Source organism: Colossoma macropomum, unplaced genomic scaffold, assembly GCF_904425465.1.
Source record: "Colossoma macropomum unplaced genomic scaffold, Colossoma_macropomum, whole genome shotgun sequence".
In the NCBI taxonomy this organism is placed as follows: domain Eukaryota; kingdom Metazoa; phylum Chordata; class Actinopteri; order Characiformes; family Serrasalmidae; genus Colossoma; species Colossoma macropomum.
The window spans coordinates 12,293,963-12,355,890 of NW_023494791.1; the positions used below are offsets into that span (position 1 = coordinate 12,293,963).

At 39.7% G+C, this 61,928-nt stretch overlaps 2 protein-coding genes across 10 annotated transcripts; one reads left to right on the forward strand and one right to left on the reverse strand.

Moving 5' to 3' along the window:
• Positions 1-565: 565 nt before the first annotated feature.
• nsd2 (nuclear receptor binding SET domain protein 2) lies at positions 566-14,319 on the reverse strand. Of its 5 annotated transcripts, none has more exons than XM_036573918.1 (24): positions 14,084-14,319; positions 11,301-12,085; positions 10,493-10,682; positions 10,237-10,403; positions 9,677-10,132; positions 9,509-9,592; positions 9,226-9,403; positions 8,727-8,789; positions 8,495-8,604; positions 8,052-8,145; positions 7,837-7,952; positions 5,685-5,783; positions 5,486-5,609; positions 5,185-5,385; positions 4,841-5,020; positions 4,525-4,681; positions 4,084-4,286; positions 3,860-3,963; positions 3,394-3,663; positions 3,024-3,140; positions 2,421-2,562; positions 2,168-2,274; positions 1,839-2,037; positions 566-1,679 (listed from the first exon to the last, which is right to left on the reverse strand). In XM_036573918.1, exons 2-24 carry the CDS (start codon positions 12,066-12,068, stop codon positions 1,351-1,353), a joined length of 4,458 nt encoding a protein of 1,485 aa, XP_036429811.1. In that variant the 5' UTR covers positions 12,069-12,085; positions 14,084-14,319; the 3' UTR covers positions 566-1,350. The 5 variants fall into 5 exon arrangements, with proteins under 5 accessions (XP_036429811.1, XP_036429812.1, XP_036429810.1 ...); XM_036573919.1 differs by lacking the exon at positions 14,084-14,319 and adding an exon at positions 14,022-14,070; XM_036573917.1 differs by lacking the exon at positions 14,084-14,319 and adding an exon at positions 13,994-14,069.
• A 2,568-nt stretch (positions 14,320-16,887) lies between these two features.
• On the forward strand, positions 16,888-50,523 carry letm1 (leucine zipper-EF-hand containing transmembrane protein 1). Of its 5 annotated transcripts, none has more exons than XM_036573921.1 (15): positions 16,888-17,196; positions 28,063-28,120; positions 29,962-30,448; positions 34,773-34,916; positions 35,192-35,329; positions 35,637-35,840; positions 36,631-36,750; positions 37,649-37,780; positions 40,036-40,200; positions 40,716-40,814; positions 43,301-43,435; positions 45,339-45,532; positions 45,724-45,756; positions 46,409-46,565; positions 47,919-50,523. In XM_036573921.1, exons 1-15 carry the CDS (start codon positions 17,112-17,114, stop codon positions 48,069-48,071), a joined length of 2,304 nt encoding a protein of 767 aa, XP_036429814.1. In that variant the 5' UTR covers positions 16,888-17,111; the 3' UTR covers positions 48,072-50,523. The 5 variants fall into 5 exon arrangements, with proteins under 5 accessions (XP_036429814.1, XP_036429816.1, XP_036429817.1 ...); XM_036573923.1 differs by having other exon boundaries at positions 46,427-46,565; XM_036573924.1 differs by lacking the exon at positions 45,724-45,756.
• Positions 50,524-61,928: the final 11,405 nt, after the last annotated feature.

The window sequence follows — 61,928 nt, forward strand, 5'->3', positions numbered from 1 at the left end:
CTTTGCGGATCCAGAGCTACTCCGCAAGTCTGAAAATCTCTAGTGAAACTGCAACTTGTTTGACTAAATTGCAGTCAGTGTATTTTGCCCACAACAACTACATGCACTGAATAGGTGTAGACCGTCCTATTAAATATCAGCACACACAGCTCTTAGTCTAGGAGTTTATGAAAAAAAGCAGTGTTCATCTGGGAAATGAGATTAAGCAACTACTTAGTAATAGCCAAAAGAAGTGCTAAAGCAAGGTTGCCCAGTTAACAAGTTGTCTGTGAATCCTCAGTATAACTTGGACACACTGCAACAAAATGTCGTTCCTCCTTAGCTGAAGTTTGTTTAGCTGATGTGTGTTTAAAGTAGGGAAAACACTTAAGATACTCCAAGGGTCGGAAACCGGTTTTAAGGTCTTGACCTGTGCTTATGCCTCCCCAGGCAGGAAGAACCAAATAAAACTGAAAACACTAACATTACAAATATGCAAGAACAGGTTTGGATCTGTGAGTTTAACCACATTTACTGTTATTCACTATTCACCATGAAATAAAACCCCACACATTCACACTTAACTGCTTTAAAAAGCTTTATTTCACCCAAATATCACAGAAGCGCCCTGTCTGAATTTACTGTGCCTTTTTTAAAACTCTGAATAGGTAGATTTCACAGAGACTTAACATTCTAGCCTGTTACGTAAACTCAAAAAAATGAGCTAACAAAAATGTGCTAAAAATATGCTGCTCTATAGTTAAATGCATTCTATAATTGACTATAAAAAAAAAAAAGTAATTCAAGGGCTATCCATAGTGTCTTAAATTTAACGATACCATTGGTTATTTAAAAAAAATTATAAAACAATAAAAAAAAGACAAAAAACAAAAAAACTCCTCACTGGCATCTGTTACTATCAATAATTCCAGTATTATTATAATTTTGGTCTTTCATATACATTTCCATATACATATCTACTGTTAAAAAAAAAAAAGGCATCTATCTCAAAGATTAAAATAGGCGTAAAAAGATTCAAGTTTGGCGTCGGTAATGCTGTGTAGTAATGAGGCTGTTTGGTCTGTTGGCTCTGTGTTGAACGCACATCGACACAAGTGTGCATGAGTGTGTTTTTCAGTGTGCGCACACTCGATTCGGAGAGGAGGTTGAGTGCGTGGGGGGACCTGATGTGGCAGCTCCATGGAGCTCTACAGTGTTCACATACTTCCCTGATCAGACACACACAGTGCTTGCAGTTTTGGAGAACAGTCAAGACGACGTCAATACCACTGAATCATGAGTAGAGGGCGGGCAGGCCATGGAGGGGAGGGGAGGGGACAGGAGGGGAGAGGAAGGGTAGTCTTACCAGCTTTACACTTCGGCTGCCTTTTTTGAGCTTTTCTTGGGGCCCTTATTGGCAGCTCTATTGGAGGTGTTCTTGGTCCCAGCCTTGCGGCCGCGTTTAGCTGTTTTTTTAGGCAGAAGAGGTTGAGAGGTGCTGGAAAGCTCCTTGCTGTTCTCCATTGAAGCCTGCAGATCTGAGTCGTCATGCTCTTGGCAGCACAGCTGGCCTGTGATGGGGTGTGGGCGCAGCGCACCCTCTTCGTGGGCCTTACAGAAGGAGTTGGGGCAATGCTGACAGAAGGCATCAGAGGGCTTTCCACACACATCACAGTGGTGCCAGGGGCAATCCCAGCGACCTGCGCATCAGATTAACAAAAATCAGTAAACCTGTACACAACCGGGAGGTACTTTCATCTTTCTTCAACTCCTACAGGTCTAATCATTTAAACATCAAGTATTTTAACACTGGTTGCAGTTATACCTGGCCTGGAGAGTTATACGAGTATGTGCCTTACCGAACGGCCTTTTGGTGCGGTCCAGGCAGGAAAGGTGGTAGGCTTTGGTGCAGCCCTTCTTATCACACAGGACCAGCTCTCCTCCATCACCACAGCGGAAACACTCGTCTTCAGACTGCTTCTTCCCTTCATTCCGGGCACGTCGCTTCCGAGGCTTCTTCTTCTGTGGCTTCGCTTTCGACTCTGAAGACGGCGCAATCTGCAACCAAGAGCGATCAGGTCTGCAGTTAGGCCCTGACTCTTTCTTATCCGAACCTAATCATTCTCATATCGTTTTACAGACCACGAATGATCGGGAAAAGCACAGGTGTTTACAGAGATATACTCACCTTGGGTCTGTCCCCCAAGAAACCGCTGCAGTTGGGCGCACCACAGCGACAGACTGTCTTCTCATTTCCCAGACAATCCAAATTGTAGTTAAATGTCAGCTCTGTACCTACATACAGCAGAACACAAGAACACCTTGAGCAACCCTAAACCTCTCCTGAACAGAGCTTTTCATTTCACACAAATACTATTCTAATCGAACACTGGTACTGAGTACTGTATACCGCCCACCCAGCAGATGTTCTCTAAGCTTACCGGTTGGGATGTCGCAAACAGCGAACAACCCCACACGGGTGTCACCGTTCACAGTCCACTTCTGAGTCTCACAGTTGGGTTGACAGCTGTGGTTCATGAAGCGAGAGTAATTCCCTTTAGGCCCTGCATCTATAATCCGGTCCTATACACAGACACAAAATTAATACAGGTCAGGTTTAACGTAGATAAAGGCTTTATGGCAATCAAATCAGAACAACTATGTGCATCTTAGACTGTTTATTTTTGTTTAGACTGAACTAAAATCCTAGTCAGATGTAATCATTACACGGTTCAGTTGTACAATAAGCATTTTGCTGAAAGCTTCTTATATTATTAAGAACATGGTTGTAGTATTTAATACTGTAGCACCACAGCAGGCTATACAGTGGCACTCCCAATGAAATACTGTTCCTCTAGCTCTACTGCACACTGTCCAGCCACTGAAAAGACTGTAACCTGTGTAGCAGGAGCAGACAGAAATACTGCAAACAAAATGACGCATGTCCATCAGCTTCACTGAAGACACACATAAGACCAGATTAGAGCACTGTGATAAAAATGTGCCTGGCAAATTAAAATTATTTGCCACAGTGCAGTGTTTACCTTATCAATAGTGAGCATGTAGAAGTTAATTATGTCGTTCTCCTGGGCATATTTAATTCTGGCTCTACACTCCTCCTCGTCAATCAGCTCCCCTACATACTCATTCACAAACTCGCCCTGTGACAAACAAAAGAATAAATCAAATTCAAATCACATCTCTCACATGCTAATCAGTTTACTTCCACACTCCTTTACAATTTCCCCTGACCCACAGAAAAACACAGATGATCAAATAGCTGTTCCATATATTGTACTTACTCCCACTCAGACCCCTGATATACTACTTAAAAAAATAAATAAACAATAAAAATAATAATAATAATAATAATAATTCACAGTCACACATTCAGACTCTGCTTCTTGTTCTAACCTTTTTGATATCTCGTAGAGTGAAGAGGCCCCAGCCCTTGCCGGCTGTGCGGAAGATCTTGGTCTCAGGATAGAGGCGTTTGGTGAAGTCCTGATTCATGCAGCGCTCTCCAGCCGGACACACCTGAGGGTGGCACTCATACAGAAGCATACGATTCAGGCACTCTGACTCAAAGCTGCAGGGGCGCTCGTCGGTTGGCTTACAGTTGCACTTGGGAATCTCTGAGATATCAGCTGTGTAAATCTGGACGCGCCCACATGGTTTGTTGATCTAGGAGAGTGGTCACATTAACAAACAGTTTTGCTCACCATCCAGTAATACTGGACATATCTTAACAGGATTTCTCTGTCTGATGGCTAAAAGTGTGTCTGATGGCTAAAAGTGAAGCTGTGATTTGCTCAGTGCTGATCTTGAGGCACAAAGCTGTTATTAAAGTTGACTATAAAATGGCATAATATGTTGGTACCTTGATGTATTTATATGGAGGAGGTTTCTTGTTGTTCTCCTGGGCCTCTTTAGCTTCTCTTTCCATCTTTATCTGTTTAAATCGAGCCTCAGCCTCCAGCAGGGCTAACAATGGGAAGGGAACAATCAAGTTCATGTGAATGAGGTTGCCTTGTGTTCTTATCAAAATTATTAACCAGCAAAATTTAAGACAAGCTGAAGCCAATATTAATGAATAACCCTGACCATTCTTGAAGACTTTCCCAATGCCATTTCTCTGGTGCCTGCTTCCCCTGTCTCCCTCTATATAAGGGAACACACGGCCCTGGTGGGTCCAGAAGTAGTCCTTCGACCCAAAGAAGTAAACAGGGAACTCTCCAATCTCATGTCGCAGATGCTGGATGTTTGTAGGGATATTTCTGGGGTGACGGATCTCTGCTGGCCACCACCTAAGGTTTCAGAAAGGGTCTACTTAATGACTTACTGAATACTACTTCAATACTTTACGTAAATGTTCAATATGACAAACATGTTTAATATAAACAAGAAGAAACTATTGGATATTCTACAAAATACATGGCTTACAGTCACTGAAATACTGTAAGCTCATCTAAAAGCTGATGCTCTGAGCAGAAGACTGGCAGTAAACCGTAATAGTTTCTATGATTAGTGCAGGCTGAGACTTGCCTATAGTTGCCTAGTTTGACCCAGATGATGTCCCTGTACTTGGGCTTCTTGCCTGAGCGGCAGTCATTACAGAACCAGCTGCCATCAGGCATGGCAATGTTCAGACAATCGGGGTGAAAGGCAGCTGGACACGACTCACAGCACAGCAGACTGCCACCTAGAACACAAACACACACACAGACACACAAACAGAGCTTAAAACACAAGAATTCAGTGTTGCAAAAACAGGTATGACATACTGCTTAAGAAAGGATTCAAATCTAGATCCTTTAATGCTCAAATGTACAGTCTGATCAAACCACAGGAATATTCTTACCCTTTGAGCAGATGAAGCACCAGCTGACATTGACATGTGAGTGATGGCTGTAGCCCTTCTTAGGGTTGAAGTGATTAGTACACACAATAGCAGTAGATGTCAGCATTTCGCTTCCTGCAGCTACGCACAGGTCTCCAGTGTGATAGGCCACAGGGCAGCGCAGACAGCGAATCATCTTTCCTAAAATGTAAAGAAACATTAACAAACCCAGACAAATAAATAAATGAAAATAAGCAAAAAGATATTCATAGTAAAAACGCTTTTAGAAATGTGTGTTACTGGTAGCTTCTGTATACAAGAAGACTAGCAAGGTTTTCTCTGGCCTTAGTCAGAGATTATATTACCTTTGGTGGCTTTTGCAGTGCCGCGGCTGCTGTAGTGACAACTGAGACAGGTGTGCAGTGGGCAGCGGAACCCTCGGTTATCAAACACAGTCAAGGCATTCAAACGCAAACATGCCTCATGGTAGAATCTACCACAATGCAGAACACTGCAGCGTTTCACCTCCCCTTCAGACTGCTTACAGGTGAAACATGCATGCACTCCTGAGAGAGACAGAGCATTAGAATGAATTACATATGCATAATATGTCGCACCAGCATACACATGAAATATTTGAGTGGGTAAAGCGTACATCTTGCTCACCTGTCCTGCAAGCAGTACAAAGCACCTTGTCTGTTGGCCGGTCCAAACCCACACACTGCAGGTGGTAAGAACCATAGCATTGTCCCTCACATGTCACCAAGTCCTCACTTGTCTTTTCACAAATCTACACACATACACAGCTCATGAAAAACATGTCTGCACAGACCAACAATAAAAACATAAGGACATGTTCACTAACCTGACACACGCTCTCTTTTTTTGCACGTTCTGCCTTCTTGTTTGTGTGGGCCTCATCAGTACTGTCACTGGGGGAATCAGGTCTCTCTTCACACAAAGTCTAAAACACAGATTTCATCATAAAAATCAACATTAACAGGCAGAGGAATGCCAAGACAATTATAATGATCTAAGGATGAGCTTTCAGTTCAACTCTGCTGTATCAAACATTGTTGGGTAGATGTGTAGCTAAACTCCTTTAACCACCCATCTGCTGTCTGGTGATATAAATGCACGCACGTGTCTGTCCTCTTTACGGGTCAGCTAAACAAGCTAAACATCTCAGTTCCTATCCAAAGATCCTAAATCTTGCCAATTCCTGATATTTATTGTTGCAAGGTCTAGTTTCCAGTTTTATAACTAGAAGGATGACAGGACAGGAATGTCAAAAACCTTTACAACTGTTTAGATTAACAATGGATGCAGTAACTGCAAACTGAATATGACCATATAATATAAGACTGTGCTAGGGGCAGGATATGTTGCTGTTTAAGCTCAGGAGAGGATGAAAAATCTGGCCAAATGTTAGAGAAAAAAGTCAGGTGTTTTTTGCCTAAGCAATCAATGACAATTATCTTTTGAAGTATGCTACTGCTGTTCCTTGGTACCTGAAAACAGACTGCGTAAAACAAAATCTGGGTCATTCGAAACCATCAGAAAAGTTTCCCCCAAAAATTCTAAACAAATGTATGAAATAGATGAAGTACTAAATTTGAACAGCAGAGAAGGGGTATTCATCAACAGAATGGAATCAGCTGTTTCTGAGCAAGGAACTCAGAGTGTGCTGGACACCAGCCCTCCATGACTCAAACTGAACAGCTCTACTGTACAAGCTGCAGTGTTAAATCCCCAATGAAGCAAATTCTTGTTGTGTCGCAGGCAAAGACTGATGAACACAAGCAGAGATGGTATCAATACACATACTGGTATCGGGTCGGTACCGTACTCATTTACTAGTACTTATTAAAATTCACTAATAACCAACATTCCGATACCTGCTGATACCGTGTAGCATTAGCCGAGTGCCCACTGCCGCATTAATGAACAAACCACTCAAGCTAGCAGTAAAGGAGGCTCTGCTCACACAGAAGTGTTACTGACACCATGGAGGTCAGACAGAAAGTTTCTGGTCACTTTAAACATTCCACCTTGGCAAATTCTCCTTTCACTCTTCTCCTTCGCAACTCAATTCTAGGTAATTAGTGTGCACAGCTATCATTAACTAATGCACATCATTTAAAATCAGCTAGATTTAAGTGTTAAGGTACAACAAAATCATTTACACTAACTATGCATCTATGAGTATGGCACTGATATCAGTATCAGCAGGTACTTATAAACATACTCGTACTTGTACTCGTACTCCATCTTCGCAATACTTCTCGCCTCCGACCATTTCTCAGCCGAGCCGATGTAGAAACACTTGTGCATTCATTAGTGACATCACGGCTGGACTACTGCAATGTTCTTTTTTTCTGGCCTCCCTGTCAAAACCCTGACTAGATTACAGTATGTTCAAAAGGCCGCTGCTAGGATTGTCACCTTTTCAAAAAAAGAATGACCACATCACTCCTGCCCTTCAGAGTCTTCACTGGTTGCCCATTACATTCCGTGTTCAGTACAAGGTTCTCCTTATAACATATAAAGCTTTGCACGGTCTGGCTCCTCAATACTTGGCAGAGCTTCTTTAACTATATGCCCCATCCCATACTTTGAGATCCCAAAATCTAGGCCTTCTTCATGTTCCAAGGTTTAAATTGACTTCTATGGGTGGTCGATCATTTAATGTAGTAGCTCCCAAATTATGGAATACTCTCCCCCAGTCTATTCGGGATGCAACCTCTCTTATCTTCATTTAAATCTCTAAAGACTTACTTGTTTTCACTGTGTTATCGTTGTTCCATTTATACTTGAATGTTTACCTGTATTGTCCTTTTGTTTAATGTGTTGATGTTCTTTGATTGTAAAGTGTCCTTGAGCATGGGAAAGGCGTTATATAAATAAAAGTGATGATGATGAAAAAGAAAAAAAAAGGATTGATGCATCACTAAAGGCTACCTGAGAACCTGACTATGCTGAATTTCCTTTATGGTATATCCCCTATATAAATATACCTCTAGCTCTAGCTGAGATGAAGGGCGGCGCTTCTTGGATGAAACAGATATTGATCGGTTACCGGAGTCCTTCTTCCTCTTCCTAACACGTTTGGCCTTGGCATGAGGCTCTGCTCCTGATGCAAAAGGAATGCAAAACGGGAGAAACATTATTTTATAAATAACCCAAAAAACAAGTATTTGTCCCTCTATACTAAACTGCTAGTCACATTTACCTGAGGCTGGTGTTCTGAATCCCTTCCTTTTCTCCATGACAGAATTTGGTTTCTTTCTCCTTTTTACATTGGCAACTGACTCAGTAGTCTGTGCCTTTGGGAATGTTGAGAGGAAAAATTATCAGTACCATCAAAGCCAATTCTAAAACATAGTATGTAAATAAACTTTCCAGCTGAATGACTGATTAAATGACACTGATAATTGTTTCTAGTTAGAGATGAGCAGAAAAAAGTATAAATACACACACACACGCGTTTGCTACATTGCAGACGCGTTTCTAACTACAACCTGGACCACAATGGAATCATTCAATCCCATTTAAGATACTAGTGAACCACACTGATTTACCACATTGATTTCCTGTGTGAAATAATGCCAGATAAGGATGTCAGTGTGTTTTGTATTTTAGATATATAAAGGACATCTGCAGTAACTAGCACACCTTTCGGTTCTTGCGTCGTTTTAAACCCTCCGCCAGCTTAGCTCTCTTCTTGGGATGGGGCTCTTCCTCCTCAGCCTCCTCTAGTGCACGCTTTAAGGCCACGTTCTTGCCTGTGTAAAGAACAGCCCAGCTTCTCAGAATGTATACAGTGTTATAATGCTGTTTTAGTTAGGTGGGGGGGAAAATTCATGGTCATCCCTAATTATCCCTAAGGAGACAATTATTAGCTAACCTCTAGATCCAGCATCTGCCATGTCCTTGTTAGGTTTTCTCCTCATCTTGCCCAATGTTCCATCTTGCAACAAAGAGACACATTAAACTGACCATAACGGCAAAACAATAACTTTAATACTAAACTGTTGTTCAAATTAAACGTAAGTACTCAAATTAGCTGGTAACAACATATTGTTGCTGTCAGAACAAAACCTTGTATCTCTACTTTTTTCATTTTAATTTTGAACATAATTTGAAAATGCCTGTTGCCCTTTACGTTGTGTGTAAATTTGATGATGACAGGAGCAAAAGAAACGGCCTAAAGCTACTTGGGAAAAAAAATCTGGTTCCATCGACTTACATTAAAAGTAAAGTGTTTTTCCTTCTCCTGTAAAGTTACCATTTTGGAGATACGAGGTTTTGTTCCGACAGCAGTGATACGTAACACTGACTGCACAAAAAACACTGCTTAAGATACAAACTATGGAACAATGCCAGGGATGCCAGACGGCTCTTACCTATGATCACTGGTTTTGCTGGTTCTGTGTTTAGATTTTCAGCATTTTCAATTCTAGCAGACGCCTTAATTTTCTTGTTTTTTAGAGAGTTTGGCGCAGCTGGAAACTTCTGCCTGAGTTTTCCCTGTTTCTTCTGAGGTGCTTTTAGCTGGGGGTCAAAGTCAGCAAAGAAGATATCCTATACATGGGGACAAACATACATGTTAAAGCATGCAAAATAAGAAATACAGTACAAAGAGTTACAGAGAGGTATAACACGCACTCCATAACTTCAAAAGCACACCTGTTTCAGCAATGCCTCTTTAGACAGTTTTCCAGAATTGGTCTTATTTTTAGGCTCTTGTTTATATAGGGCAACAGGGATATCCTGAAATGTAAAACAGACAACTTGGAGCAGGCAAGACAAAACTAGAGTAAAATGAGATGGAACATACTTAATACCTCAACTAACCTGTACAGTAGAGTCAGTGTGAGGGAGAACTACGACAGGCATCACTACTTTCTTTCTCCTCCTCACAGAAGTGTTGTGCCGATTGTATTGCCTTCTCTTGGCTGATGCCTTAGGTGCTTTAGTGACAAGGGGCATTTTCCCTGCTGAAGTGCTGTCGGTGGGACAGGTGAAAGGGAGAGGGCTGCTGGGAGTCTGTACAGTGATGGGGCTGGACTGGGTAGAGTCTGGGGGAGTGAGGCTAGCTGTCTCAGGAAATTTTCCATGACCCTGCTGTGGCTGTTCCTGTTCACGATGCTGCTGCAGCACTTTTAGCATGCGAGAGTTAAACTGTGGCAGGCCACCCTCGTATGTGAAGCTGAACTTGGCCAGTCGCTCCTCTACAGATAAAGTTAGAGCTTCTGTTGCATGGGAGATACCCATCTCCCATGGTGTCCGCAGCTTACGTGGGATTGACAGCTAAATACAAGATAGCAATCTGTAAAAAACAGCTCTACAAAAAATCTACTACATCAGTCATAATAATACAAATGACATGGGCTATGAATGATGAACAGTAGTACCTTTTTGCCAGCAAAATGGGCACTGGTTTGTTTGCTGCTGCGACAGAGTAACTGGTACTGCTCTTTTCCAGAGAATTTGACCATATTCTTCCCAGCAATGTATCCTCTCTCTGGAGCATCACTAAAATACTGTATGTGGTACAATAACCCTGCCCTGCTGTTTGCTGCTAAAGAGAAGCAAGAAATATTGTGTCATTACTGCTAGCTTATACTATAAATGGAATTATGTCATTACACTATGTCTGCCAGCTCTTACCTTTCTGCCTGAAGTGAAGGTTAAACTCTGGGTCTGTAGTGATCATGCATGGCCACCAGGGGTATCCAGACACTTTAGTCCAGACAATATCTCCCACAGAAAACTGCACATGAGGTTGGTCCTCAGTAGGTGCCCCCTTTACTTCATTCACACCTTGCATATAAGTGTCCTCCTCAGCTGCTGATGTGGGCTGCCATACAAAAGAAAAACAAGGGTTTTTTGGTAAAGACAATGTTTATATAAGACCATGACAACTCCAGAATGCATTTAAATGCATAAATGGCTCTCCCCTATGAAGGAGTCAGCTTTACATGATCATTTAAATAACCTTTTAAAAGTGGTTCTACATAACACCAAAAAAGGGCTCCACTAGAGTCATAGAACCCTTTTTGTCAGAGTATACTCAACATTTCTGTTGAGTTCTATGCACAGGCTGATTTTAAGTGTTACCACTACTATAATTTTCAAGGCCTCTTGCCAACTAGTAAATTAAACACTTTGTTCACTAATGAGTGAAGCACCTCTTTCACACTTTCCTTCATATGATATTATTTCTTTACAGTGTTCAAACAACTATGATGCTCTATTTGCTGTGAACTATAGTGCTTCTATGTTAGAAACTCATGTTTTCTGTTTAACAATGCAGCATATGTAGTAAACGTGTTCAGTTGTGTACAGTAAAAATGGTTAAATTGCACATCCCTAATAAACAGAGGAATTTATGTTGAAAATGACCACTGACGCTACTACAATACACATGGTAAGTGGAGCAACTGGGGAAGACAGTGAATTGGAGGCAGAACCATACCACATCAAGTAGTGGAGATACACAGGCAGGTACATCAGTGTTAGCCACGTCATGAGACTCAGCAGTCAGAACTTCTGCATCAGGGGCGAAGCCAGGTGACTCTGGGGCCTTGTCAAACGGCTCTATGGTGGTGTGCATGACAGAGGATCTTTCAGGGACAATAGCAGCAGCCACAATAGGGTGCCTTGGTGGCATTCTCTTCTTTACAGGTCCCCTCTTCCTCTTCCTCCCTTCTTTTCTAGAATCTGGAGAACCCATAATGCCCTCAGAGAGGCTCAAAGCTGCATTTGGTTCCTCTGTCGCTTCTTCTCCATAGCTAGAGTCATAGCGGCTTGGGGGCGACGACTTCCCATTGGCCAAATGTTTGGTTATTTTGAGTGTAAGCTCGGGAGATGATTCAGATTTTCTCTGGGGACTGCCATGCTGAGGGCCAGGCTCCACTCCTTTAAGGAATGGGGGTGTAGCAGAGGCAGCACAGAGCTTTGGGATTTTATCTTGATCACCATTTAACAAGCGAGAGGTCAGATCCTTCAGACGCTCATGAGCATGGTTATGACCATGTGTGTGGTTGTGGTTACTCATCTTCTGTAGAACACCTTCTTGGGGGGTGGCTGCCAGCTGAGCGGCTGCTTTATCTAACAGAAGGGTGGGATCTGTGCTTCCATCACCACGTCCCGTACATCCACCTGGTGAACCGGAGAGATGCTTCATACTGGCGGGGTTCTTTGGCTCAGGCATTGCAGGCAGAGACCTCCCCTTACTATCCATCACTGCCAATCAGGGGCCTGTTGCAAATTGAAAAAGACCATTGGTTAAAACACCTCAATATCCTAATTGTCATCTCTCTAAACAATTCAAAGTGAAACTTTATACCCAGCAAACACAAATCCAACACTTTTGGTTTTGCACCTATTTTTCGCTGTTAAAAGCAAATAGTGGTCACACTGGATACTAAGCCACTGCTTTTTTGCAGGGTTTCAGTAAAACTTTTCAAATAAAAAGTGCTGTGTTTATATTTTTGTTCAGTGTATTGTGCAAATTTAAAATCACAAAACATTTTCCAAAATGTCAGTGCCTTATTTTGCATATTTAGGTATCTTTTACACAAAAAATTTGTACTATACGAAAAAAAATATAGATCTTTCTTTTTTAAAAAACAAACAACTTCTTGATAAAAATCAACCAAACAGGCGCTGAAAAGAACACGTTCAGTAAAAACGAATGCTCCGATATCTTTGCCTGCTGCCATTCACTCTGCAGCCGCGCTCAAAGAAAAGCCAACGCACTGCATCCACACAGATGCACCTGTAGCGAATGCAGAAGGCCGAGAGAGCAGAGTATCCGCACGGTGTGTTACTCTCGCATTGAAAGGACTTCCTATTAGTAATATACCGTCAGTTTCATCAAACCATTGGCGCAGTTTGAGAACCCTTAGTTCATGTTATACGAAATGGGTTTAGCTTTACATAAAGATGGCTACCCTCTTATATTTGCTGTGAGTGGGTGGCCGGCTAGTGTGCTGCTGAATGAGATCACCGTCCCGGTGCGCCTTCCGAGTGTAATATGTTCATTCTTACCAGTTAGTGACTGATAACAATTATGAAATATCTATACGTACAAAAACAAACCATAAAACATGCACATTTCCACATTAAAAAAGACTTTTATGACAACGATACTCAATGGCTGCACCTGAGCATTTAACGGTGTGTGCTTTAAGGGCAAAAAAGTCACCGGCACCTTTCGCACAATTTAATATTAAAGAAAAATTACGATCAAAAGTAATGAAAAACAAGACGTTAAAAAATGAAGCCACGTCCAGCTACTAGCTCAGTCTTGAACGACGGCAGCAAGCTAACGTTAACTCATTGTCATTCAAGACGGGCAATCACAGTAAAGCCGCCTCGTTATGTGAGAGAAAGCTATTGATCAGATAGCGATCACAGCTTCGGTTATGGATTTAATGGCGACTCCCCAATAGACCACTCAAACACAAAAAGGACGATTTCTGAAGACAAACAGCTTTTAAATGGGGGACGTTAGTCAACATTAGCTAAGATAGTCCAGCCGGGCGCCCGGGTTGAATCCCAGTAGCCATTAGACCAGCTGCTAAAAAGTGTTAATAATTACACTCAGGTAGCTTGTTGTCTGCTAAGTTACATGGTATGAACGCGTAATGGTATCACAATGAAAGAAAGCGCAAAAAACACAGAAAAACGTTAACGTTAGCCATAAGGCTAAAATGGTACATCGCTAACAGCTAAGATGTAGCTTGCTAACTAGCCTCAACGAGAAAAAAATGACAATTGAGTTATGGCTTAACGCAGGAAACTACTCCAAGCTCAGCTACAGAATTTAACATTTAAATCCAGAAAGAGAAAGAAACATTCGGGTCAGTGAACCCGCAGGAATGTCCAATATGATTAACGCGGCTAGCTAGCTAACGCTAGATAATTTGAAACCATTCTATGTACTTAGCCAGCCAGCTATGTTTGACTGGCGGACCAACACAAGAGACGAGCTAGCCTGCTAGCATAGCATACTGCAGCTGCAGCTGCTTCAGTGACACGCTAGCAAGCGGCTTAATTTGTCCAGAAACAGACTGGTTACTCCTCTGTAATTCTACAGCAATGTTTAATATAACAATATTTTAAGCCATACGATACGAACATTGATTTTCAGCCGAAAATAACCTGTTTGCAGCATTACGATTACTCCAACCTCTATTCATTCGAGTCAAGGCTTGCGGGAAACTCATCCCAATCAGCGCGAAAAATACTCACTCCCGATTGGTCGGCGGCAGCGGCAGAATTCAACCGGCCTTTTCAAACACTGCAGCACTCCGCTCTCTCCACTCGCCGCAGAGCATCTTTAGAAACGCGCAAATAGAGGCGCGAAACTACCCAGCCTGTAACCCGCACTAAACAAATACTCTTCTTAGGTCGTTTGTTTTTGTTATTTTGAAAAAGTCCGTCGCTTAGTGAAACAGGGCGGCCTGCAGGAATGAGCGAAGGAGGGCATCCTCACTATGTGACGTCGTACGCAAGAAGGCGGGATTCGCATGGTGAGGTTGCCAGTTATTCGGTCTTCAGAGAGGGAAAATTGTTGGTACGTGCAGAAGCGTTGATGAAAGCGCGGTCTTGGCCAGTTTAAGTATTATATATATGTATATACTGGTTAATTTTGTCATCAAAAGGAAACGTGGTGATGTTACTCAGTTAGGTTCGTTCCTGAATATAATAACATATAAATGTTGCTATTTAACATTAAGGGGAGTATGAAAGTGGAACACCATCTGGCAACCCAGAAAAATAAGCGCGCCAGAGAATCACTCGAATGGCATTCCTGCAGAGCAGTGGTTTGAACTGTATTACAGCTCAGGTCCATTGTATTTGTAGGTGCGTTCTCAACGAATTTATAAATGCGTTTTCCTGAAAAGAAATGTAGTTTGGTTAAACACTGAAATGATTCTAGGCTTCCAAAATCGCAACTGGGTGACCTTTCACAGATGAGGCCTACAAAATATAATACACAATTGCCTGTGATGTAAGCACTATTTCCCACTAGTTCCCAAACTATTGACTGTTACATCTTTATTAAAGTTAAAATAACAAATTTATAGATTATATAGATTTCTTTTTAAGACTGAGCAATAAATGCTCTTTGGCTTTCTTCCTTAGTGTTTTTTTTTCATCTAATGTAGGCTACACAAGCTGCGAAAGTAAAACAGGCAGGTGAAGCAGGCCAGTGTAACTGAAATTGAATTTTATTTCTGGGAGTGAGTAACACATTTTTAAATTCAGCACTCTCTTCAAAGAATGACCAGGAATTTTAATGTGTAGTCTACAAAAAAATGTGTTAAACTCTTCTGCAGAGAACGTAGTGTCGTAGAATTTCTGCTGCATAAGTGGAGGAGGTTAACTTATGCTGACTGATTGGCAGGCAGCTTAATTTGGTAAACTACTCAAGATTTAATTCTACATAGTGAGTATGTAGGTAAAGATGGCTTGATACCATTTCTTCTCGTCCGATACTGAAACCTTGGGTAACGACTGTTTTCCGATACCGCCCCCATATTTCTTCTTTAAAAACTACTAAGCTTTAACATTAGCTATTTTTAACTGAAGCACTTTATTTAAAGAGAAATTCCACCAATTTTTCATAATTTCTGCACAGTTATAGTGACAGGAACCAGGGGTCGCTATGCCTACAGCGCAAATATAGCCATTTTATTTACTCCCCAAAATGACCATTGACCCGACATGTCTTCTGAGTTTTATATGTAATATGGATGATGATAAAATAGTGATAAATCTGAAAATATATATATATATATTTGGGGGGAGGGGTAATTTTGCTTTACGATGTCTTGAATGTACCTCTCTGCCATTAATTACAAATGTTTTAGACCAGAATTTAACCTCAAAACTAATGTAAAACTTGGGCATCAGGCAGTGTATTCATAACCATTTCATGTAATAACTTTCTTTGAGGGAGCTTTCAGAGGCCTTAAATTCTTCTTCTGGTTCTTATCACCACAACTGTGAACAATTTAGACTCAGTAAGTTCCTCTAGAACTAGGCTTGTGGTTTCACACCAAACCACTCTGAATGACTTTGTTTACATCGTAACAAATTAAATATGCAGACATTTTGAAAAATCGGAAATCCCCTTTAAGTACGTAAAAGGTGATCATCTTCAAGCTGCCCAAACTGTCCACCACCTCACAGCAAGAATAATAAGCTAACAACATGATATGACAACGAGTGGGCTTGATTTACTACAGGATTGGATTAGATCCGTTCTTTTTTCCCTCTTATATCTACTCCAGCATATTCAGCTGATATCAGCCTGATATCTGGTACCAGATTGGTGCCATCTCTATTTGTAAGACTGAGCAAAGGTTAACACATACCAAAACACGGGTGTGATAGTTTGATAGTACAAATGATACATTGTGAGGTATTTCTCAGTAAACCGTGTTTTGGTGAACATTGTTGATAGAGGGCGAATTAGAGAAGCTGTGTGGATCGCCCCTCTATGCGTTTCTGAACCGGAACGGCTGTGTCGAATGATGGGAGTGAAGTGAGCGTTCACTTGCCTTAGCGTCCATTTTCTTCGCAGGTTTTCAGGGATTTCAATGGACATAGGATTTACCACTCGAGCTGAGGGGAAGCAGACACAAAAGAAGACACATATGAATGAAATTAAAACTAAAAACCGAAGCTGACGGGCGCAGTAAGCTGAACAAAGCCGACTGAGGTTCAGCTAGTTGAGGTTGGCCTCTTCGTTGCATTTTCTGTTCCACCTTAAATGGTGCAGCAGTTGTGTTCTGGCGCCGGACCGTAACGTTAGCATCATTTAAGGTGGAACGGAAAATTCAAACAAGAAATTAACTTAAGCCTCGTGTAGTTTGGGGACTTGCTGGTAAGGTACAGTGTCTTCAGTATGGGAACCTGACAATGTTTGAAGATCACTTGTATCTTGTTATAAACATCCTGAAATGGCTTCAGTGTGCCTCAGCAGGGCAGACACCGGCAGAGAGCTCAACACGCCCTCTGCTGGCCGAGCTCCACTCACAAGAAAGGCGGAAGCGGCCGAAGGCCTCCCCAGTTTCCAGTGCTGACTGACTGAGAGAGCTCATCGGTCGGATCACCGCAGAGAGAGCAAGGACATGGCAGCAGGGATTCGGGACTATGACTTCTGTAGCTAGCTTGTAAACCGTCCATAAGCTGTTGGCAACACTCTACCTGATCGTCGTTCTTTGTTAGATTAACGTGGGACAAACTTGTTCCTCCACACGGGATCACAATGGCTTTAATTTTGTTTTCGAGATCTCGGACTCCGTTGATGAAACCGTCTAACGTCAGATCGTTAAAGAACGAGCTCAGAAAAGGTAACGATCTCCTACGTTGTTTTATGTGATTGTGCTACTTGTACCGTGTCCATGTTATTTTTATGTGGCTGTGGTAACTGGTAACACAGTCTCATCGTGTTGCCGGTTTGGCCTTGTTATTCTCAGACAGCAAAGCGTAGCCAGTCTGTCAGTGTGTCAGATGCGGCGAGATACAACGACGCTAACGCCAGTAAACCAGCAGGATTCGGTTAGTGAATTAGAGCTTGGGGCGTTTAATAGGATCAAAACAAAACCGAAAATCCAAAATTAAAATGCTACGATGCTTCACTGCAGGCCTGTCACGTCAAGTATGCTGTTCCCTCCAGACTTATGTATAATTTAAACGTCTTGTGGATCAAATGAAGACGTCTTCTGGCCCATTAACTAACTTACACAAGAAAGTTAACAACACAACCGTTAGCTAGCTAATGTGAGTTAGGAAGCTTATAACCTAGACGACTGGTGGAAAGGGAGGTTTAGCTGACGTGGTTAGCTAGCTAACAAGCTAACTACGTTCTTTTAGCCGTTGTGAAATTCAAACGTTTCATTTGTCAGTTCAGTATAAATAATAATGTTACTGCGTTGAGTATTTGTCATTACTAAATCATGTTAGGGACAGTAAAACGTGTGTTTGGACTGTATGATAACGTTACCGGCAGTAAGTGACACTGACACGTGTGGTTGTGTTGCTGGGGCTGTGGCTTTTGTGTGGGGGTCTGATAACTGTAGATAGGTGGGTAATTTCCAGAAAGGATGGTAGTCCCTGGACTGATGGACAGTCTCTTGTGTCTACATTGTTGTTCACACACGTGTCATTTCCACATGTTTAAAGAAAAATCCACGGCACAGGCTGTCTGTCACATGTACATGTATTTTCCATTCTGTCCAATTCTTCCATTTATTTTCCTCTTTAGAGCTTTTCATGGCTCAAACACGAAGCTTGGTTTTAGAGAGCAGAGTAGTTTAAGCTTGTTTTCAGAGAAGACACATGTGCACATACGGCACACAGTTCTTTCATTTTACCCTGAGTCATGCTGGTTGCACTGTAATTTAGTGAGCTGTTTTATTATTTTAGTCATCCTGCTTCAAGACAAACGTGCTCACTGCTGCCCCATGAACACTCGAGGTTATTCGAGGACAAGCTCCTCTGCAGCTCTTGCTACACATGCAGTGGCTCTTTCCTCATTTTACAGAACCACCCCCAGGTACAAGAGATAGCGGTCAACCCAAAGGGCCTGCTTCATCCACCTGTGTACCAGCTATGTGCATTGAGGATTGTGACTTAAATGCAGAAATAAACATATGGATTTTGTCAAGTTGTCAAGGAATATGTATTTAAGCATTGTCATTGTAGCTAATGAAGCTATAACTCATACATGGTGGTAACATGTCATGATCACTGTGCCAACTACAATACCGTTTAGTTAGGAATCACTTGTCACGTTAATGATTATTGATTAATGATTAATTTTTTTTTTCAATAAGCTTAACAGTATATTGAAGTATTATGAGCTAGAACCCACAAAGTATTTTACTGTTTATTCTAAAAGTGTTTTGGGGATTATCACATAGTTATTAAATGAAAGGTTTGTAGCCATTTCCTGATTATCTGCCTTGAGATTCAATCACTTTTAAAATGCAAAGCATTCTGTATGAGTATAATGTAGTATTTTCAAGGTTATACTGCTTTCTTAATCGATATGGAGTCATCTGCAGTTCTGTTCATCATTCTGCTCACATCTAACTTTTTTTTTTTACAGCTTCCTACTAATTGGATGAAACATTATAACGTTGTGAAATAGGAGCATCATAGTACAATTAGTTTGTACATATATATCTTTCACAAATAAGTTTTATATTATTGAAGACAGTGATTCCTTTTTCTTTGTCTTTTGAATGGTACATGATTTATATCTGTCTATTTGACCAAATATATAAATGGTCAAATTCATGGATTTATCTGATTCATAATTCATTTTTTCAAGTCTGATTAGACTACTATCAGCATGATTAACAGGACCATGCAGTGCAGGTTCAATTTCAGTATTATTCATAGGTGGGGAATGTAGAAGTGGCATGAATGCTTTAAGATGCTTGAAATGGAACAGCTTGTGCAGATTGAGGCAGTTTAGCCTGTCAGTCAGTGTAGGCCTTTTGATGTATCCTTCTTGATTGATCTGGTGAAGCACCTTGTGACCTTTGCTTGTTGTCCATTCATAGATTGGGTTTGGATCCTGGTCAGATACTAAAACGCATGTAGCAAATCAGGAATATTCCTATACTGTCTGCTATGACTCCAAATCTCTCTGTTCTACATGAAGTGGATAACTGTTGTTTTCTCTAGTTCACTTTATAGAATCTAATACAGCACTTTAAGTGAAAGTGCAGGGTTGATCGTAGAGATTCTGTTTTTTTACAACATATGAGACTGTAAATTAACAGAAACACGTGTTCATAGGTTACATTCTTTCCTTATACAACATAATTTTTGGTTCAGGTTGTAACTGCTTAGTTGATGCAGCATTGATCAGCAACTTGGAATTAAGTTTGTTAGATGCTTAGAATGAGCAGCAGTTTTACAGAAAGAAAAAATGATCATGTTTCAGTCTTGCCATTTGAGAGCTGCTGGAAACAGAACATGGTGAAATATACTAAAACATCATTAACTTGATGTAACGTATGAAAAGTATGTTCCTTTTCCACTAATGGGCAATTTTCAGTGTCTGAATATCAGTGCACAAGGCAGTGTGAGTTCTTATGACTGTAATACTGGTGTTGATGTTTCGAGATGCTTTTTTTGACTGGTCATTGTCAGATGAACTCTGTGTAAGCAGTATCTGTCCGGTCAGGATTAGACTGAAGGAATTCTGAGCCTTCCTCCGAGAGAGAATTCCTCTTGCTGAGATAGAAACGTTGGGCCTCAATTCAGCAACCGTTCTTAAAAAGAAATTTCTCCTTAAAACCCACTTATGCAGTTTTTGCTAAGATTCTGACCTTCACCAATGTTTTCTTATTTGGGATTTGTTCTTAGGTGAGAAAAGAATCTACACTCACTCAAGAGCACAAAGATGTAAACCGTTCTATGGTTTAAGAACACAACATGAATCTGAAGTAAAGTTTTTCTTAGGACTTTTCTCAGGAACACATTTAAGAAAAAACTTAGGAAGATATTGGTGAATGAGGCCCACTGATACTGACAGACATGGGTTTAGTGTTCTCTCTCCCCTTCTAGCTGTCTGTTAAGTAGATATCAGTCAGGTAGTATTCTTCATGTCATTCTCCATAAAGGTGCCCAAGGGTGCTTTGGAGTGATGCCATATGGAGGAACCACTATTGGTTCACTAAAGCATTTGTCAGTGGATGATTCCTTGAAGAATCATATTCGTAAATGAGATGTTCATTGTGAAGAAAGTCCAAAGTGGCCTACTTAATGTAAAGGTTCTGTGACAAATATATGCAGGCCAAGAACCATTTAAAAACCTTGATTTTTAAGAGTGTAGTCTTATTCACTTCATCATAATATGTAAGGAATGTGTGTGTACATTAAAAATGTAGTGAAGCCATTACATTATTATTGGATGTAGGGGCTATCATGCTTCAGAACTGTTTTCAGTCTTTTATAGTTGTGCGATGTAATAGATTATTGCTTTATAAACTTGACCATTGAATCATTGAATTACGTGCCAGTGTGAGATCATACGTTGTACTTAAAAACAATTAGGAAGGATTTGTAAATAAATCTAACTAGTTTCTTCCTGCCTGTGGTAGCCACATAAACGTCCCAAGAATTCCTGAAGAAGTTTTTTGGTTGGTCATAAACATTCAGCTGCAAATTAGCCTAGTTAGTGGCTTATTGTTCTGTCTGAACACACAGACAGTAAGAGAACCATAGTGTTATTGAAAGCTTTGTTTTGTCAGGAAATGGGCTTTCTCTGCAGGGTGTTTGGCGAGCCTCTTTAAATGTCCCAGCATGGACCCTGATATTCCATCTGTGCTGAGCAGCATGGGTAGCTGACACTTGGAGAACCTAAATGAAACATGACCCCAATTCAAGTACTGGCTCAACAGCTTCACTTAAAGGGAGTCTGAAAGCAAAAATGAAAGAATTCCAAGGCTTGGATTTGGAATGTTGTCTGTTGTATATGTGCTGTTGTGTTTATATATGCCGTGTTTGCATTTGCTGAAAAATACTACTGTGCTTTTAGAATAATGTTTACTTGTCTGGGACTGGGTCTTGCAATTCAATGCTTTTACGGTACGGATGGAATTACTTCAGTACTGCTGAGTGTCGAAAGATTTCGTATCATTTAGTACAAAATTTCAATACCTAAGTTGCCAGTCTTATCAGCATCAGTAAGCCAGTAAGCATGTTTGAGCCAGTATTGCAACTGGTGATTAGCTGTCTAAATCACATTCTGCGTGTGTGTAATTAGCACTTCTTGATTAGTCACGGGTCAGAAAATATACCCAGTAAGTATTGTTTAGGGGTCATTATTAAAGGTGTGGTATCAATATTGGTATTAGTATTGAAAATGTTGAACAGTGCTGAGCCCTAGTGTTGCAGACCTCAGGTATTATGCTTTATACACCTGGTTTAAGCATGATTGTGGTCAGTAATCATATTAATACATATTAATGTGCATTATAAATATTGGTTATAACTTAAGTTCAAACCAATACTGAGTTTGTAGTTTTACTGACTAACACTTATTAGTTGCTTCTACCAATATCTGTCTGTAGCTGAGTTTGGTTTTGGAGCTAAATATCCAAGCAGAGTTAAATCTAGTCAGGGTCTGGAATTTTCCCCTTTGTTCTCTTGTCTCTATGGTAATTATCTTTGTTCTTTGCTCCTATGCTGAGCTTCACTGCGTCTACTGCAGAAACGCCAGGTACATCAGTTTGCATGGGTTTGTTTTGCAACATGTGCCTGATTTTTTCCAAACCAGGCTTGGAGGCTCTAAATGAAAGGTTTAGGAATCTTGCAGACTTTTCATCCTCTGAACAGGTTGCTTGCTCTGATAAAGACGATAGTAGTGAGACTGCAACAGAACAGGCTTATGTTATGTGCAGACACAGTCACATTTAGAAACATGAGATTTCATATGAGATCACAGCTCTACTTAGGAGCACCTATATTGTTTTACACATCTGGGACTCCCAGTGCTCCCAGTACCTGAATCCCAGTGCTCATTTTTTCCAGCTGGGTTCCTCTGGGGCCTATTTTAAGCTGCTAACAGGTCGATCATAATCAGGCTACAGTTTGCTTTTCAGTTTTAATGATGTGCAGCCAACACACATGCCTAAACAGTGCTTTTAGGACATGTTAGAACACACAAAGATTCTCAGACACTGGATAATATAACCAGCGTTCATTTGCGCTACACTTTATTAATTTCACGTCTTGAAAAATAGCAGCACAAGCTGAAAAATCTGTGGAACTTTCGAAACAGAAATTTTGAATTAATTGTGTTTATAAAATGTGTCTAAACCTTGGTATATTACAGTGTTTCCCACAAGTCTGAAACAACCCTGGGGCGGCACTGAGGGGGACATTAGGGAGGTTATTTGAGTATATGATGTCTGGAATTAACATTATTGTAATAATAATAAAACAAATACTGAATAAACAAAGACCTCTTTAAAGTGAAGGTTTAGGTCATAGAAATGACCACAGGGAAAAGAGTGATGCTTTGCTTCAGTGACACTTGAGTGTTATGACAATATGAAATATTTGCTTTTTGCGACAAAATAGGACATAATATACTTGGGTGATCATCAGTGAAGTTGGTGTAGAAAACATTAAATGTTACCTCACTAAGTATTTATTGAAAATTCTTAAAATACTGTACTACTAAAACTAAGCGGATGTGTTGAAACACACTTACATTTACAGCATTTAGCAGATGCTCTTATCCAGAGCAACTTACAAAAAGTGCTTTGCACTTAGCTCTGCAGTTTAGGGGTGTTGAGGATTGCATCTGAAGCCCACTGGCTTAACACACTGGCTCTTAATGAAATTTGCTGTCTCTGGAAACCTAAAGACTTGGTTTCCATGGCAACAGGGCGCAGCAGTGGGAGCAGCTCTTCATCACAGAACTGAGCCAGACAGAATGCTTGTCTCTGCGCAAATATTTTGGGCTGTTTTGTATTGTTCATTTAACAGTACCATTTTCTTGAGGACTGAGACATGGCACCAAATTATTAAGCACTGTTTGAGGTGGATCACTTTTACCTTGGGAGCTTCTGTAATGTAATCTGTTAGACATTTGACTGGCATATTTGTTCAGGATAACGTGTCTGTGTAATTTTGTCTGTGTAATACAAATTACCACCCATAACCCAGTTTGAAGTGCAACAACCTGGATATTCACATTGGTGATATGTGACGTCACAGCCCATAACAGTAATATAATTGAGCACGCCGAGCGTGGCCACAAAAAGGAAACAGTAAGCACTCAAATGTTGTAGCATACAGTTGGCCTGAATTCTGTCGAGTCATACTTCGCTTTAACAATATATACCTTTGTCTTTCAGATGTTGTGGTATATAAATTTTTTTTTGGAGTTGCAGATATGCACTGAATCCAAATCACAAATTCCCCAGGTAAAACCAGTCAAGCTCAAGTAGAGCTTTAGGATCACTCCAGACCTTTCTTTAAGAAGGTGAGACCAAGCACAATGTAACCAAGTAGACTTAACCTGAGCACACTGGGTTGCAGGTGCCTTATAGAGCCACATTCAGAAAGAGAGGGAAAGGAGGTAAAGTAGGAACTAAGTCCTGCAGGACCTGATGACTTCCTGGCAAGCGCAGGATTAGGCTACAGTTCCTGGCACAAGGCCAAGGGTCTCGCATACAGTACAGTGCAGTACAAGGAGAGCGAGAATGTCCTAAGAGACTAATTGAGACTTTAGGTCATCCCAGGATTAGGCTGCTTCAGAAGAACTAGACCAAAGGTCTTGTAGATAGCAGACTTTGCAGGGGGAGAGGACGGAGGGTTGAGGACAGATTATAGCATGGGTTCTAGTGGTCTGTAATCTGAAGGTGGATAAACTGTGGGGAAATTGAGTGAACGCCTTGTCCACAGCATATAATAGGTTCAGGCTCTTTCCAGAAACCAAGGTGACTATTTAAAACTTACATGCTCGATTTGGACTGGACCTGATTCTAAATTCAGTTTTAAATTCCACTTTAGGAAATTTTAACATGCATATTATGTAACCTGTTACTTTGTCAAGTTAGTGCTAAAGTGCATAGCATGTATAGCAGATGAGGAGATGGAGTGTCGATAAATGACATGAAAAGAGTGTAATTTGACTGATAAATACCTACACATTACTGATTCTGATGAAACAGGAAGTGGAAATGTAAGGGTGTGGTTAGACAGGACAAAGTGACGGTGTTAATGATGTGGAAGTGGTATGACCTTGTGTTTGAGCAGACCTAGTGAGGAAGTCAGTAACACTTTTGGCCCAGTTGTCCTTTTCTCAGTTTCTCTGACCCCATGTTCAGTATTACCAAGCAGAAACAACAACACCAGGAAATTTGTCACCTTAAATCTCTTTACACACAAAGTATTTTTAAGCCCATGACTTACATATTTGGGCAGGGTGTTGTTCAGTATTCAAAATAAATGTGCCAAAAGGGTAAAGGTTCTGCAGAGCAATGCCATAGAAGAGTCTTTCAAAGGATGGTTCTTTAAAGCGGTGGTTGGAATGGCTGGAACTAGTGAGGACCAGTTTTAGAAGCATTACTTTAAAGGCCTGTTTTTGTAATTGAGATGTGCGAATGGGAAGAACCTTTAAAGAAGTTTAAAGAATTTCTACGTCATGTAAACATTGTAGGCCAATCAAAGGTTTTTTTAGAAGTGTATGTCCAAGTTGAGAACCATTAGGTACTTTTATGTTTAAGATTGTACTTAAGGACTCTCAGTGGAAATTCTCAGTATAGTGAGGGATGGAAAGACAGATCTGATAGCCCTTCTTAGCTCATCCATTCATCTTAAAACAAGAAGTGGAGGATTACAGTTTTACAGCAGAGGTCACTTGTCTGAGTGGACTTTGAAGCAGCACTGTATTTTACGCTATACAGTTGTAAGCAAAAGTTTTAACACCCCTGGTCAAATTACATGTTTTCTTGGTTTTCTAAGTGGAAATAGACTCATTCATGTTCTACAAGGAGCAAACTTAAATATGACAATTTCTCTGCACATTTTAGTGCACAATGTCTATTTACTTTTTCCCCATATGTCTTAAATTCAACAAATAAACAGTAATTATTCATTAAAATGTGCAGTGGCATGTTCTTTGTAGCAGATGTTTTTTTTTATATTTTCACTTAGAAAACAAACAAAACGTGCAATTTGACCAGGAACGCCCAAACTTGCGTACGACTGCAGCAGGTTGAAGGTTATGTGGCAGGGTAGTGAAGAATTTAACTGTGAAGAAACTAAATCATACAAGAATGACCTGATGTACTGCATACAGTTTGCTTTTATTCTCCAGAGAAAGTGTGTGTTCATGCAACAATTTTGGTAAATAAAACAGACATTGTGGAGTCACTGGTCATTCTGTTACAGACCTGGCAGACTAATATGCTGACATCCTCCTGGTAGTATTTTCTGTCTGTACACTGTCTTTCTTGGAATCACTCTATAAACTCTGTATTGTTGATGGCACATTTGAAGTTAAGAGGAAAGATTAAAAACTCTAAAGCGCAACTCTGTGGCAGGTGTATAGGTCTTAGTTGTATTAATTACTATGGAGTCCATGTCCACAAATGGCTTGCATGTACATTATGTACAGGCACACAACACAGCTCACACCTCACACTCTCTTTCCTGGCATGAAGTAAATTATGAATCATTGAAAGGCCGCGGCTGATGGGGGGGACCATTTGCGGCTCTGTAATGAATCCACTGAAAGTCACTCTTGGCCTACATTCAGCAGAGAACCTGCCAGTCAGAGCTGACAGTCAGAATCACTCTTTACCCATGCAGTTAATAAATGTACATGGATATTGACCATATTCAGACCTTGGACATATGTGTGTTTTGTTACGATGTCTGTTAAACTGCAAGCACCACTTTTAAATCTTATTGACTTAATGTAACCAGACATAACCTACTAAAGTCACGGTTCAGGAAAAGCCAAAGAAGTGGTTTCCTTTGCTGTGATTAATGTAGGAAAGCCCCTGTCCTTTAGTGGCTTTGCTGTTGTCCTATGTCGATATTAGAGTAGTGGCTAATAGTAGTCTGGCTGGGGTCTGGATCAGAAATGCCACTTCAGCACATCCCAGAAGTATTCAGTAGTGCTCCATTAATCCACTGCTCCACAGCCCAATACCCAATTGCATTGTGACCTTAGGCTCCTCCTGAGTGTCCCATCCTGTTGTCAGTGCTTTTCTGTGGAGATTATACAAGCTGTGTGCTCAATTGAACTTGTTTATCAGCAGTGTTTCCTGGATTTTGTCTCTTCACTGGACCTCAACAAAGAAAAATATTAGTTTATGTTCAGTTGTCCACATTAAAAAGACTATATTGATGATTCACTAATTGTTAAATATGCTATGAACATGTTTAATGGCTATTATTGATTAATTTTAACAAACTGTGATTTACTTCTGTTGTAGCTTTCTGAAGCCAATGTGTTCAATCAAAATGAAGCTACCAAATATGTTTGCTTCAAAACTGCAAAGCTTCTGGTAGAGCAATGCTCTTCTTAATATTTAGACTACAAATGCGTGTGCAACATGGTTTAGTGTACCAGGTTTCATTGTGCAGTAGAGTGAATGTCCACCTTGGTTGCCCTCTCTCCTGTTATTTGTGTGGGTAGCTGCTATTTTTCCATGGTATTGGGGGCTTCAGAAAAGTCGATTCTGTTACTGCTGACTCATGTGGATGATTGTTATCACCAAGACATGATGTGGCTTGCGGTCAGTACTAAATACAGGCAAAGGAAAATGAGAAAATACCTCTCTTGGATCACAGAAAGGTGAAACACAGCAATATTCAAATGGTATACAATGATTACCTTTACACCATTGTGCTGGGGTAGTCCTGTGTCTTCAGTTGTTGTGCAAAAAGTGGCCACCTAAATCTTACCAAAGCTTTTCCACATTATTTTGTAATTAAAGGGTGCTGATATTTCCTATAATTTAAAGCTAAAAAATCTTGCTAATGGTGTTACATGCATGAGTTCATGCATCATGCCATAAGTAACAAGCATTTGGTTGAAATTTGAACACTATTATGAAGTAGGAATGACAGAAAGTGTCACTGAAGTGAAGCACCAGCATGTAGTATCCGAAAGTCCTAGAAAGCGTGCACTTATCACGTGTCCACAATGCTTAATAGACTCAGTCGTGTCAGCTAACACGTTTGTTTTCACTGTAGTTACTTGAGTGCGAGTAGCTCCCCCTTGTGGACAATCTTCTTGTGAGTGAGTGAGTGAGTGAGTGAGTGAGTGAGTGAGTGAGTGAGTGAGTGAACATTTTGTAATGTTGGTTGTGCTTTGGTTTCCCATATTTTAGCATGTTTTTTTCTTTTGACTCAGTAATGCTGTTTTTTTTTTCAGTTTTAATGTACTTTGTAAGCATTCCCAATGTTATTTTTAAAAGATCTGAAACCCTGCTGGTGGGTCAGTGTAACCAAGAAGGATGCCTACAGCTTAGTGAAATTAGTGCCAACTGACTTGGTGAAAACCAAAAACAATACCTGACCATGGAAACGGTCAACTAAAAGATACAGATGATCTTGCATACCATCAATACTAAGAATCTATATAAAATTCATATGCCTGGATTAAGCGTGCTGTTATGTTTTTAAGTAACACTTGAGTGATGTTCTTGTCTCTCTCTTATCTGTTTCAGGAAACCTACCAGAAGGAGCCTGCTTCAGCTGTACTGCGCTAAGGCTAGCTGCAAACAGGTAAGCTACAAATGTAGCTGGGACGCTCAATGATAACAGAATCACTTTAAAAAATAGTGACAGCGGACAGATGTTTCAATTTGACTAATATTTCAAACTGAAATTTGATGACTTACCTATTGATTAGAGATGAAACGATATTAAAATTTCATATCACGATTATCATGACCAAAATTATCACGATTATCGGTATTATCGCGATATTGTTCAAATGTTTTGAAAAGTAAAATAAATAAAAAAAATAAATACTGATACACAAACTGAAACTCGTTTCACCAACTTTTATATTAACACAAATAGTATTGGCAGCAATATGCACTTTTTGTTTGCATTAACATTAAAAAATGAGGTCAATACATTTTTAGTATTACTTTTGTATTACTTACAATACTTGTAATACTCTGTAAACAAAAGAATAGCAAATGTATTATTATTACAGTAATTATTATTATTATTATTATTATTATTACTCTTCTTCTTCTTTCTTATTATTATTATTATTATTATAATAATTACAGCTGCAGCATTATTGTGCCGTTGTGGCGCTGAACCCCTAATCAACACAGAGGAACTGCGTGACCGTTCCCGAGTTTGTATGACTGTTAACTCAGAACTCGTTTTGGAGACTCTGCTCCACAGAAATGTGTTAAAAGCTTTAGTTTCGATTCACAGTTGATTCACCGAATGTTTTTCCTTTTTTTTGACGCTAAAAGCTTCATTCTATATGATTAACGAACCATAAGCATTGGTTAAACGACACAAACCGTGACATTTCTCGTATTTCGAAGTCCCCACGGACTTCTACGTTAAAGTTAACCTTACATTCTCTAAAAAGTAGCGGGTGGTGGTCGCGAAATGATTCGTAAAGTTTGCTGTGTTGCCCCCTTTCCCCGCATTTTTATTTCGGCCTGTTCTGCAGGACTTCTTAGAAGGCTGAAATATCTCCAAATCTCCGAGTTTTCACACCGTGGTAATCGACTGCGGTTTTAACGATACTTTAAAGTTCAAACGGTACTACTAACCATCATTAATTTTACCACGGTTTACCGTGAAACCGGTAACCGTTTCATCTCTACTATTGATCTTCGGAAAAACGGGATGTTTAGGCTACGTTAGGCTGAATTTTACTGTATTTTCCAGCCCTCTACAAATAAGCTTTACATTTGTCTGTAATGCTTATTCAAATGAATCTAGTCCCACTTTCTACTTTTTATAAATGTTCATGTTTCGGAAATATGTACATGAAAATATTGGATATTGCCATAGGCCCACGATTCCCATATTCCCTAATACTTAGCCTCTACCAGGACTCTCCTCATTAACCAGAACTGTTTAAATTGGGAGAAACATCTCAGTTAAACAATTTTCCCTTTACCCCTAAATGTGGTCTGTCAGCCAAGACATGTTTGGTGTCTGCAGTTTACTTCTTTAGTTCTGTACTGGAGCTACAAGGCTAATGTAGCTAACAAGTAATACAAACTACATGTGTACATCTTTACATAGTTGTCCCAAATGTTGTGTAGTTAAGTAATCTCAAATAATCTTTCCTATGTGGTTTCTGACAGTATTACATTCTGTTATTTCGAATAGCTAACTAAAGTACAGACACAATTCAGGCTTCGAGGTGGCTGTTACTACGGGTTTTAGCTATGCATACTTTTGCCCAATTTTATCAATAATATGACAGCATATCAGATATAACTTATGCTGCGATTAATATTAGTTAGAAAAAAAAAGTTTGCGTAAAGATTTTGGATTTAAAGTTCCTCATCAAAAGATGCCACAGTTTGAGTATTTGAAAGAAGAGAAATAAGTGCTGATGTCTGTTTGTCTCTCTTCAGCCCTGATGTTCTCAGAGCCAGTTCAGCAACTCAGACGTTTCCTCTCAGGAAGCTGCTGTATCCTGACCATGCATCTGTCCGTCACCGCTCCCCAGCTACTTCATCTCGTCTTTACTGTGCCATCCTGACACCTGACTCCAGCCTGCCAGGCCACGCTCATTCCACCTCTCATTCTACCATATCCCAGCTGTGCACCACGCCGGTACGGTGGGTGCACACCACAGGCTGTCTCCACGATGACTCAAAGGTGGAGCGCTCGTTGCGATCACTGAAAGACCGGAATAAAAAGCTGGAGGAGGGGGGACCCATTTACAGCCCAACGGTGGATGCAGAGCCTGTGCGCAGAACACTACGGCAGCGTGTGGTTGATGAAATCAAGCACTACTACCACGGCTTCCGGCTGCTGTGGATAGACACTACCATCGCAGGACGCATGCTGTGGAGAGTGCTGAATGGACACGCACTGTCACGCCGAGAAAGAAGACAGGTATACACACACATGCAGCACTGCCCATGTTCTGGGATAACAATTGTGTCCATAAGTGCGTAAAAGTGTAGTATCTTCTAGCTAAAACTTGGCATCCTGTTTCTGCCTTGTCACTGTCACGTGTATTTAACTCCATGTAATGTAATTAAGTCCTGTAGAGCAGATGGATGCCAAAGACTATTTGGGGTAACCAGGATAGGACTGGTGTAATGGTTTAATCCAAACCCTGTAAATCCTGACTGGATCGCATCTCCTGATTAATGACTTAAATTGGCGTCATGCAGAGTCTCTCTATAATGGTCATTTAGATGGTACTTGAGGCGTGCTGTCCTGGAGAGAGGCGATTTGATAGACTCACTGTAGGCCTAAGCTCAGGAGACTGACAGAGTCATCAGGCACCTCTAACAGACAGGAATGGTCTATGACTTCTTTGAGTTAAAGTCAGCATGAAGGGCATTGTTCAAGTCAAGGTTGGGTTTAAATATATATAGATCCATGTGTGGTTCAGTGCAGAAGCTTCCTCTCAATCTTTCCTCTTGCCCTCTCTCTTCTTATCGTACCTCCATAGCACTTTTCTCCTTTTATCTCCCAGTCTTTCTTAGTCTCTTACTTTTCATGGCTAATGATTGAACAGTCAGCAGAGAAGCTCTATGGTGACAGACTGTACTGAGCTGAAGCATATGTGTCTGCTGGCCAGTAGCCCAGTGTCTATTGTGGTAATGTGATATTCCTCTGAGAGCTGCAGGGCTTCTAACAGAGGTAAAAGAGAGGTTAAGGCCAGACTTAAACAGAAACTAGCATGCAGGTAATTAGACCTAAGTGATTTACACTTTATCTTTCATTTTTCCTAAAAAATTAGCATGTAGAGACCATGTACCAAATATTCCCTCACCACTTCTCTAGGTTGTATATAGTTGGAATTATCTGGACCTCCACAAGGATGCTTTCTGAAATGTAACCTGAGTCTTATTTAGCCAACAACACACAGCGAAATAAGTATAATAAGTAGCATTTTACGTTGAAACAGTGGTTTAAACAGTCTGGGTTCACAGAGTTTCTTTCTCAGTGTAATGCTAGATTATTAACATAGCACTAATGTCTGACTGTCTCAGTCTCTCCGACAGGCACATGACTCACTGTGTGTGGTGTTACATTCCAGTCAGATCTCCACTCAGTTCATATTTAAATATACATGCAGCCCCGCCTGTTTTTACTGATTGGAAAATGAAGCATGGTCAGATTTGGATGCACACCAGTGATTAGTTGCTAAATAGTTTGTGTCTATGGTCGCTCCAAAGTTGTTCATGGTGTCCTTTCAGCAACATGGCCCTGTTGTATACACCTTCGATTAAAGTCCTCATCATTGGCAGCCAGATAAACTACTCTCTGTTCTCAGTGGCCATGGTTATCTGATTAGAAATTGCCCTGACTCAGCAACTTTGTGCAATATCATGCATCTGTGTGTGTGTGTGTGTGTGTGTGTGTGTGTGTGTCTATATATATCTGTCCAAAGATAGACCTTTCCAAAATAGTAACTTTACAGGAGAGGGCAAAAATGTTCTTTACTTTCAATGTAAGTTAATAGAAAGAGATGTTATTCTAAGCAATTTTGGAGCATTTCTGTTGGTCCAATCAATATGAAATTTTTACACAGTATAAAGGATGGCTGCCGAGCTTAAATGATGCAGAAAAGTAAAAATCGTGAAAAATGGAGATATATATATATCTGTGTGTGTGTGTGTGTGTGTGTGTGTGTGTGTGTGTGTGTGTGTGTAACATTACAGTTAGCCTAGAAAAGACTTCCTCCTGGCACACATCCCATGGACATCAAATTTGTGCAGATGCATGTACTTTCACGTCAGCAGCAGCAAGACCTACCTGCAGATCCTGTTGTAAACTTTGTGGTTCTTAGAGACTTGTTATATCTTCTAGAACCCATTCCCAGACTCCTAGGCATCTACAACCTTTTTTTCTGAAGGTCTAAGAGAGCAGAGAGCTCTTGTGATCTAGGCATGATGATACCACACACTCCAAAAGCAAAGAGCAAACCAGCCCAAATATCTGAGGTTTAAATAAGACCAGTTCCTTCAAGATATTCAACAGTGTTCTAGTCATTATCACCTGATTTCAATTTGACACGTTTAAGGTAGTGAGAAATGTAACAATAAAGGACAAAAATGTTTTTTAATTTAATATATAATGTATACGATCAATGCACTGAATGCGTACATACAGGGCTTTTCTTTATCTGTGCTGGAATGTGTATCTTGCTTTAAATTAAAAATGTTGATCTATTATCTATTTCGTTTAACAGGTTAGTTCATAGGCGTATGAACTGTACCACCAGAGTTGGACTGTTGTTGCTGTATAATGAGTCACTGAAGTTAGTTTGTAGTGGATTTGAGGCAATTTACATTAGAGTTGCTGTAGTGCAGTATGTGAATAGCTGTGATAACAGCCTCGTACAGTTAGTACGAGTAGTTAGTACCTTTACTGTTAATGGGGACTTCCCTCATTTAAAACAGGTTAAATGTCCTCACACAAATAGCCTTAGCCTCAGTTAGCATCAACTCCCTACTGCTGGTCTTCCCTCCTGCCTTCTTAATGCTCATTCACATTCAGGCTTGAGGCTTTTGATGTCACTTCTTATCAATCCCCCTATTCCTCCCTCTCCCTCTCTTTCTCTGTCTCTCTCTCTGTCTCTCTCTCTTTCCTTCTCTCTCTCTAAAGCCGTCAGACCCCATGCCTGTTTTCTCCCTCTTTCCTTTTTTCCCCCTTTCACCCCTCTCTGACAGAGGCGATATACATGTCAATGGAGAAAGCACAAAGCTTCTTTTCAGCCTGACTGGCTTTGTTCCTATAGGACCCCTGACATGCAGGTGGAGAGACGGGAGAGGAACCTTCTGTTAAGGCTAAACTTCCATTACGTGTTTAAAGCATTCAAGTCTGTGTCTGGAGTACAAATGTTTCATAAAAGAAATTATGCTCCCCTCAGTTTCATTATTACTGTAGGTGGTGAGTACAGATGTACTGGTGTTATGATTGTCATATAGGTCATGCCAGAGATGAGTGTAGACAACATCTAAAGAAGGTTAGCAACAGGAATGATAGAGGACGGGGGGATGGGACCTGTGAAGAGACACAGGCACACTATCTTGTAAAGTTTTTTTTCCTCCTACTGGATACAGTATATGCTTTTATTGTGTATACAGAAGTTGCACAACTTATTGGACTTACTGTGGCCCAAACAACAGTCACGATTCTTTTACACTGGGCAGCAAAATGTTAAAAATCAAAAATGATTTGGTCTAGAAGTTGACATTCAGTAGTCATTTTGTTTTTGTGGTTGTGAAGGACATTCACTTGTTGGCGTCCGTTCAGATGTTTCTGTAAATGATGTTATTTTGTGCAGTATCAATGTGAAGCAGTGCAAGCCAAGGGCTTCTTTTAGGCTTTTCTCTATTCTGGTATATATACCTGCAAAATTGAAGTATTTATTGAACATCATGCTGGTTATTGTTAATCTATAAATAATTTGACCATTTATTGTAAACGGTATCTCACATTTTGATATGATTAGCCGGTTGCCGCTTTTATTTGTTTTTTACGATTAGTTAAAGTTTTTTTTAAAAAAACACAAACCATAAAAATGGACTCACATTCATATGCATCCCCTAGTTAAATTAGGTTTTTAAATTTTGGAGGTGAACATAGGAGACATCCTCCACAGAGGACAGACTTCTGCACATTGTAATGCACAATTACTGTGTATTTGCTACATTGAACATATGACACATTCTATATTTTATGTGTGCAATAAAATTAGCATAGAAATTAGCACACTATTAAAGTTTGGTCTCTGCAGAGGATGTGTTGATTTTTTTCACTTAGAAAATCAACAACACATAATCTGAGGCTGCCCAAAAGCTGTTGCACACAACTGTACCTCAACAATAATAACACATAGTCTTTCAAAGGTACTAAATTATTGGGAAAAAGATAAACTGGGATTAGTGGAAAAAGATAAACTTTCAGAAGCCTTCATAAAAATGTATATAAAAGCATTTTGTGGCAAAAGAAAAGATGCACATAAATGGATTTGTCTTATCAGGCTCTTTTATCTCACTGCAAGAGAATTTAAAATATGCCTTGTCATCTCACAAATGGCCAGATTGTGCGAAAAGGTACATTTTAACATGTTTTACGCAGGTTTATTCAAAATAACATGACAGACCTCATTTAAACTTTAGTAGGAAGTCATAAAGGGTCTCTGTGATGAAATCTCAGATGTGTATATGTATAATTTTTTTTTTTTAATATTCAGTTTCTGAGGACATGTGCAGATGTATTTCGGCTCCTGCCCTTTTTGGTCTTCATCATTGTTCCCTTTATGGAGTTCTTGCTGCCTGTCGCTCTGAAGCTTTTCCCCAACATGCTGCCATCCACCTTTGAGACTCAGTCCAAGAAGGTACAGTGAACCTCCAGCTTCCTGTGTGAGCAAAGTATGGATATGTATGTGTTTGCAAGACTGTTTGGCCTTGATTTTACATTTCTTTATTACAACTGTATGTTACTCCGTTCTCATCAGTGTTTGGTAAGCGTTAGACATGCCTTTAATAAAGCTGCAATGAAGGCAACAAACAGTTCTTTGTGAATTATTGTGGTATAAAATTGGAGGGCATGTCTTTTCGTGTAGATAATTTGGGCTTCAGAAGTTTACTAGTATAATTTTATCATTTGTAGGAAGAAAGGTTGAAGAAGGAGCTGAGAGTGAAGCTGGAGATGGCCAAGTTCTTGCAAGACACTGTCGAAGAGATTGCACTGAGGAACAAAGCGGATAAAGGCAACGTCACTGAGGAGTTTTCTACCTTCTTCCAGAAGGTAACATACCAACACTTGCATTCAGTCGCACTTGAACATCAGTACATTTGACCGTTGCTTACTCAGTGTGGAAGAATGCAATACAAAGATAATCCAGGACAGAAAATTTGCCAAAGAATTTGATGAACTCAAAATGTCTGGGTCATCAAAGCTCAGATTTCCCCACCCATATTCATCTCAAAAAGCTCTACATCGCCCCTGTGTGGTCATACTTACATAGTACATCATGAACCACCTCTCAAAAAATTCCTTCTATCATTCTGCTGCTCTGCTCACTCTTTCGTCGTTTGTTTTTTATTTCCCTCAGATCCGTGACTCAGGCGAAAGACCTAGTAATGAGCAGATCATCCGCTTCTCTAAGCTGTTTGAAGATGAGCTGACCCTGGACAACCTGACGCGCCCACAGCTGGTGGCTCTCTGCAGGCTGTTGGAGCTGCAGTCCATCGGCACCAACAACTTCCTGCGCTTCCAGCTTATCATGAAGCTCCGAGCCATCCGTGCAGACGACAAGGTGCCTCGGCCAGCATGTCGCTTTCCTTTCATTTAGAATTAAGTCCAGGCCCAGTGGCAGGATTAATTAGGGTAGGGGCAAAATAAATAATAATTTATTTATTTATGGGCATTTAAAAAGCAGAAATCACTGATAAAATCTGACAGAAATCTAGTTTGTACATCTCCACAACTGAGCCCAAGTAAAGGGGGCTTTTCCCACTAGCGGTGAACCAGCAAGCTGTTTGGCTTTTTTTATTGGAGGGTGGTACTTTCTCCACAAACAGACGCCATGTTGAGCATATTTCAACCAGTGACCAGCTTTATAACATCTCTGACCGTGCCATCAGAGGGTCTTTGGCCCTGAGTAGCAGACAGTACAAAGTGCAGCCATAGCACAAAGTATGTATACCAGAAAAATGTCAAGCTCAAATTAATTTTACACTCTATTCATGTAGATGTAATAGAAAAACTGGCATCACTATCTCTGGTCACGGTCTTCTGCTGTGTCCAATGCGGTAGCCTGTAGCCAAGATTCCTATACTTTATAGCCCCTTTGGGAGTCGGGTCGGGGGTGTATTAATCATGAATATCGAATTTGACTGAAATACCCATCCCTAGTGTCCATAACTAAACCTAATGCATAACTACAGTGAAGTCCAGTGAAAGGTTCGGCAATTAGGAAGTGCAGGTGATTCTTGTAAATGCTGGTCAAAGAGGCTAACTTGCTCACTGTAGTGCTGAGTCTGAATCACAGTCTAAAGTAAATATTAGCCTTGCATGTTGTCTGAATTGTGATTTTGTGTCCACAGCTGATAGCAGAAGAGGGAGTGGACAGCCTGAATGTGAATGAGCTACAGGCTGCGTGCAGGGTGCGAGGGATGAGAGCTCTGGGTGTAACAGAGGAGAGGCTTAGAGAACAGCTTAAACAGGTAAACACGCACCACAATATGGGGGTGAGAGTGAGAGTGAGAGTTGGCCAGTAGTGTCTTTCTTCTTATATTAGGCGTTGCTACTAAGCTATTTGGCTGACAAATCCTGCAGTACTCCCCGCATCATACCCCTTGAAATCTACCATCAGAAAATGCTGGATCGGATATCGTAGAAATAAGGAATGAATCTGATACAATCCTTTAACAAACCTATCCTGAAATACCACACATTCAGATTGTTTGATATCATATTGTTAGCTGTGTATTTTCTGTCTCAGGGGTAGTAGAGATTTTAAATAAGTTGAGCATGATAGGCCTCTTTTACATGCTCATCTTAGATGATGTGCTTCAGTTCAAAAACAGATGATTTTAAAGCTTAGTAGTATTTTAAAAAAGAATATTAGATTGGTTTCAGCTGATAAGCTAGATTTCAATACTGATATCAGAAAACAAAAAGTCTCTAGTCAAAATATTTGTGTTTAGAACTGCTAAAGGCTGGCATTCTGATCACATGATGAGATATCTGAAGATTCATGTGCCAAAAAAGTAAGTATAGCTGTAGTCAGAGGTGTAAAATTCAGGTCCAGAAAGTAAAAATCCTTTCCAGGATTTTGTTCCAACAGCCTGGCTTCTCTAGTTAGATCAAACCACCAGCAGAACTATCCAGGCAGTTGGAACAAAATCCTGGGAAGGATTTTTACTTTCTGGACCTGAATTTTACACCTCTGACTACAGTTTATAACCACCCCCCGCCACTACCCCCCTTCATTTTTTTTATAGTTCAACCACGGCCCCATGTTCCCTTGTGCTTCACTGTGATGATTGTGCTTATTTAGCTGGTAGCTGTGCTTTGTAAAGTGTAGTTGAGAGTGGTTGTAATTATGTGTGTGTTTGACAGTGGCTGGAGCTGCATCTGAACCAGCACATCCCCACCTCTCTGCTGCTGCTGTCCAGGGCGATGTTCCTCCCTGACACTCTGTCTCCTGCAGATCAGCTTAAAACCACACTGCAGACCCTGCCTGAGATTGTGGTACGTACACCTGCCTGACTGGTGCAGTCATGAGAAGGAAACTTTTAAAGCAATGTAGCATAAAACAGAGACCAGGATTCATGCAGTGCTGATTCACTTTGATGTGTAACTTTCTCTTTTCTCATCAGTAATGTCCTCACACCACTGTATGGAAGTTTTTTATTTAAAATTTGTTTTTTACAATTAAGTTCATATTAACAGTCTATACATCATGTATATTGACATCTACATTAATGAAATAACTTTTGCCAAAGTGCTCCATTAATTTGCAGTAATGTTATCCTACTCTAGCATATTAGAAGGGAAAAGGCTTCATGCTCTCTTTTGATAATAGTTTCTTACAATGAGCAGTTTTAAATTATTTACAAACTTCTAATTTAGCAAGCAAGCGAAGTTTATTTATATAGCGCTTTTTACAACAGGTGTTGTCACAAAGCAACTTTACAGAAAAAAAAAAAAATCAGCATTACAGAAAGAAAATCTGAGTCTGAGCCCCCATGAGCAAGCCAGTGGCAACAGTGGCAAGGAAAAACTCCCAAGAGAAGGAGGAAGAAACCTTGAGAGGAACCAAGACTCAGAAGGGGAACTCATCCTCCTCTGTTCGACACCAGATAGCAAACATTTTTAGTAGAGGTATTATAGTACAAAGCAGGAAAAACAGGTGGGGCAATGGGTAATTTGATTAGTTTATGATTATGCAGCGGCGGCAGCAGCATCTGAGGGTGAGGATTGCACAGCGTTGTACAGCATGAAGCTCAATGGTGGTCAAACAGGTCCAGAGGGCTGGCGAGCAGTGGCACCCAATCAAAGCAGAAGAGGCAACAGCATCAGACGCACAGGATGGGCAGCTGTTCAACTCGGCAAAGAAAGGAAACAGACAGAGAGTCAGTTCTGTAATGAGTGTGACTGATCACAGATTACAGTATTAATGGAGAAGTAGAGACTCCGGCAGGTCTAGATCTGACAGGGAAAACTAATTGCCACAGGCTTGACTATACAAGCAGGTTTTTAGCCTAGACGTAAAGACTGAGGCTGTGTCTGAGTCCCGAACATTACCAGGAAGATTTCATTCAGTTAATCAAGCCTTTACTGAGATCTTCAGGCCTTCTGAATAGGGGAATTAGGTGGTTCTAATTAGAGCTGCAATAAAACACTGCAGGAGAATCACCAGGAGCAAAACAAATTAAGATTCGGTTGTGCACGATTGCAACAGACATTTAGACTGTTAATAAGCACAGTAATGTCTGTTAACTCTTGAAATAGAAATCATTTATTTTCAAAAATGTATGTTGCTTCTAAACTTTTGGCCTGTAATGTATACTTATTTGGAGCAGAGTAGACATACAGTACTGTGCAAAAGTCAGAGACCACCCTTTCAGTTATTTAATTACCTGCCAAGAAAAGCAATTAATTATTAATTTTTTAACGTCAGTAAAAGGCAGGAAACATGTTTTTAACAGAAAATTACAACCGAGGCCTCAACAACTAAATATAATATAAAGTTTTTCAGTATGTAGTGTGTCCACGTTATGTTTTATTACACTTTCCATTCTTTTTGGAGACATCTTACAATTTAAGTAACCCCACTTACAAATTTAGACTCATCAGTTCATAAAACCATAGATGTCCAGTCTTAGTCCATAGAGTTGTCTTCCTTCAGTGGAAGGATGGACAGAAGTATCTGGATTTGTTCTGAAGATCTGAAGCAAGAGTGGAGCTTGATTTTCTCCTCTCTCTCAAAGATGAAGGTTTAAGTTCTCTAATGGCGGTCTACCAGGTCTTGCATGGTTGTTTACTGTGTGGGTTGTAAGAAGAAATTTTTTCTTAAGAACGGCTGGTGAGTGAGGCCCAGTGTTAGTGTCTCTTTGAAGTGGAACAAAGTGTTATTGACATTTTGGGGGCACAGCTGTGCATAGCAGTGCAGCGGTGCACGAAAGTAAAGAGTGGACAATTAAATACCGATAGATTTAATATACTTAGTATTGTAGGTTTTTGTGTGATCTTCTGTAAAATAAGTTCATGTTTCCTGCTTTTTGTCTGACAGGAAAAAAACAAATATCTTAGTGGTCATTTTAACTGGAAAACCAAGGAGCTTAGAGAGCTACAGGGTCCTAATTTGTAATTCGTAATTTGCGAATAGGAAGGATTGATTTTGGCCATGATTTGTACTGCAGTTTGTCACAACTGTATAAATGTTGCTAATATATATGACACAACATATTGGGGTGTGTGTGTGTTTGTGTGTGTATTCCTAGGCTAAAGAGGCTCAAGTGAAGGTGGCAGAGCTGGATTTCTCTAAGGTGGATAATAAGACTAAGCTAGAGACCACGCTTCAGGAGGAGGCTGCTATTCTCCAGGAGAACAGAGAGAAGGAGATGGAGAGGCTGGCCGATGCTGCAGAGAAAGCCAAAGAACAACAGGTCTAAGCATCTGTCAAACACTCATTTAACTAGTACTAACCATCACAAACTTTACTTCATGATGTTTGATGCTTCTTGCAGACTGGATATGTATACTGATCTGTAATTTGGCAGCACTGTTGGTCACATGTCAAACATTTTTGTTTGCTTGCTTCATTAATTATCAGATTCAGAGTGGTAGGGAGTCTCTGTGATTTGACAAGAATGATAAATCCAGATTATCATTTTATTTCTTGTAGTGCTGTTTGGAACTAGAAATGCTTGGTTAGAACTACAATTTACATTAAATGACATATAAAATTAGTGTGTTATGTAATGACCAGGTTTCCCAGACATTGATTAGGCCGAGCCTTGGACTAAATTGAAATGTCAGTCGTGATTCACTTGTCTTAATATAGATTTAGGTCTGGGAAACTGGCTTAAAATTGTACTTTGTATTAACACATGATTATAAGATAGCACATGTTGCCTAGTAGAGCCAAATGGAGCTTATTCACAGCTGCCTGTGTTTGCAGAAGGCTGAAGTGGAGGCAGATGTTGCTCTTTCCAACGTAGATGCGGCTGTTCACCCTGAAACACTACGAGACGCAGCACCAGTGCTGGAAGGCATTAAGGTAACAGTGACACCGCACAGAACACACACACACACACACACACACACACTAAAACTCTTTTGCACTATTTAACCTTTTGTTCTTAATGACTTAAAACAGCATGAGGGCTGTGCTTTTCACAAAAAACACGTTTCCTGCAAGCTTTCTTTTTCCTGGCATGTTAAATTTTTAAGGCTGTCCGTATGCTGAGAAGGTTAACTAATTATTTTTTATTTTATCTAACTTCATCAAAGGGTATCCATAAATCTGTGGCAAAGACATCACTTACCAATACAACTAATAGCCTGGCGCATGGCAAATTAATAAAATTTTTTTGATTGTAATCCTTTTGAGTGTGCTGACCAGGTGTCTAAACCAGCATAAATCTATATTGGAAAAATTTTACTTGGAAAATCCATTTAGTGTACCTTTTAAAATAGGCCTTTGCCAGCCACAGAACACTCGTATTTGGATAACCATGTGGAACATAACTGCATTAAACAGTTAAACTGAGTTTAGAGTTGGTGTCATTTATCTATGACAAAATCTTTAGTTCACCTCCTGTCACATTCTATGCACACACATCCTCTTTAGAGTTAGGGTCAGTCTCAAAATCACCGGAAAAAAAGTGTTTTTATTGTCATCTTTAATTTGGCTATGAATTTGTATTTAATCTAGTAAGAAAGAACAGAATTGTGAATGTCACAAAAACTTTACCATTCAATTCCTGTAGTGTCTGTAGCCACTTAGCTTAGCCTGAGACATGACAATGTTTTTCAACCAGTGCAGCTCAACAGCCAGTTGTGTTATGCACAATAAAGTGTTAGTGTAGGAAATTACATCTCCTAATATGTTTATCAGTTCAGTTATGTTCACATGTGGGAATACTAGTGTTTTTCTATGTTTCCATAAAATGAATCAATAAATGAACAACATTTTTTTTTAACTGGCAGTAAATGAGTTTTTACCTTTACAGGGGGCTGTTACCGTGTTTACTTGGTTAACCGCCGCTGTGCACAGGCCTTCTTTAAAGTTATTTAAATCAGGAATTGTTACCAAGAGCAAGCTGGGTTTTGAACAACTATAAAACTCTTAATAAATACGTTTACCATACTGTCTGTTAGTAAATCTTTTTATGGTCAGCTTTGTCGTCGGTACAATTCCTGATTGGGCTTCAGTTAAAGTGGAATTCCAGCACTTTTTCAAATTTTGTGCATAATTAAATTGTTGAGACATACACAAAAAGACAGAGTGATTTGCTGTTAAATGGTTTATTACCGAGAAACTTACTGACTTTTACTGATTTCTTTACAGTGGTGGTAATAAGAAGCAGGGATTGTGACATCTACAACACAAATTATAGCCATGTTATGTACTATCCAAAGCCTATGTGTCTGCTGAGTTTTGATACGTAATGCTGATGATAGTAAAATAGTAGTAATTATGAAAAATAAGTTTTCATTGGTTTACTCTTTTGCATTATAACACCCTGCATGTACCTCTTCACGGTGATGGTTACTAAAAAAAAAAGATCAGGCCAAAACCCTCTGAAACCGTGGTAAACAGTGTTTCAGACATCAGGCCATTTCATAACCATTTCATTTTATAACGTTCTCTAAGGGAGCTTTCATAGGCATTAAACTCTTCAGACACCTGGTTCCTGTCACCACCACCGTGAACTGTTCTGAGTCAGTAGGTTTCTCTAGAATGGAGCATTTCACATCAAACCACTTTAAATGACTGTGTTCACATCTTCACCATTTAATTATGAAGAAATTTTGAAAATCTTCTTCAGCTTGTGTGCTTTGTGTAACGTGTCCGTCTGTGTGTTAACTCATTTTCTTCATGCTGCGGTCAGTTTGAGCAGTGGCAGAAGTACCTGCGCATTCAGGTTATATATTGATCTGCTTTCATTCAGGCGAGCAGCACACTGGCTGTTCTGCTCTTCATGACTGGAGATCTTGTTAGATTAGAATTGTTCCTTATGGGCTGACGAAATCCATAAGGAAATAGTTTCTGACGTGATTAATGTTCTCAAAAAAAAAATTCTCTTCTAATTAAAATTTCTAGTTACTAGAGCTGTCATGAAGGGTGGAAGTATGTAATGTAGCCTTCCTCACTCCTCTCCCCATTGTGTAAGTGAGGGTGTGGGTGTGTATGTGGTTGGTGATTCAGGCTGTGGGATGACACACCTCTTAACAGTCACAGAGCACACACCGCACTGTCTGAGACACTTGCTGTTACCCCCTTCCTTCCTGTAACCCTTTGACAACCCCCTATTAGTAAATTGTAGTGTTGCTGTCTTGTATGTATTTATGTACTTATAATCAAAGCCCTTAAATTCTGACTGTTGAAAATTGATTGTCCTCCACTATAGGATGTTTGTGCCTTTGCCTTCTTATTCAGGCGCTTGGTGTCTCTGCATGTGCATCGATAGTGGTGTGAGCTGGATGGGTGTGGTGATATAGATTATGTGATGAACTATCAGTCATGTTTAAACCCACCAGGGTGAGGAAATCACTAAGGAGGAGATTGATTTGCTGAGTGACGCCTGCACCAAACTGAAGGAGCAGAAGAAACTCCTCACCAAAGAAAAGGAGGAGCTGGAGGAGTTAAAGGATGATGTACAGGAGTACAATGAGGTGAGTGAGGAAGTGACAATACACTGGGAAGTAAATAAAATCACTGGAGGTCACTTTGTGCCTTATAGAGTTTGTCTGTATGATTGTATATCAGACTTAGCTTAAGTCCTGCTACTAACGAGTGTTGATTCTTATCTAGGGAAAAAGCACTGGCCCCAGCCTCAGGGCATGCAATAACTCATTATAGTAGTTCGGACTGCACACCAGAGGTCACTCTCTCTTTTGCAGTACTGTTCAAGCTGTACCTTAGCCCTCTGAAGTCAACCATGTCACTGGCACCATGAACTACCTCCTAGATATTGTTTATTTGCCGTAGAAACTCAAACTGGGGGCTCCAAATTCACTCATATCTTTCACAGTTTAGCTTTATGGATGTTGTTTATTCACCATTCAACTTTGAAGATAGCACCAACTGAGAACAGCAGCTAGAACATAAAATCCCTAGACCAGGGGCTCCCAACCTTTTGCTACTCACAGCCCCTAAGACCCACCACAATAGCCTTTGCACCCAGCAAGAAGATTTAACCAGCCCGGTCGTTTCAAATGTAAGCAAATGTAACAAAATAATCAAGCCTATCAAATTTCACTTGTCTGTATAATCACACATCATAAGCACTGAAAACTTCTACAATTTTCAGTTTGTTGCCTTTTGTCCATAATGCATGAATTGCACAATCCAGAAAAAGAAATGTTTTACATTGACTTGCACCGAAAATATAACTTAACTAACTGCATTTTGCCCAACCAGTAACTGAGCCACCAGCCTTTTAAATATTTTTTATTTTTTATTTTTGCAAATAGTTAGCACAACAATAATATTTACTTGTCACATTTAAAAGTAGTGGTTTAATTAAGTGTTGGTGTATTGTGATGATTAAAAACCAAAAAAAATGTTGATATAAAAAAAATTTAAACATGACCATGAACGACCCCCTCATGCAGTACCACCATGGCCCACAGGAGGGCTGCAACCTACAGATTAAAAAAGCACTGCTCTACAACTCAGACAACTCAGAAGTGCTGTTTTTGTCTCTACACCAAGTCTAGTCATTCAGCAAAGCTGTTGTGTGCTTGCCCAGTGATTGAAAAATCTGTTGATGCATCTAATATCCATCTCAGCAACTGGACCATCCAGATTGTTTGCAGATCGTCATAGTAGTCACTACTATGCTAGAATTTAGCATATCTGTGTATATAGCTTATTCTTTAAATAATGCCATACATGCATGCAACATATTCTGAGGAGCCTTTTCTTTTCTATGTGGTGTGGTGTGTTTGCTTTGAAATAGACCTTGAAATAGACCAGTCGTCAGTCATACAAAATGAAGAAAAAATGTGAAGACTTTTTCTCCCCTCCCCCAGCATTTTCAGTACTTTTAAATACAGTCACCTTAGACACTAGAATATTAATAGCCCTGTGTGTGCGTGAACATACCTTGTATTGTTACTTAAAATGGGGGTATCTGTATTTACTGTTAAATCTTAATCTCAAAGCATAAGGCAAATAATATTTTGGAAAAAAGTATCTTTATTAGGGGTGTAAATATCTGGACTTTATTTAAGTTTGATTTGATCTGATTATTTTGGAATGATTCAGAATTTTGTTCGAAATACATTGAATGCAGAAACGTTACTGGAGGAATTCATTACGCAGGCAAATATAAACGGTAAAATAATACTTTTTTTGAGATTTTTACTTTTGAAAATGGCCCAAGAATTGTTTTGCCTATATTTTATTGAATATTATTAAAATAATTCTAACAAAATCCACCACTTTTAAATGTTCAGCAGAATATAACACATACAACAGACTATAATTCTTCCCTTGCCCGAATGAAAAGGCTGTCTGTGAGAGAATGTTCTCTCCTTACTCATGCCCTGTTTATGTCCTGCTCTGCTTCAGGATCTGGAGGAGATAAAGAAGGAGCTGTCCAAGACCGGGCAGGAGAAAGAGGTGGAGGAGTCTAAAGCCAGTAAGCATCTGTCTCGCCGGCTCAACCGCATGATCAGCCGCATGGATAAGATCATAAATGAGCTGGAGAAAGATAAACTGGTGCTGGATGGACAGATGGACAGTGGAACTACGCCACCTGTTGGGTAAGAAGGACTGACTGTTGTTTGAACGGTCATGTTGTGTATTTGTATGTCAGTCTGCGTGTGATGGAGGTGGATATAATTTTTATTTTTCAGTGTAATGGTGGTGGGAGGGTGACACTGACGTTAGGTGTTCTTAACCATAAAAAGGGTTCCCAGTTAAATTAATAGTTTCTTTTTGTTGTTTTTTGTAGATTGTTCTTTGAGAAACGTAGTGACTTACAAAGGTAAGAAAAGGAGGTGCTTTGGGGTCTGTGGGGTCTCTTGCCTGCCAACTGTACCACTAACACAGACTTCATAGTTTTCTTTCCATGTTTCAGTGTGGTCGGTTCATCTTGATTTCCTTCTGATCAGTCATCAGTAAATGTGCTTGTCATTTGCTAACTGGGTGCTATGTCGTTAATTCTGTTCGTCGTGTGGATTTAATTGATCTTTTGATTAAAATCACCCATCTGTTTCTCAATATCTATGAAAGGGGGACCAGTGCAGTGTAGAGTTTAGGTTTTTTGTTGTTCCAGGCTCGTCGACTAACATAACAGACCAGTGTTCTTAGTGCTGGTGATAAAATCGTAGCGCAATAAACTAAATACAGCTTTACCTGCTCCTCTTTTTCTTGTGCTAAAATGACAAAATAACAAAAACACATCTGTGGAAAAATAGTCGATCAAATAAAATTTTCTTAAAATGTCATTTTAGCATTTAGATGTAGCAGGTTTTATAGAACAGGAAAAATACTGAGTATAAAATATTACATAGTTGCATCCTATACGCTGGGAACCCTGCGTAGCATCGGCCGCATGCGTTTGGTTCATCGTCCGACATGCTCCTCCTCCATCATCTCATTTTCTGTGTTAGCGAGTAATCGTTTCCTGTATGCAGTATGTTCCTGTCCTGTAGGGAAAACCTGATCAGCATCAACGAGCTCATCGCCATCATGAGGCAGATCCAGAGCATCCCGGAACAGAAGCTGCTCAGCATCGCTGACGCGCTGGACGAAAACAAGGACGGCAAGATAGACATTGATGATGTTATGAAGGTAACGAGGAAACTTTGAAGCAAAGGAGAGCAAATACAGCGTCCTCTCAGTCTGTCTGTGGGGCTGCAAATTAACACTTGGATGTCATTTTCTGTTCTCACTGTTTGAGCTATGTGTGTTAAGAACATATCGATATGTAATTACAGGATAACCGCTAATTTACATTGCTGTTATGGCCAGTACCGATACCAATAGCAATTTCAGTGACACTTTTATTTTGAGTGGTCCTTTTAGAAGAAACACTCAACAGACTCTCAGTAACATGTCAAAACATATGAGGGTTAGGATTAGGTTTTGGGTTGAGCTAAAGGTTAGGGTTAGGATTAGGAGCAGGGTGAGGATTAGGTTGTGGGTTGAGGTTGGGTAAGGTTAGGTTTTGCGTAATGGAACTAACATATTAACGATACATCTACTTAATGTAAGTAATGTATCAATAGAACATCTACAAGATATTTACTTCAGTGTATTCAGATGCTTCACTACTGATACTTCACTGATATGTTGTTCATGTGTTACTGATAATCTGTTACGAGTTTATTAATTATCTACAAAGGACCTCTCCAAATAAAGTGTCACCGCAATTTCAGTTCCAACTAAAATCCGTATACGAAGTGCAGTAAAGCTAAGCTTAGAGTTTAGAACTCTAAGAATAGATTATCGTGGTGTTATCTACCATACTATCAATTTCTGTGAGTTTGAGAAGAATGGATGTTTACAGTTGCATTTTACATTCATTAGAATCTAACACAGCTTACAGTCTAATCAGAAATACCACCTCTAGTGAGCTATTGGCTGTAATGATTGGCCAATAATAATAATGATATTTTTCCAATTAACAGCGATTAATGCAGTTGTATGCAAAAGGTTCGGCAACCCGGTCAGATTACATGTTTTGTTGAATTTTGTAGGTGAAAATGAGTTAACACATCCTCTACAGAGATCACACTTCTGTACATTTTAACAAACAACTACTGTTTATTTGGTATATCTAGCTTACTGACAAAAAACATAATATCTGGTCTGTGCAAAAGTTATGGCACATTTTATATTTTATGTTTTCCAAGATGTTAAACTCAGGAACATATCAAGAACTAACCCTAACCTAACTGTAAACCTAACCTTCACTGTGCCCTAGAATTTGCAGAAAAATGCTGTATTTACGTTTGTTCACTATGGAGGATGTGTTGATGTCTAAAATAAAAAAAACATAATCTGAACGGAGGTATTCAGACTTTTACATACAACTGTATATCGGCTGCCGATAAATTTTGCACCCCTAATTTCTCTTCTCTAGTCTACTTGCTTATGGTCTGGAAACTGGAGCTGATGAGGTATCTGTTGTGGTTTTTGAAGGTGGTGGAGCTGATCGACAAGGAAGACATAGACATCTCCACTACGCAGGTGGCGGAGATCATGGTGATGCTGCAGAAGGAGGAGAAGCTGGTGGAGAAGGAGAAGGCCAAGGAGAAGGCCGAAAAGGAGCAGGCAGCTAAAGTTCAGAACTAAGTCCTGTGGTTTAGTGGCAAAGGAACACTGGAGCTACTGGTGCTTAAGCCCTGGGTTTCGTACTTGAAAAGGAGCGAAACTAAATGATAACCGTTTTAAAAAATCAGAAAACGTTCAACCCCCCCCCAACCATCAGATGGCAGTCATGTCATTTCTTGCGAGTTGAGTCTGTGTGAGCTTTTCTTTTCGTACACCATCGTCGCCATCATCATTCCACTGCCACAGCAATGATTCATTCACTCATTCATCTTTGTATTTGTTGTGTTTAAACCAGGTTATTTAGCAAATGTCACTGAATGTAGTTTGGGGGACCTTGATTTGTCTGGTAATCAAGAACGTGAAGTGGCAATGTAACTCTAGAAAACCTGAACTCAAGGCATTTTTTTTGCATGAATGCACAAATGCTAATGACTGATCAGCTGTTTCAGACTGAATCAAGTCTTGGCTGCATATGTTTAATGAGCTTTCTTTTTTGTTATTACTCAGCTGTGGCCTTGAGTGAACAAACAGCCCCATTTCCCTGACAATCCCATTGAAAATCTAGCTTTTATAGATTACGTATTGCACAGAAGAAAACCCTTAAAATGATATATAAAGGAATGTTCCAGCTTGTTAACCTAATCTCTGTCTGCAGCATTTGTAGCATACAGTTGATTACCATAGGCAATAATTTCAGTGCATTTATAAACAGACTTATGATAGAAGCCAGTGGGCTATTGCTTCAGCAGCTGCCCACTGACTTGCATTATAAGAAAATTCTAGGTCGAGTGTTCTTAGTGTAGGGAAAGGTGTCAAAATGACTGTCTGGGGTCACTGAGCATACACTACTAATGCGTCAGATAGAGATTAGGTTGAAAAATTATGGATGTGCTCCTTTTACAGTTTCCTTTTCACCTGTAGTTTAAACCAGGCATTCTTGTGGTCTTGTATATGAGCGATATAGTTAACTTTGGAACAAATAATGGTTGTGGATTTTTGTTTTGCTGGGTCAGAAAGCTCTGTGTGACTGCACAGGAGAGATGAAATTGAGAGAGACTGCTGTTAGGTGCTTAAAGTGTGCGTGTTTGTGTGTGTTTGGACAAGTGAAGATGTAGGGAGCTGGGTGCGGTGCAGACAGTGCCGGCGCAAAACTCGGCTCAGGCCCAGCATGGTGAGACCAGTCTGGGTACAGTCAGTCCGAGTGCTGGGTAAACACTCACTCCATACATGGAGAGGGTAGGGAGCAGAGGCAGAATACGTGCGCACACACTAATACACAGACACAGAGAGTATTTTGTCAGCGTAGCATAGTTGCACAGGGCACAGCAGACAGTGAATACATCATTCCCAACCCTAAACATGTCATACAGAGAGAACAGAGTGTCTGGGCTCAAAGCACCATGTCTGTGCTGCGTCAGAGAGAGAAACAGTCGTATGCAAAAGATTGAACACCCCAGGTCAAATTCCGTTTGTTGATTTTCTATGTGAAAATAGCTTACTGCAGCACCATGTTCTCTATAGAGGATGTGTGCTTATTTTTACCTAGAAAATCAACAAAACACATCATTGCATGTTTGCACACGACTGTAAGCGTCTTTTGGGGTCAGGGTGCCTAAATATTTCAAACTTTGTCCATAAGCTTTAACAAGGCAGCAGACAAGGGTCAGAGCTCCACCCTCAACACAGTAACAGCCTGTGTTTGTGCAGCTTCTGTCTGCATATCGACATGTAGGCCTTAAACCACATATATTAATTACTCTGCATTATAATCTCATGCTATTGTGTCTACTGTGTAAAGGGAGCAGGATGTATTATACTGATGTACGATTGCACTATGGTTATTTAAAGCTTTTTTATGATTATTATTTTGAGGTCTTGATCCAGACTCAGGTACTTTTGTGTAATGTATGCCAAGGGATGCAGGTGCAAGTGGAGATATTAGAAGAATGGTGCATTTTGTACAGTGGCAGGAGAGTGTATTTGTGTGAGAGGTGAGGATTTTGGAAAGAGAGTATTTTTTACTTTGAGCATGCACAGCTGCTGTCCTGCTTTAATATAAAGCCTCTTGGTCAGACCAATAGCTTTTTCGTGAGGTGAGTACATGTAAGACACATGTAGCATAGAAGGATAGGAGAATGAAAACTAGAGGAGAAGGCAGGCTAAAACTCCTGAAGACTTGAGGGGGAATTCCACCAAATTTAGAAAAATTTATAGTTCAGTTGTTGAGATGTAAACATTCATTTAAAGAAGTTTGATATGAAACGTAAGCTTCATTCTTGCAGAGGCAGAATTGTTCACAGTGGTGGTGATAGGAACCAAACATCTAAGTGTTTAATGTCTCTAAAAGCTGCATCACCTAAAGTCGTTTCATCATAGAGAAACTTACAGACTCTTGATTTCTTTACAGTGGTGGTGATTAGGAATGAGGAGTCACGGCAAAACACAAAGACATTTTATTTACTATCCAAAACAACATTTTATGAAATGTTGATGATGGTAGAATAGTAGTCTAGAAATCTGGATGTTTTATTGGGGACTATTTTTTATCACAACACCGTGCGTGTTCCTCTCTACCACTAATAATGTATGTTTCAAGCCAGGAGCTTATCCTAAAATATTTCCTCAGACATCAGGCAACATATTCATAACCGTTTCATGTAATAGCTTGCTGTGAGGGAGCTTTTAGAGGCATTAAACGCTTGGATGTCTGGTTCCTATCACTACCACTGCGAACAGTTATGACTTGGCAAGTTTTTTTGGAATGGAGCATTTCACATCAAAGCACTCTTAATGACTTTGTTTACATCTCAACCATTTAATTATACATAAATTGTGAAAGATTTCCCTTTATATCTCAAAGCATTAACTTCTTAAAAATGACTTAAGAATTTCTGCATAACTATTATTGTTAAAATGTAAAAGTCATTCAGAGCTGTTTGATGTGAAACGTAAGCTATTTGATTCTTGCAGAGACAGAATTGTTCACAGTGATGGTGACAGGAACCAGATATCTAAGTGTTTAATGTCTACAAGCTACGTCACAGAAAGTCACCACACAAAATTATTGCAATTATTGTCTGTTTTGTCTCTTTTGAAAAGGATATTTAAAAAAAAAAAATACAAGGTGGAGAGATATATGTAGGGCATTGTAAGGTAAAATATTACCCAGAGACTTGTTTTTGATCATCGTCACGTGTGGAAACCCAAAAGAGACGTGTAGGCTCTGCTTGTTCTGGTTTGCACATGAGTCGACTTCTACATCGCTAAGTGTTGATAAATGTCTGTAATGCACCATTTGACCTAAAACCAAACTCTTAATGACTTTGCTTACATTTCAGCGAGTAAATGATGCACACATTTAGAAAAACTTGATGGAATTCCCCTTAAAGCAAAGAATATAGCGTTCAGAATTGGTATGTTTAGGTAGGAACATTGTGCTGTACTTGTGTGGGTACCCATATGAGTAACTGTTAAATTTCTATAAAGCTCTCTACAAGAATTAGATTAGTTTGGCAAAGCTAGATAAGCTAGTGTTGTAGACTGAGACGTGTCCCTTTTTAGAGAATTGAAGGTGTGTTGAGGAAGCCCTCAAGGAGCTTGTGCTGTACTGAGTCTTAGATCAGCACTGATTTCAACTGACAGAGCTGCACTTGGCCCCTCTGGGGCCACTGTAATTGTGAAAGCATCACAAACTCAGTGTACAGCGCATGAAATAGTATTTGACTGCCTGATTTTTTGCAAATTTTAGATATTTTGACACTGTCAGGTTTTCAGATGCTTAGCCAGAATGTTACCAAAAGCAGAAAAGCTGACTAAGCAGATATGATAATAATATTAAATTATCTGAATAATTCAAAATGAGGTCTTCTTGTGCGATTCTGTAATTGGCCTGATTGTCCCACCACCCGCTGAAGAAAAACGTGCAAAAATTTAGAATGTGTGCAGAAAGTCAGCTGGGTCTACAGTACTGTTTTATGGCCTGTATGATTGTGACTGTACAAGTGTACAGTGGATTGGCTTTTAATCATTTAATTCAATGAGTTTTTCTTATTGCGAGTTCACCAAATATTGGAAATGAAATGAGGAGGCCTGTCCTCAGTGCTCTGTTATTTATTTATTTTTTAATTATTTAAAGCTGAGCGGAGGAATTGCAAAAAAGGTATTATTTTTAAAAATCATCCAAAATGTAGTAGAGAGTGATATTCAGTGTTCATTTGTTTGTTTGTTTTTAAGTTTACGACTGCAAATTAACGATGCATTTTGCTCAGAATAATTCAGATGTAAATACACTCATTTTAATTCTCATACAAGTGGTTCCAAAGTATTGAATAAAATGAGGCAAAATGGAAAGTTGTGTACCATTTCTTTTTGATTTTTCACAAACTCCTCACCCATCCATATTCCATCTGCTTCTTTTCTTTACTTGTTTATGTTTTACATTTGTTTCTCCACCTCTAAGCCTTATGGCTTTTTGCCCTCAATGCCACTTACCAGTCCTCTGTGACCTGGGTCATTAGCATCAGACTCTAGTTTTGTCCCCTTTCTGTGGCTATCTGAATGAGCTGCATGCTGCTCTGCATTCCGCTGTACATGTGAAGATCCAGAAGTGTGTAGCAGGCCTCCCTTTTAAAACCTCAGTCAGAAAGCACTGCAACTGTTTTGTACTACAGCAACAGAGGCCTTCAAACAAAGCTGCTGCAAGCCTGTAACATTGGTTTACCCTTCTCCCCCTCTAGGTTGATGTTCCAGATCTCCAAGGTCTGTGTTAACACTTCTGGCTCAACTCTTCAGCTAATTCATAAGCTTGAGATAAGAGGAAGACCTCAGTAATTCTCAGCTTAATCTCATTCTGCCGCAGCGTACAGTTGATTATTCGACAGTACAATATAGATGCAGCAGATCGAGATTAAGTTGAGGGGGGAAAAAAGCTGAAGTGTTTCTCTAAAATGGGAATGTTAGAGCAGAAAGAGTGCAAAACTTTACAGGGCTAAGAAAAATGAGAAATACTACTCTAAGACTATTGCTTGGTGCTTTTTCTGCATATCCTGATCCTTTGATTTTCCTCTTGTTGGCAGGGTTTTGGGCAAACCAAAATAAGCAAAAAGTACAGTGAAACTGCAAATTTCTTATAGTCCTGTGGTTCACAAGGCAAGACTGGTTTAAAAAGATGATGTTATCATGAAGCACAGAAAGAACTGCATGTTTCTAGATTGCCAGGACAAAGCTAAAACCTTAAGATAATAATAAGGTTGATATTATTTTTAGACATTTTAGCTTATCTTATCATCCACAGACCACTAAAAATTAGGTTTGTGCACCTTCTTAATGAAAACAACCTGGGGAAAGAGGACCTGAATAGAAAAGAGAACTGCCTTATTGGGAGGATTGGGATACTTGAAAACAGGAACAGATACACAACTATAATTGTTGTATAAGATCAATTATTGTTTGAAATGGTAAATCGAACATGTACTTAAAAAAAATGCCTTTTGAGATTATGAAACATGCTTTAAATTAGTGAGATTCAAAACATGCGTTAAAAATCCTACTCAGATCTGCAGATTGCTCAAAATCCATTTAGAACGTCCGTCTCTGAAGATTATGGGTGAAAGTGATGTGTGTTTATATGTAGGTGAGAGGATGAATGGCACTGTTTTCAACAGAGTGAGCGGTCTATGCAAAAATGTACCCCACATTGTGAGTTTACCTAATTTGCCATGGTAAACCATAAACTACTAACATCTTTTAAAAAGAGAAAGTCTTTTTAAAACAAAAGACAAAACGCCTAAGAGAGCTTAAGAGTGTATCTTCAGTACCTTGAGGAGTTTTATTGTTGAAAGTTTTGTACAAGGAGTATTTTTGTAAGGAGCGTAATGAAAATCAATTTGGAAAGCAATATGTGTCTTAGTGATTATACAAGACTGTGTCTTACAGCTGTCTGTCCACCTTTTCAATATTAGGGTCAAATATGGGATATGATTTTGACATCTGGAACTTAAGGACAGATTAATTAGCAGCCAAAGCAAATAGGAAAAATTGACAGTAATGTTGGCCTGAAATCATGCACTGTATGAAAGTATCTGAGTTTAATTACTTTGCTAACCCAAGAACCCAGCTTTACAGCATGAACCACCTGTGGAGTAAGAAATAGCTTGACCAGTAGGGGGTGCTATAGATCAATATTGTAAAGTCAGGAGGCTCTGTTTTGATCATTTCAAACTGTTGCCCTTTGATAGATAATAGAATCTGTAAGATTGGAAATTGCTCCATATGTCCCCTGGATTGCTTGAAAAGGTTGAATAATGCTTTCTAGTAGGAGGATCAATATTTCTGAGCTGACATGCCAGCTAAAACAAGTTTTGTCTACATGACCAAGACTAATAGCAGACTGGGTGCCAGACTATTTGCTTATCATACATGCCTCAACCTCAGTCTGGCAACCTGACTTAAAAATGATCAAAAAGAAGGAAAAAAAACAATGTAAACTTGATACACTAACAATATATATGCTGGCAATTGTAAGCATCTTAATTGTAGGCAATATTGTACAAATTCAACCTATTTCTCAACATTATTACTTAAATGTAAAGTAATCTTATTAACGGAAATGATCTAAATCCACTGACAGATCAATTTACAGACAAAAGCAAAATGATCTCACATATAGTACCTACACTATATGGCCAAAAGTATGTGGACACCCGTCTAACACACCTATATGAGCTTCTTTGGACTTCCTATTCCAAAACCATGGGCATTACTATACATTTCATGCTGGAACAGCAAAGGGCCTTCCCCAAACTTTGTGAAAGTTTGTGAAATACCTGCTGGTACCTGGCTAGCTGCTAACTCACTCACTAACGCAGCTTCAATGACAAGATGTCATTGTTCAACAGTTCTTCTTTGGGAAATGCTCTTTTCTAGTTTGGTATTGCGCTCTTCCACACATTAATTGAGATCTTAGATGTCTCTTTGCCTTCGGTTAGATAAATAAGTAAATTCATGGATGGAATTCATAATTGTAAAGTTTTCAGAGGTATCCTGGTTACAGCTGCTAGGCTATGAAGGACCAACAAAGTGCTACAGCGCCACCCTGAGGCACACTTGTGCGGCATCTCTACTTAGTTAAGACTACCAAAGACAGAAGCTCGCCCATTGTGGGTGAAGCAGCTAAACATTGACCTTTCCCTGAATTTGTATTTGAGTGTCTATTTTTCCATAACGCACAACGTAACATCACAAGTTTGTAAGGACCTACCAGAATTTCGTTTTTGAGACATTCAGGGGCCCTGAAGAGGTTAGTTAGCACCTCCCCTGTATTTTGCACATTGTCCCAGACCATTATCCCTCCTCAACCAAACTTTACTGTTGGCACTATGCATTCCGGTAGGTAGCGTTCTCCTGGCATTCGCAAACCCAGATTTGTCTATCAGTCTGCCAGATAGTGAAGCATGATTCATCACTCCAGTGAACACGTTTTCACTGCTCCAAGTCCAGTGGCGGCGTGCTTTAAACCACACCCACCCACGCTTGGCATTGCGCATAGTGATTTTAGGCTGGTGTGCAGCTGCTTGGCAATGGAAACACATTTCATGAAGCTCAGCCAGCTTTAGCATGCAGCAGCCTGCTCTGTGAGTTTGTGTGGTCTTCTACTTTGTAGCTGAGCTGTTGTTGCTCCTAGATGCTTCCATTTAACAGTAAGAGCCCTTGAGCTCCAGAAATTTCATGAACTGACTTGTGGCAAATGTGACCTCCTATGACAGTGCCACGTTTGAAGTTATCAAGCAGAGCACTTCAATATAACCCATACTGCTGCTAGTTCTTGTCTATGGATATGCGTGGCTGTGTACGTAATTTTATATGCCTGTTAACAATGGGTATAGCTGAAACACATGCATTCAATAATCAGGAGGCTGTCCGCATACTTTTGGCCATGCAGTGTAAATTTCCTAAATGATATTTTACATTGTCAAGAAGTACTTTTCTGCAGTGTATGCATGGCTTAAGAGACTGTGAAGAAAGTGTTGCAGTAAATTTTGCCCTGTAAAAGAATCTGCGCTGGCTGGTTGGCTGCTTGAAGTGTTCTGTTCTCTGTAAGCGGCTTACTTCTCTGTGTTGACACCTCAAGTTCAACATCTCTACGCAAACGGGCCCGGCTTGTAAAACCAACCTCCTCTGGTTGGCTCCTCAGATAGTTTAGATTGGAGGTGAGCAGTGTAGCGTGATGCTGAAAGATTGCACAAGGTGTGTGTGCAATGCTTGGGGTCATTGCTTAGGCACAATGTTGATAAGAACAAGTCTAACGTTCTGTAAAAAGCTGAACTGCATGCTTTAGTTCCTCTGAATGCACAGATAGAGGAGTGCTTACCCTGGGTCCTCATGAGGCCTCAAAATCTGCCTTTTTTTCTATCTCACTTTCTCGCACAAATGTTCCATTTATGAAATGATTGCGCAGGTTGAACATGCCTGGGTTGTGTTACGAAACACTAGATGTGCAGCCTATGAAGTGTACTGTTGCTGGTCCTGCTTGATTTCACTTAACTCTCTTCTGATCTGTCTGTCTGTTTAATATTTAATCTATATATATTGTTTAATTTATCCAGCACACAGTAATGTCCAGTTATGTCTTAATGAAGAGACGTAATGACAACAAAACACGGTTGTTAATGTAACAGTGTAGTATCCCAGCTGTGCATAACGTTGCTGTTGTAACAAAACCTGGTATCTCAGAAATAACAAGAACAAAAAGCTGCCTGTTCTAATCATTGTTTGTGTGATGTCACAAAAACCAGCACATTTGCATATAACCACCTATTCAACCTATGGCAGTTTAGCTGCACCTATACATGCTGAGGTTACAAGGCATTTATTAATCCAAAGTCACAATGAGGCAATCAGAACAGAGCTCATTTACATATACCAATCTTAAAGGGCCAATGTCCTACATTTTTCTTGTATTTTATATTTTGTCTTTTATGCTTAATGATGTTTCCTGTTTAATTCAGCCTGTTTAATTCTAAGGGATAAAGTGGGGTTGGAAAATGGTCTTGTAAAAATGCATTAGGACTGTTTTTGTTACATAAAACCACACAAATGTTGGACCATAGGAAGAAAATAAAATGCAAGTACAATATAGGATAAGGGCCCTTTAATGCAAGCTAATGTAATGTAAGTTTTTATTCCTAGCAAGTTCCTAGAAAGACCATTTTTATTGCAACGATTTATAGATATGTTACGTGAGCATACATTCAGCAATGCACTGTATCATGCATCTGATTGAGTGTTTATTGGCTGAGGGACTACATTACATTATGATGTTCAATTTTTATGTATGGAAGTTGCCATTGTATGCTGATCTAGGACTTGCTTTTCCCACTCAAATCATAACCAACAAAACTGGTCTCAGATCAGCATAAAAGGGTATATTCTTGTGCTTTGCAGATTGAATATGGTTACAGTAAAAGCACTTTAACTCACTGAACAGTAAGCCACCTAGCTGTAGTAATGTATTAGTCAGCTGTGATAATGTGTATCATTCAGTACTGTACAAAACAATTTGTATACATTTCCATGATGCTTCCATCTGCAGATGACTGGTGAATGTACTTTTGGAATATGACCTGGAATAACTTTTTAAAGGTCTGATCTTATTGGCCAGATACAGTAGTAGGTCACTCTGCTGAAATGGTAAACTCTGTGTGGTAAGGAACTTGCCTGTCTCTTTGCAGCACAGAGGCACAACCATGCCATTACACACTGCTGCACACTTTATCAAGACTGTCTTATGTGCAAAACGTACAAAAAGATAGTACATATCATCCAACACAAAGAGATTGTTCTTTTCAGTTTGTTCTCACATTGTTATTTTGTGTTTGAGCATAATAAATCATCAGACTGACTGAAATTTAGTGCCTGAATTTGTTCTTGCCAGGGTAAACTCAGGCTACTGTGTTTCTGGAATGACTAAACACTGAAATGGAAGTTTGAGAATGTTAACGAAGCAAACATTTACACAGAGTGTACACTGCTGACATGCTGCTGACGTCAGATACATTCCCATTTTAATCTCCACTACTCTAGAGGGTAACCTCTAAAATGGTTCATTTTATACCTGCAGGAAAGGAACTACTTTGCTGAAATAGAAAATAATGTTTCTGAAAGAGTGCCAGTGACCTGTGGTGTGCCCCAAGGCTCAGTTCTTGGCCTGCTATTATTTAACTTATACATGCTTCCTCAGGGCCAAATGCTACAAAACTATGGGACCAAATGGGATCTTATTGCAGCTATGGAGATAATACTCAGATCTACCTGGCCCTTCCCCCAAAAACAAAACTTTCTGCAGTTGAATAAAGATAAAACAGAGATTATTTTATTTGGGAATAGCAATTAAGGCACAGACTAGCTGCCTATCTGGATTTGAGGGCCCTAAAATCTAAAGAACTAGCACGTAACCTTGGTGTACTAATGGGTTCTGATCTTAGTTTTAGCAGTCATGTCAAAACAGCTATTTGCCTTGCAATCTATCCCTGCAGCTGATTGTATGAAGGTTAACAGTATTAGTTTGTATGTGCATGTCAAATTAGTCAAAAGTCAAGTCAAAGTTTATTTATATAGAATTTTTACAACAGGTGTCACCAAGCAGCTTTGCAGAAAAACAAAATTCAGTCAAATTACTCCAAATGTAGAATGTTCAGGAAACTGTCCACTTCTATATGCATGGAATATATGAAAGAAGTTTCCAACATGATCTACCAAGACATGTTTGGTGTCTGAAGTTTGCTTCGCTAATTTTGTGCTATAGCTACGAGGCTAATGTAATGTATGTTTACATTTATATTTACAGCATTTAGCAGACGCTCTTATCCAGAGCGACTTAGAAAAAGTGCTTTGTCTACCTAGAGAAAGTATCTTTGCTAGTTACAAATAGGCTAGAGAGAAAGCCAGAGCTCAAATACTGCCAGAAACAAAAGCCCATGTTGATACCTAGAGAGAAAGGAACAGCATTAAATACAGCTCAGTGCAATACATATTAATATGTGCAGTACAATACATTACAATAAATACTTAACTCAGTGCTCACTTAAGTGCTGTAAAAAGAGATGTGTCTTCAATGGCATGGAGTGGTAATGGAATCTTTAACAGCAATTAGCATTTTGCATTCTCACTGCTTGCCCAAATCACCACACGCTCATGTTGGTGTTGAGTAATAGATGTCTGAATCTGTGTTGTCGTTCTGCAGTCAGTTTCATGCCCACATTAGGAACTTAAAGGACTAAGCTGGTTTTCTCTATGGAAAAAATGAACGTCACTTTCTGCTATCGCACCTCCTGTTAAACTAAAATGTTCCAAAGCCCATGTTCTGCCGTACGGATGTTTTTTCTCCAAATGTTGCCAGATCCTTTGAATTATGAGATCATTAAGGAGCCAAAATGCAAATGTTCCCACATGCAAGCTAATATGGTTGCATACTGAACTACCATCATAAGACTGCCAAACTCACCAAAGTACCCCTTCACAAACCAGTGAGCTTAGTCAAATGTGCTAGATAAGCTGCTTTGGCAGTATTCGAGTACAGTCTGAGTAGTTGTCGTTGTTATATAGTGATGGTTGAAATGTAATAGACTTACTTTCATGCCGTGTCATTTCAGTGTGCTGGAGTGTTAGCTTGCTTGTAGCATGTATATAGCATTGTTTATATTTCGACTCTTTGAAGAATTCAAAAAAATAGAGGTGAAGTACCATTCATTGTTCTCACAGAGAAAATCTGCTTAAACCTGGAGTTTCTAATATGGGCACGACACTGACTTCAGAATGACACACGATTATGGTGTATTAAGTGGGGAGAACAGGTTACAATGAGCCATTTTTCACCTTTTAAATTAATTTGGGAAATAGATTTCATCTTATCCAAAAATGGATTTATCCAAACTTAAGAGTAAGTTAAGCAGGTTTTATTAAAATGAGACATTGCTAATAAAGACAAATACAACATCATTTACTTTTTAAGCTTTTTAAAAGTAATTTTAATGAAACACATTATAAATAGATCAAAACAAGCCATTTGTATTTTTAGCTAAGCAGTAAAAAAGTGGTGTGTGCTTATTGAATGCTCTGGCCCTTTTCAACTGTATCTGTGATTCCTTAACAACATGACCTGATTTGAGGCAAGTGTATACTAACCTAGACTGCTGTTTTCCAACCAAGGAACCAGATGGTTCACATTTTTGCCATATCCCATCTCCCAGCACACCTGTAGCAGGTATACGGGGTATATTGCTTGTTTTAGACATGCTGGAAGTAGGGATTGTGCAAAAATGTGTTTTTTGGGGCAGCTGAGTGCTGGCCTGGTGGTGGTTCATCTTACCCTACCACACCAAACTGCTTTACTTCTACTTCTATGCTTTCCACTTCTATGCGTTCCACTAGCACATCAGAGTTAAAGACAGCGCAGACTATAATTTATCTGAATAATCTCCGATTTCTATTTTTCTTGAACTTAAAATACGAGTGGACCTCAAAGATAAACAATTAAAAAAAGGGGAAAAAATACATAGAAATACTTCTTTATATAAGTCACTCACCACATTCCCCCTGTGCTTTCATCCACCATAGTTTATATAGAATAACTGCCTCTACCTGAAAATACAGTCACATGGTTTATTTTGCTTCGTGGGGTGGCTCATCTTACCCACTGGCTCATCTTTCCCCAGTCACCCCTAACCTGAAATAGACGTGCTTATTTGGCTTCAGTTATGCATGGTTATTTATAAAAGTGGTCAAAAAAGTACAGAGAAAATTTAGGCTTCAAGATAGCTGCTACTGCTGTTTTTAGCATAAGTTAAAGTAGTATTATCTATTTTTATAGATAGCAGTGTGTTTTACAGTGTCAGTGTGTTTTACAGTGTCAGAACATGCATTAGCAAGTTACCTTAACAGCTTGACACGTGTTGATTCAAGAGGGTGATGATTTAGGTATACAACTTTCACAATGTTGAGTGAGGTACATGAGCTTCCATAACTTGTTAGCTATAGTCATATGCAAAAGTTTAAGTACCCCTATTTGCTAAGTGAAAATATGCACACATTCTACAGAGAACACATGTATTTATGGCATTTTTCTGCATGTTGTAGTGCACAGTTTTTTTGAGTTTAGTTTATATATTGGAAAAAAAAACAAAATATAAAATGTGCCATAACTCTTGGACATGTCCCCACCCCTCCCACCCTCAATGGGTTAAATTGAGCAAATAAACAGTAATTGTGCATAAAAAGGTACAGAAGTGTGGAGGATGCGTTATCTTGTTTTTCTAGATCTGGATTATTATTCACTTAGATCATCAACAAAATCAATGAAACATTTACCCAGCAGTGACTCTTTGAGCCACTGTAGAACAAGACAACTTCCACTGAAGTAAGGTTTACAATGGTTTCCCAGTTGACCACTAGGAGGCAATGTGTAACAGCATGTATGAGAATGTCAGCCCATCAAATGGCAGCTCTCAAACTCACATTTATGCTGTATACAATCTCAAGCTATCTCTCATTGTTTCTTGTACAAACATACAGTCCCACTCTCACTTACGGTTACGCACTGATATGCAGAGAAGCAGCTGTTAAATGGACGTGCAGATGTACAGATCTGTGAGATAAAAACAAGAGAGGGGAGGATGAAGTTTCAAAAGCAGCAGTGAAGCATGATGTGTCAGAATGGCATTCAGTCACGCTCAGGTATGACAAGCTACATAACACCATTACCTCCTTTTAGTGGCAATCTGTCAAAACTTTCTTACTCTCTTTTTCCATTTATCTCTCTCTCACCCCATCTTTCTCTCCCCTCCCCTTCTCCCCCACCTTCACCTCCTCTTTATAAACTATATG

What these genes read in the sequence shown, in the direction of transcription:
- nsd2 (XM_036573918.1), bottom strand. Translation starts at nt 12,068, where the DNA reads ATGGATAGTAAGGGGAGGTCTCTGCCTGCAATGCCTGAGCCAAAGAAC. An exon ending in ACACTGACTCTACTGTACAG is followed by an intron (nt 9,593 to 9,676) that starts GTTAGTTGAGGT and finishes TTTACATTTCAG; the next exon opens with GATATCCCTGTTGCCCTATA. An exon ending in CACTGCAAAAGCCACCAAAG is followed by an intron (nt 5,021 to 5,184) that starts GTAATATAATCT and finishes TTTACATTTTAG; the next exon opens with GAAAGATGATTCGCTGTCTG.
- letm1 (XM_036573921.1), top strand. Translation starts at nt 17,112, where the DNA reads ATGGCTTTAATTTTGTTTTCGAGATCTCGGACTCCGTTGATGAAACCG. An exon ending in CTAAGGCTAGCTGCAAACAG is followed by an intron (nt 28,121 to 29,961) that starts GTAAGCTACAAA and finishes GTCTCTCTTCAG; the next exon opens with CCCTGATGTTCTCAGAGCCA. An exon ending in GGAACTACGCCACCTGTTGG is followed by an intron (nt 45,533 to 45,723) that starts GTAAGAAGGACT and finishes TGTTTTTTGTAG; the next exon opens with ATTGTTCTTTGAGAAACGTA.